Raw genomic sequence first — 71118 nt, 5'->3', positions numbered from 1 at the left:
GGAAGCACGTGAGCGGGCCCAGGGTCAGGCTCGGTCCCAGCCTCCACCTTGTATGACCCAAGGTGCCATGAGTTACATAGCAATGGGAAATCCATGTGTCCACACACTACTCATTCTGTGTAGGTGTCAGATGCTCAACACCGCAATGGGAAGTCTTGGAGTTCCTTGGGCTTGCCTATGCTGTCGGTGCACAAAGATGGTATTACACAAGAAGAAATCAGAGTGCCCAAATATGGCAAAGTTTCACCTCGCCAAGGACCTCGGCCCACATTCCTACCCTAGTCAGTCAGTGTATTTGTGCCAGACAGGTAAAACACCGCAATGGGAAGTCTTTGTGCGCCCACAGCATAGGCGAGCCCAAGGAACTCAAGCATGGTATTACACATGAGGAAATCAGAGTGCCCAAACATGGCAGAGTTTCACCCTGCTAAGGGCCTCGGCCCACATTTCTGCCCTAGTCAGTCAGTGTATTTGTGCCAGACAGGTAAAACACCGCAATGGGAAGTCTTTGTGCACTCACAGTATAGGCGAGCCCAAGGAACTCAAGCATAGTATTACACATGAGGAAATCAGAGTGCCCAAACATGGCAGAGTTTCACCCTGCTAAGGGCCTTGGCTTTGGCACACATTTCTGCCGTAGTCAGTCAGTGTGTTTGTGCCAGATAGGTAAAACAACACAATGGGAAGTCTGTGCACCCACAGTATAGGCGAGCCCAAGTAACTTACAAATGGTATTACACATAAAGAAATCAGAGCGCCCAAACAAGGCAGTTTCACCCTGCCAAGGACCTCAACCTCGGCTCACACCCTCAGTAAACGTGGGCATAAAGCGGACTCTGATGCTAGTGCAGCTGTGAACGTCTCTTTAATGCAGTAATGCTCCTTTTGTTTGGCCCAAACCAGTGTCTCAGATAACTGTGGTAACACGAGAGAAAATACATGTTGCCCAGTGGTGATCCTCAGACCCCAAGCAGGAGGAGGAGGTGGCATAACAAGGCCAAGAAACCATGACCGAGGTAGGACCCGCAATAGTCTGTGTGGGAAGTACGTAAGCGGGCCCTGGGTCAGGCTTGGTCCCAGCCTCTAACTTGTGTGACCCAAGGTGCCGCGAGTTACATAGCAATGGGAAATCCATGTGTCCACACACTATTCATTCTGTGTAGGTGTCAGATAGCTCAACACAGCAAGGGGAAGTCTTTGAGTTCCTTGGGCTCGCCTATGCTGTCAGTGCAGAAAGATGGTATTACACAGGAAGAAATCAGAGTGCCCAAACATGGAAGAGTTTCACCCCACCAAGAACCTCCGCCCACATTTCTGCCCTAGTCAGTCAATGTATTTGTGCCAGATAGGTAAAACACTGCAATGAGAAGTCTTTGTGCACGCACAGTATAGGCAGACCCCTGTATGATTTCTGAAGCAAGAGTATAGGCAGACCCCAGTAACATTTCTGTAGCAAAAGTATAGGCGGACCCCTGTAACATTTCTGTAGCAGAAGTATAGGCAGACCCCTGTAACATTCCTGTAGTAAAAGTATAGGCGGACCCCAGTAACATCTCAGTAGCAAAAGTATAGGCGAACCCCTGAAACATTGGTGTACCAAGAGTATAGGCAGACCCCAGTAACATTTCTGTAGCAAAAGTATAGGCAGACCCCTGTAACATTTCTGTAGCCAAAGTATAGGTAGACCCCAGTAACATTTCTGTAGCAAAAGTATAGGCAGACCCCAGTAATATTTCTGTAGCAAAAGTATAGGCAGACCCCTGTAATATTTCTGTAGTAAAAGTATAGGCAGACCCCTGTAATATTTCTGTAGTAAAAGTATAGGCAGACCCCAGTAACATTTCTGTAGTAAAAGTATAGGCGGACCCCAGTAACATTTCTGTAGCAAAAGTATAGGCAGACCCCAGTAACATTCCTGCAGCAGAAGTATAGGCGGACCCCTGTAACATTTCTGTAGCAAAAGTATAGGCAGACCCCTGTAACATTTCTGTAGCAAGAATATAGGCGAACCCCTGAAACATTGGTGTACCAAGAGTGTAGGCGAAGGCCGGAAAAATTTGTTAGATAACAGTATAGGTGAGGGCCAGAAAAATTGGTGTACCAAGAGTACAAGTGCACTCCTGAAAAACTGCTCAACCGCGAGGGCAGGTGAAACCCAAAAACATTTTTTAAAGATACAGCTCGCTGTTGCTTAATTTGTAACAGAGCCTGGAGGCAGCCCTGTGAAAAAAAATTGGTTTTTGTTAAAGTATCAATACTTTTGAAACTTTTAAAAAATTGTAAAAAAACTTTTAAACAGAGCTTTTTGGGCTGCAGAAAAATTGGCAGTTCAGCGTGAGGACATGCTGTTTTAGGAGGAGGAGTAGTAGGAGGAGGAGTAATAATATCCGAGAGTGATTGACAAAGCTAATTCACCCTTTTTTGTGGTGATAGAGGATGCATATTTCTCCTGTTGCAGCGAAAAGAATCATTAGGTTCTGCTGCTTTCCGCCGGTGGAGAAGAGAAGTCTGGGGAAATCCAGCCTTTGTTCATCTTTATGAGTGTAAGCAGGTCGGCACTGGCAGTTGACAGATGGGTACACTTATCTGTGATGATTCCCCCAGCTACACTAAACACCCTCTCTGACAAGACGCTAGCGGCAGGGCAGGCCAGCACCTCCAGGGCGTACAGCGCAAGTTCGTGCCACGTGTCCAGCTTTGACACCCAATAGTTGTATGGAGCAGAAGCATCACGGAGGACCGTGGTACGATCGGCTATGTACTCCCTCACCATCTTTTTACAGTGCTTCCTCCGACTTAGCCTTGACTGGGGAGTGGTGACACAGTCTTGCTGGGAAGCCATAAAGGTGGCAAAGGCCTTGGAGAGTGTTCCCCTGCCTGCGCTGGACATGCTGCCTGATCCCCGCGCTGCCCCTGCTACTTGGCCCTCGGAACTGCATCTTCTGCCACTAGCGCTGTCAGATGGGAAGTTTAGCATCACTTTTTCCACCAGGGCCCTGTGGTATTGCATCACTCTAGTACCCCTTTCCTCTTCGGGAATGAGAATAGAAAGGTTCTCCTTATACCGTGGGTCGAGAAGGGTGTACACCCAGTAATCCGTGTTGGCCAGAATGCGTCTAATGCGAGGGTCACGAGAAAGGCAGCCTAACATGAAGTCAGCCATGTGTGCCAGGGTACCAGTACGCAACACATCGCTGTCCTCACTAGGAAGATGACTTTCAGGATCCTCCTCCTCCTTTACAGACCATACACGCTGAACAGATGAGAGGCAAGCAGCATAGGTACCCTCTGCAGTGTGCCCAGCTGTCTCTTCCCCCTCCCCCTTCTCCTCCCCCTCCCCTTCCTCCTACTCCAAAACGCGCTGAGATATAGACATGAGGGTGGTCTGGCTATCAAGCGACATACTGTCATCCCCCGTCTCCTGTTCTAACCGCAAAGCGTCGGCCTTTATGCTTTGCAGCGAACTTCTAAGCAGGCAAAGCAGCGGGATGGTAACGCTAATGATTGCCGCATCGCTGCTCACCATCTGGGTAGACTCCTCAAAGTTTCCGAGGACCTGGCATATATCTGCCATCCATGCCCACTCCTCAGTAAAGAATTGCGGAGGCTGACTACCACTCTGCCGCCCATGTTGCAGCTGATATTCCACTATTGCTCTACGCTGCTCATACAGCTTGGCCAACATGTGCAGCATAAAATTCCAGCGTGTGGGCACGTCGCACAGCAGTCGGTGCTCTGGCAGCTGAAACCAACGTTGCAGGGTCCTCAGGGTGGCAGCGTCCATGGTGGACTTGCTGAAATGTGCGCAGGCACGGCGCACCTTGCCGAGCAGGTCAGACAAGTGGGGGTAGTTTTTCAGAAACCGCTGAACCACCAGATTGAAGATGTGGGCCAGGCATGGCACGTGTGTAAGGCTGCCGAGCTGCAGAGCCGCCACCAGGTTACAGCCGTTGTCACACACGACCATGCCCGGTTGGAGGCTCAGCGGCGAAAGGCAGAGGTCGGTCTGCTCTGTCAGACCCTGCAATAGCTCGGGGGCCGTGGGCCTCTTGTCACCTAAACTGATTAGTTTCAGCACAGCTTGCTGACGCTTGCCCACTGCTGTGCTGCCGCGCCGCGCGATACCGATTGCTGGCCACGTGCTCACACTTCTTAATTGAGAGGTAGACGTGGTGGAGGAGGGGGAGGGGGAGGGTTTGGAGGAGGTGGCATAAAACTCTGCAGATACCAGCACCGAGGTAGGACCCGCTATTCTGGGTGTGGGTAGGACGTGAGTGGTCCCAGGCTCTGACTTGGCCCAGCCTCTACCAAGTTCACCCAATGTGCCGTCAGGGAGATATAATGGCCCTGCCCGCCAGTACTTGTCCACGTGTCCGTGGTTAAGTGGACCTTCCCAGTAACTGCATTGGTGAGGGCACGATTTATGTTGCGGGAGACGTGCTGGTGTAGGTCTGGGACAGCACACCAGGAAAAATAGTGGCGACTGGGAACCGAGTAGCGCGGGACCGCCGCCGCCATCATGTTTTTGAAAGTCTCTGTTTCCACAAGCCTATACGGCAGCATCTCCAGGCTGAATAATTTGGCAATTTGCACGTTTAAAGCTTGTGCGTGCGGGTGGGTGGCGGCGTATTTGCGCTTTCGCTCCAACGCTTGTGTTAGTGACAGCTGAGCGCTGCGCTGAGAGACATTGCTGGATGGAGTGGAGGACAGTGGAGGTGAGGGTGTGTGTGCAGGCCGGGAGGCGCTCCTGCCTGTGTCCTGGGAGGGGGATTGGATCTGTGTGGCAGGTTGGGGCACAGGGGGAGAGACAGTGGTGTGACCCTGAGGCGATGATTGTCCTTCGTCCCACCTTGTGGGGTGCTTGGCCATCATATGCCTGTGCATGCTGGTGGTGGTGGCTCCCCAGCTGATCTTGTTCCGACACAGGTTGCAAACCACTGTTCGTCGGTCGTCCACACTCTCACTGAAAAACATCCACACCTTTGAACACCTAGCCCTCTGCACTGAGGCTTGCCATGAGGTGGTGCTTTGGGAAACAGTTGGGGGATTCTTCGCTCTGGCCCGGCCTCTACCCCTGGCCACTCCACTGCCTCTTCCAACCTGTCCTGCTGCTGCACTTGCCTCCCCCTCTGAAGCCCTGTCCTCAGTAGGCTTAGCAAACCAGGTGGGGTCAGTCACCTCATCGTCCAGCTGCTCTTCCTCCGAATCCTCTGTGCGCTCCTCCCTCGGACTTACTGCCCTTACTACTACCTCCCTGACAGACAACTTTCTCATCATCCTCATTCACAAAAAGCTCTTGAGACAGTTGCCGGAAGTCCCCAGCCTCATCACCGGACTCCGGGAACTTTCCAAAGGTTGGGCATCGGTCACGACAAACTCCTCAGGTGAGAGAGAGGAACCAGTTTTTCCCATTCATGGCAGGGACCCGAGAACAGTTCCTGGGAGTCTGTCTGCTCATCAGAATATGTCATTTTCATGGAGTGAGGAGGCTGGGAGGAAGGAGGAGCAGCAGCCAGAGGATTCAGAGTTGCAGCAGTGGACGGCGTAGAGGACTGGGTGGTCGATAGATTGCTGGATGCACTTTCTGCCATCCACGACAGGACCTGCTCACACTGCTCTGTTAATAAAGGTCCCGTAAATTGTGATAGGGAGCTGGGGAGCCCAGAAACTTGCCTCTCTCCTAATCCCGCAGCAGCCAGCTGTGATTCACTGAGCCCAGGAACTCGGCCTGTGCCCACACCCTCACTAGGACGTCCGCGTCCACATCCTTGACCCTTACCCCTACTCCTCATCATGGCGGATTAAGGATAGAGCAGGGCCCAAATAAATTACCCCACTGTACAGCGCTGACAACTGGGCCTTAATTCACCGCACACAGAGACTTGTAGATAGCGGAGGCTCTATGCTGTGTCTTGAAAAAATTAACCCGCTGTCTTGCGCTGATACCTTGGGGTAATTTACTGCTCACAGAGACTTGTAGATAATAGAGGCTGTATGGAGTGGGAGAAGACTCTAAAGCCAGTGGATAGTGCTGGTAACTGCGGATCTGGGCCTTAGCTGATCCTAGGAGCCACACACTGTACAGGATACATACACATGCCATATAACAGGGACTGTACAACAGGATACACAGCATATAAAATGCAACCACTAGTAACAGATAAGCTGAATATAAATACCAGGTATTGGTTGACATGTTGTACAATATGTGGAAGCTAGCAGGCCACTTCACGGCTCCTGGTTATACTGCTAGTCCCTACACTAACCAGGAGTCCAGCAGAACCGGACACCGTTCACACCACACGCTGCAACAGGACAGGACACAGATAGCAGGACACACAGTAAGCTAACACAAGACTGACAGAATTTAAACGTACAAACGGACATGAACCAAGTCACACTGCAAACTTCAACAGACGAGGATTCATGACAGCTCACCTTGAACTCTAGACACAAAATGACCAAGAGCTGGATTTATATGTGAGCACAGACCCAGGAGATTGGCTAGCAGGACGTACCACACCCAGCCAGCTCAATCAATTAACCCTCCACCTCCTGTGGAGCTGTGCTGCTAGGAAGCCTAGAACTACAGATTCCAGCAGCACACGTAACAGCAGTATTATAGTAGTTATATTCTTGTACATAGGAGGCAGTATTATAGTAGTTATATTCTTGTACATAGGGGGCAGTATTATAGTAGTTATATTCTTGTACACAGGAGGCAATATTATAGTAGTTATATTCTTGTACATAGGGATAGTATTATAATAGTTATATTCTTGTACATAGGAGGCAGTATTATAGTAGTTATATTCTTGTACATAGGGGGCAGTATTATAGTAGTTATATTCTTGTACATAGGGGGCAGTATTATAGTAGTTATATTCTTGTACATAGGGAGCAGTATTATAATAGTTATATTCTTGTACATAGGAGCAGTATTATAGTAGTTATATTCCTGTACATAGGAGCAGTATTATAGTAGTTATATTCTTGTACATAGGGGGCAGTATTATAGTAGCTATATTCTTGTACACAGGAGGCAGTATTATAGTAGTTATATTCTTGTACATGGGGGGGGGCAGTGTTATAGTAGTTATATTCTTCATAGGTGCAGTATTATTGTAGTTATATTCTTGTACATAGGGGGCAGTATTATAGTAGTTATATTCTTGTACATAGGGGGCAGTATTATAGTAGTTATATTCTTGTACATAGGGATAGTATTATAATAGTTATATTCTTGTACATAGGGGGCAGTATTATAGTAGTTATATTCTTGTACATAGGGGGCAGTATTATAGTAGTTATATTCTTGTACATAGGGGGGCAGTATTATAGTAGTTATATTCTTGTACATAGGGGGCAGTATTATAGTAGTTATATTCTTGTACAGAGGAGCAGTATTATAGTAGTTATATTCTTGTACATAGGGGGCAGTATTATAGTAGTTATATTCTTGTACATAGGGGGGCAGTATTATAGTAGTTATATTCTTGTACATAGAGGCAGTATTATAGTAGTTATAGTCTTGTACATAGGGGGCAGTATTATAGTAGTTATATTCTTGTACATAGGGGGGCAGTATTATAGTAGTTATATTCTTGTACCTAGGGAGCAGTATTATAGTAGTTATATTCTTGTATATAGGGGCGGTATTACAGTAGTTATATTCTTGTACATAGGAGGCAGTATTATAGTACTTATATTCTTATACATAGGGGGCAGTATTATAGTAGTTATATTCTTGTACATAGGAGGCAGTATTATAGTAGTTATATCCTTGTACATAGGAAGCAGTATTATAGTAGTTATATTGTTGTACATAAGAAGCAGTATTATAGTAGTTATATTCTTGCACATAGTGGGCAGTATTATAGTAGATATATTTTTGTACATGGGATAGTATAGTAGTTATATTCTTCTACATAGGAGGCAGTATTATAATAGTTATATTCTTGTACATAGGAGGCAGTATTATAGGAGTTATATTTTTGTACATAGGGGGCAGCATTATAGTAGTTATATTCTTTTACATAGGGGGCAGTATTATAGTAGTTATATTCTTCTATATAGGAGCAGTATTATAGTAGTTATATTCTTGTACATAGGGGCAGTATTATAGTAGTTATATTCTTTCACATAGGAGACAGTATTATAGTAGTTATATTCTTGTACATAGGGGGCAATATTATAGGAGTTATATTCTTGTACATAGGGGCAGCATTATAGTATTTCTATTCTGGTACATAGGAGGTAGTATTATAGGAGTTTTATTCATGTACATAAGGGGCAGTATTATAGGAGTTATATTCTTGTACATAGGGGCAGCATTATAGTATTTCTATTCTGGTACATAGGAGGCAGTATTATAGTAGTTCTATTCTTGTACATAGGGGCAGTATTATAATAGTTATATTCTTGTACATAGGGGGCAGTATTATAGTAGTTATATTCTTGTACATAGGGGCAGTATTATAGGAGTTATATTCTTGTACATAGAAAGCAGTATTATAGTAGTTATATTCTTGTACATAGGGGTCAGTATTATAGTAGTTATATTCTTGTACATGGGGACAGTATTATAGGAGTTATATTCTTCTACATAGGGGACAGAATTATAGCATTTATATTTTTGTACATAGGGGGCAGTATTATGGTAGTTATATTCTTGTACATAGGGGGCAGTATTATAGTAGTTATATTCATGTACATAGGGGACAGTATTATAGCAGTTATATTCTTGTACATAGGGGGCGGTATTATAGTAGTTATATTCTTGTACATAGGAGCAGTATTATAGTAGTTATATTCTTGTTCATAGGAGGCAGCATTATAGTAGTTCTATTCTGGTACATAGGAGGTAGTATTATAGGAGTTTTATTCATGTACAGAGGAGGCAGTATTATAGTAGTTATATTCCTGTAAATGGGGGACAGTATTATAGGAGTTATATTCTTGTACATAGGGGGCAGTATTATAGTAGTTATATTCTTGTACATAGGGGACAGAATTATAGCAGTTATATTTTTGTACATGGGGCAGTATTTTAGTAGTTATATTCTTCTACATAATGGCAGTATTATAATAGTTCTATTGTTGTACATAGGGACAGTATTATAGTAGTTATATTCTTCTACATAGGGGCAGTATTATAGTAGTTATATTCTTGTACATAGGGGGGCAGTATTATAGTAGTTATATTATTGTACATAGAGGCAGTATTATAGTAGTTATATTCTTGTACATAGGAGGCAGTATTATAGTAGTTATATTCCTGTACATAGGGGGGCAGTATTATAGTAGTTATATTCTTGTACATAGGGAGCAGTATTATAGTAGTTATATTCTTGTATATAGGGGCGGTATTACAGTAGTTATATTCTTGTACATAGGAGGCAGTATTATAGTACTTATATTCTTATACATAGGGGGCAGTATTATAGTAGTTATATCCTTGTACATAGGAGGCAGTATTATAGTAGTTATATTGTTGTACATAAGAAGCAGTATTATAATAGTTATATTCTTGCACATAGTGGGCAGTATTATAGTAGATATATTTTTGTACATGGGATAGTATAGTAGTTATATTCTTCTACATAGGAGGCAGTATTATAATAGTTATATTCTTGTACATAGGAGGCAGTATTATAGTACTTATATTCTTATACATAGGGGGCAGTATTATAGTAGTTATATCCTTGTACATAGGGGGCAGTATTATAGTAGTTATATTCTTGTACATAGGGAGCAGTATTATAATAGTTATATTCTTGTACATAGGGGGCAGTATTATAGTAGTTATATTCTTTCACATAGGAGGCAGTATTATAGTAGTTATATTCTTGTACATAGGGGGCAGTATTATAGGAGTTATATTCTTGTACATAGGGGCAGCATTATAGTATTTCTATTCTGGTACATAGGAGGTAGTATTATAGGAGTTTTATTCATGTACATAGGGGACAGTATTATAGGAGTTATATTCTTGTACATAGGGGCAGCATTATAGTATTTCTATTCTGGTACATAGGAGGCAGTATTATAGTAGTTATATTCTTGTACATAGGGGCAGTATTATAATAGTTATATTTTTGTACATGGGGCAGTATTATAGTAGTTATATTCTTCTACATAATGGCAGTATTATAATAGTTCTATTGTTGTACATAGGGACAGTATTATAGTAGTTATATTCTTCTACATAGGGGCAGTATTATAGTAGCTATATTCTTCTACATAGGGGGCAATATCATAGTAGTTATATTCTTCTACATAGAGGGCGGTATTATAGTAATTCTGGGATGAACCTAAAGAAGCTAGATACACCCTGGATAAAACCATGGGTGTATATTGATTTTATAACACTACTATATCTACATATATAAAGGTGAAAGCCCTCATTGACTGACTCACTCACTGACTGACTGACTTGCCACTAATTCTCTGACTTCCCGGTGACGCACAAACATGAAATTTAGCACGGCCATTCTTTAGGTCCTATATAGGAAAACCAAAGGGGTCGCAACTCGATTATTCAATGCTAATTGCAAAAGTATCTGCACGCTTATGTAATGTACCTAAGCTAATTCTTTAACTTCCCGGTGTCGTACAAACATGAAATTTGGCAGGACCATTCTTTAGGTCCTAGACAGGAAAAGTAAAGGGGTCACAAATTGATTATTCAATGCTAGTTGCAAAAGTAAGTGCACCCCTATGTAATTTAACTTCCCGGTGCCATCATAGTGCAGTACATACCACTATCTGATGACTGGATGCTATTTCTGGTGTGCCTATATATATTTAGTGGTGTCTCTGTGTTCACTTCACCAGCCTGGGGTCACTTCTGACGTGTGTACGTCATACATGATGTACAGCACATCAATGTACATGCGCCACCTATTCCAACTGCGTGAGAACGTCATCGGACGTTCCAGAAGCCACTGCGCATGCGCAAATAGTAATAGAACATCGGTAGTCATAGCGATATGTTGTAAAGTCGGGAGATGGTGTAGTGTCCCAGAACAACATGCTGGTCCCTTCCATAAATGTCAGATATGTCTTTCTTATGTGGATGCACTGTGCAAATCTGTTATGTCTATTTTCTGTATGTGTGTTGCGCAGCTGCAGCGTCTGAAGGGTTAACTCCCCTAAAATCATTGCCTGTCAGCTCTGCTGCATGTTGAATGTATCTACCTTACTGCGTCACATGACCTGGTGTGGATGAATCTATAAATATGAGTGATTGGGTTGAAAGAGATAGTTCCATCTTGTCTGCTGAGGAGCACCCATCTTCCACTTGAGGGTTTGCTACCACAGAGGCGCATGAGGGCACCATCAGCTCTTATGTTGCTGAAAATGGAGGAGAAGGAAAGACTTCACCTTTAAGAAAAGACTGAGAATGGTAGTGAGCCTGAGTGTTTTTCCCCAAAAGTCCTATTAGCAGAGAGCCTTTGTAAGTAACTACCTCTTCTAGTGACTGTGTATTTTCCCAAGCAAGGCCAGTGCAGAAGTCTACCAAATCTCTAAATACAATCTGAAGTTTTTAACTGACACCCACGCGTCCTGAAGTCTACGAGAGCAGGGTGATAATTACTGCCATTCTGTGGCCATTGACTTTCATGTAAAGTTTCTAAAAAATGCTGATATGCCTGCATTGTAAAGTCTGCCTGCTGAAGTTGTCATCCTCGCTCTCAGTTTCAGAACCTCTTTCAAATTCCCACCTCTGAGGCACTCTATTCACATTAGCCCTTCTCTCCTATCCTCACCTATGCACAGCTGGCATGCACTCTTTACTTTCTTACTTAGCCTCAAACCCCCTAATGCCACTAACAAACATAACAGTCGCCCTCATAAATCTCCTAACCATCTGCTCACCCTTGCTATCTTGCTGCTACTAGCAGCTGGCGATATCTCTCCCAATCCTGGCCCACCCTCCACTGCTCCTAACTATTACCCCCTACCTGACTCACTAAGAAAACTCTCAAGCCCAACTACTCGCCCATGCATACCCTCTCCTGACTCCTTTAAATGTTCGCTATGGAACTGCAGTCAGCATGTGAAAAGCTCCCCATCATCCACGACTTTTTTACTTCTAAATCTCTAAATCTGCTAGCTCTCACAGAAATGTGGATACAGCAATCTGACACGGCCTCCCCTGCTGCACTGTCTTACAATGGCCTGCAGTTGTCTCATACCCCGAGACCAGCTGACAGGCATGGTGGAGGAGTAGGTGCTCTTCTCTCCCCGAAATGTACCTACCAGGTCATCCTCCCCATACCCTCACTCACTTTTCCATCATTTGAGGTACATACACTACGGCTTTTCCGCCCACTGTCCATGCGAGTAGCAGTTATCTACCGCCCCCCAGGTGCTCCTTGCCTGTTTTTGGACCACTTTGCTGCCTGGCTCCCCCACTTCCTATCCTGCGAAACTCCAACCTTCATCCTAGGTGATTTTAACATCCCCACTAATGACCCTATCTCTCCGTCTGCCTCTCAGCTTCTATCACTCACCTCCTCTCTCAACTCACAGCCTCTCCCTCTCACAAGGATGGCAATACTCTTGATTTGGTCTTCCTCTGTCTCTGCTCTGCTTCCCACTTCACTAACTCCCCTCTTCTGCTCTCAGAACATAACCTCCTCTCTTTCTCTGTCATGCTCCCTAACATCTCTCCAGACCCACCTACCTACCGTACCTACGGGCCATTCACACCCAGGACTTTGCTGAATCCCTACAGTCCTCTCTGTCCCCTATCTCTCTCCTCTCCTGCCCCAACCTGGCTGCCGCTCACTACAACACCGCTCTCAAACATGCCCTGGATGAAGCGGCGCCCCCCATGACCCAAGCCATCCTATGTAGAATGCGGCAACCCTGGCTCAGGCCTCAAACATGTTTCATCCGGCGGCGCTCTAGAAGTGCTGAACGGCTGTGGAGGAAGTCGCAAACATCCGTGGACTTACAACCTCACCCTCCACCATGCCAAACAAGTCTACTTCACCTCTCTCGTCTCTTCACTATCGCACAACCCTAAACAGCTCTTTGATACTTTTTACTCCCTTCTTATCCCTAAACCAAAGCTCCTTGTGATGGATCTCAGTGCTGTAGAGTTGGCTGCCTACTTCAAAAAGAAAATTGATGATGTCCGTCAGGAAATAACCTTCAAATCCCAGACTAGCCCTGAGCCTAGTCCTGCCTCTAGCTCCTGCTCACTGTCTGTACTCAGACCAATGACAGAAGAAGTCTCCAAATTGCTTTCCTCTGCTCGCCCCACCACCTGCGCTTGCAACCCTCTCCCCTCACACCTCCTCCGATCCCTCTCCTCAGTGGTCATCTCCCATCTCACCAGTATATTCAACCTCTCTCTGACCTCTGGCATCGTTCCCTCTTTTTTCAAACACGCCATCATATCCCCACTGCTAAAGAAGCCGACTCTCGATGCGACTGATGCTGCCAACTACCGACCCATCTCTAATCTCCCCTTCATCTCCAAATTACTAGAACACCTGGTTTACTCCTTGTAAGCTACCTATCAGAGAACTCTCTCCTCAACCCGCTACAGTGTGGCTTCCGACCCCGACACTCGACAGAAACTGCCCTTACAAGGGTATCAAACGACCTCCTGACAGCCAAATCGAGGGGCAATTGCTCCCTACTGATCCTCCTCGACCTCTCCATAGCATTTGACACTTTTAACCACAAACTCCTCAGTATGCTTTGCTTCATCGGCCTAAAGGACACTGGTCTCCTGGTTTTCCTCCTACCTATCTGACCACTCCTTCAGCGTCTCCTTTGCTGGCTCTACCTCCCCTCCTCTTCGCCTTGCTGTTGGGGTCCCCCCGGGCTTGGTCCTTGGCCCCCTCGTTTTCTCCATCTGCACACCCCTGTTGGACAAACCATCAGGAGTTTTGGCCTCCAATACCACCTCTACGCTGACGACACCCAGCTATACACCTCTTCCCGTGACATCTCTGCACCTTTCCTCCAAAACATCACAAACTGTCTGTCCGCTGTCTCTAACAATATGTGCTCTCTCTACCTAAAACTAAACCTCTTTAAAACTGACCTACTGGTATTTTCACCCTCCACTAACCAACCTCATCCTGACATCTCCATCTCAGTGTGTGGCGCTACCATAACATGACCCCAAGGCAGTATGCCCGCTGCCTTGGGGTCATATTCGACTCCTATCTCTCCTTTAGCCCCTGCATCCAATCTCTTGCCTGAACATGTCAGCTGCACCTCAAGAACATTGCAAGAATCCGCTCTTTTCTCACTGTGGACACGCTAAAAACGCTTACTGTTGCCCTCATCCACTCTCGGCTCGATTATTGCAACTCGTTGCTGATCGGCCTCCCCTGCACTAGTCCATCCTGAATGCGGCAGCTAGGCTCATCTTCCTGTCCAGCCGTTACTCGGACGCCTCTGCCCTGTGCCAGTCACTGCACTGGCTGCCTGTTAAATACAGAATTAAAATTAAACTCGCTACCTTCATCCACAAAGCCCTTCACAGCACCACCCTATATTGTACCCCCATCTCAATCCATCACCCAGCCCAGGCTCCCCGCTCTGCTAACGACACTTGACTGCGCGCCCCTCTAATTCGAACTTCTCATTTTCGCCTCCAAGACTTCTCCAGAGCAGCACCGGTCCTCTGGAACGCACTACCAAAGGCTACCCGAGCAATCCAGGACTTGCAGAACTTCAGGCATGATCTAAAAACGCAACTCTTCAGGGAATCATACCTGATTTACTGACTGTAATCCCTGCTAGCCATCATCAATTGCCCCTGCAGTCATACCGATTCAGCCATCACAAGGCTAAATGTCTGCCCATTGTCTATGTGTATAGCATCCCTCACTCTCCACCTCACCATACCTGCACATCTCCAGCCCCTTTACCTTCTGTATCCCCCCATTACTTGTAGTATGTAAGCTCGTTGGAGCAGGACCCGCACCCCTATTGTTTCCATCAGCTGATTACTATGTAACCGGGGTTCTGTAATGTTTGTACTTTTGTCTTTCTGTATTTCCCCTGTCTATGTAAGCGCTGCGGAATATGCTGGCGCTATACAAATAAAGATTATTATTAGTTGTTTGTACTGTGTCAAAAAGTCACTAGTAAAGTTTTACCGGGCCTCCACCGTTCCGCAGGACCCGAGGTACGATACACTTGTCCAGTGTTTATTGATCTGCCGTGTAAGAATGCCGGTGTGTGGAACGGTGGCGTCACGAACTGACAACTACTACCCTCCTCATCCTGAGGACTATTGGCCCTATCCTTTGCTGCGGTAACTGCTGACTAGAACAACCAATAGGAGCATCCTAAATACATGGCATATAGTGATAGTCCATATTCAAACCCTTCAGGGTTAATGTGTCCAGAGTACAAATCCATTTCAACTCGAACAGTACTCTTGTGTTTTGTAATACGCAATCTCACCTCCATCGTCGTCTCACCCGGGAACACGTGATGAGATAGACGATGTAGGAAGAGGTGCACGAATACCAATGTCGATTTTGTATTTCTCACCTGAAAATGGATGGTGAAACGTATCTTCTCTCAACATGAACAGCTGCAGCACGGATGATTACTACTCTGCAAAGGAGCAAAAACCTTTTGTGCATTACCAAAATCAGGAACGAACAGCAGTTTGACCACCTTATCCTTAATATTCATGGCCTTCCTGTATGCCATAGTTGGCCGCTCCTTGAATTCATTGACATTTCCACAACCATTTAATAGTAATGACCAACGCTTATTCATAATGCCTGACTTTGACTGCTAGCTACCCCGTATGTGGACACAAACGGGATCCTAGCAGCAGAAAGATGTTTGTCTTTCGGTTAGTAAAGAATCACGTTCAGTCAGGCGTACCCTATCCACTGTCTTCTCAACCAACATCTTGGGATGCCCACGAGAAATGAACGTCAAGCTCATTTGCTGCAATCTCTCATCTACGTGGGCACGATCCGTGGTCCTCCTGACCTCCAGCAACTGGCTCCATGGTAGAGACTGAATCATTTTCCTTGGGTGATTACTATTATACTGTAGAATACTATTTCTGTCCGTAACCTTCGTGTATAGGTCCCTAGATAATCTCCCAGATTTCGTATACACCAGCACATCAAGAAATTGTACCTGTGAGCTTGCAGAAGTCAAAGTAAATCGAAGTTTGGGATGAATCGAGTTCAACTCTCTCTGAAAATCTAGCAAGTCAGTCACTGTGCCTTCCCAAATGAGGACTATATCATCTATATAGCGTCGCCATAGCTTCACCATTGGCCAGTACTTAGAGGGATATACATGCGGCTCCTCGAATCTCCGCACGTACACATTTGCGTACATTGGGGCGACATTTGAGCTCATAGCAGTGCCCTGCCAGTAGTTCTTGGTGAGTATGAACTGGAGCAGCGACAGGCCCAAGCCAATGCACCCAATGGACAAGCCAGACTTAGTAATGTAAAATTCAACTGCCTCCAAGCCCTTATGGTTGAAGTGTATAAAGGTGTTACATCCAATGAGGCCAATATTGTCGTATCACTTACTTCACAATTCTTAATCTTTACCAAAAAATCACTAGTATCACGTACATGTGATGCAGCCTCATCAGCGAACGGTCGTAATACCCTATCAAGGAACTTAGCCGGGTTGCTGAACAATGAGTCACACCCTGAGACAATCGGTCTTCCCAATGGATTGTACAGATCCTTATGGATTTTGGGTAAAGTGTATAGGGTCGGTATCCTAGGATGTAGTACATCTAAGAATGTGGCATGGTCAGAATCAATAACCCCATGATAGAGGGCATCATTAACCATAATTCTCAATTAGATCTGTAGTCTGGATGAGGGATCAAATCGAAGTTTCTCATACACGTCCTCGTTGTTCAGCTGAGCCAGTATCTCGCCGTATTGTGAAGAGTCCATCACCACAATGGCCCCACCTTTGTCTGCTGGCTTTATAGTTAGTGACTTATCACCTGACAAGGTCTTAAGTGCAAGGAACTCATCTCTATTTATATTTCCTCTCGATCTCTCACATGACTTATATTGTGCTTTAAACTTAGAAATATAAGCTTCCAAGCAGTGATTCGAAGTTGGAGTTTGATACTGACTCTTATTGCGCAGTCCAACCCCCACCAAAGAGAAACCCCCACGGGGGTTGGACTGTGCGATAGTGTCTGCAGGACATCCTGAAAACAGACTCTTCAAACGTAAATTCCAATAAAATTTCTGAGGTCCAAATCCAATTGAAATCACTCTACAATATCAGTCCTCGGGCCTCTAGATAGAACAGAGGTCTCCAACATAGTCAATGTTCTAGAAGATATATTTACAAGATTTATCTCAGTCCCCTCCGGCCCTGTGGAGGTTTCTGCGTCATGGATCTTGTTTTGATTAGTGCCGCCTCTCTTGGTTGACCTCTTATGTCTGATTCCTCCTCTCCGCTGGCCGTGTCCATTCTGTCTGTTTTCTTTCTTTTGGCAGCAGCTCCCTGTCCTAAAAAAAGAAGCAGAATTGGATGTGGATGGACCCGTTGCTGAGCTGTCCGTAGAGTAGGCAAGGCGTTAAATCTCGCATGTTATTTCTGGCGTCTCGTTCTGGATCTTCCTCTATCAAATCCTGGATTTTTCACATTTTTCGACACCCCTTTGTGCAACTGCCAACTGAACACCATACCACCGCTGTGATCTTGTAGATCACAGAACCATTTTATTCTTTCGTTATCTTCAAGCTCCTCAAGGATATATCCAACTTACTCCATTGCAGGTCCCATTCATGTTCTGAAAGCTTCATCAAAGTCTCGCTTTCTGGTTTTGCCAGTTGCGCATTACTTGTACGCCGCTCATGTTGCCGGAACTCAGTATTGAGCAAAATGATGTCAAAAGAAAGTTTATTTGATATACTCTCTTAACAAAAAGCTGGATTATCGGCCATCGTTGGACGGGGGTGGGCCCTCAAAGCCCGTGGTATTCTTTTGACCTTAAAGTATTGCTTCAAAGTGATCAAATGTAGATGTAGGGAGACTGAACGTCTACTGGCATTCTCCCATTTCCTCACCAACTTGGCAATGGTAGGTGAACATAGGAAGTTGCCCTCATCGGGGGTATCAGCCAAAATTCTCACTGCACCCTCTTCAGTATAAAAGAAGATTACGGAACTATCCTCCAGAAGTGTAAGACCATCATCTCGGGTTATCGTAAAGTCCACAAATACAAAAGTCTTGTGGCACTCAAAGTTTAACCCAATAGGGGGAGATAGAAAAAATGCAGAGCCCCCCAGGATCTATGAACCCTTAACTCCAAACAAACTTTGCAGAAAGAGAAATAGAATGTGGCAAATGGTGATTTTTTTTTTCTTTTAAAGCTTTATTGTTCCATAATCAAATAGTAGACGACGTTTCGACCATATAGGTCTTTTTCCAGCCCAAAAAATGCCAAAAAAATACATTGGCACATATGCCAGCCCCGCTGACTTCAGCTATGTCTCTCTTATGCTCATACACGCCCCTACGTTTCGGCTCTTTAGATTCCTCTCCCAGCATTGTGAATGTGTCAAGAGGGCGGTCCCCATTGCTAAGTGATAATAGGGGAGGTCATACTTGATTGACAGTTGTGACACATCTCATTCACAATGGCGAGAGATAAATCTTAGAAGAGCCCGTATGGTAGATTAGGCGGGAGTAAAAAAAACAACAGAAAACACATTGTTGGAGTCAGCAGGGCCGTTGCTACAAAGCTATGGAGCCGGCCCCACTGACATGACCTGTCCTCTTCAGATGGAGCTAATCTGCAATACCAGGCGTAGCGGCAACAGTGAATGGACGGCGGCACTTCAGCGCTGTAGCCCTTGATAGACCGGCCCACCGAAGTGTCACAGGATCCTCCGATACACCAGGTTGTCACACGAACAATGATAAAAAATACTTCCTGGAAACAAAAATGCAGGAAAAAATTCTTTTTTTTTAATAATTAATTTTAAAATATTTTAGCTAAATATCAGTATTTTGTTTTCAGGGTAACGTTTTTACTTACATTTAAAATAATCCCAGAAATTTCAAGCAGGTTTCTCCAAATTATATTTTTTATTCTATTTTTTTTTTTTTTTAAAGAAAAATTTTATTTTGAATTACATCGTTTTTTTTCAAAAAATTTTTTTACGAAAGTTGTTTTTTAAGACATATTGGCACCCTCGTGCATACGGCAGTTTAGCTCCTCTTTCATCCTAACCGTATCCGTCGTCTTCCACTTTTAGTTTCCCTTTTCTTGCTTTAGTCCCTTTTGCCCATTTTTTTCTCTTGTGCATAAAGCTTTAAAGAATGTTTTTATTTGTTTTTAGATGCGTTTCCTTCCCCGTTTTTTTTCTTCTCTACTCTGTCCTTTTCCTCTTGGCCTAAACTCTTTTTTTCATTCCAACTTTCTCTCCTGCTCTTTATCCCCTCTGCTCTCCCTCCCTTCGTTCTCGTCTTCCAGTTCTATCTTGGCACAAAGTCAAAACACGAGTCAGACTAGTTAACTTCGGGCCTCCAACGTCCCCCTCATTTCCCTATTTTTATATCGCACCCCGTTTCACCTAGAGCTCCCAAATTTGGCCCCAGTGCTCCTCTCCCCTTCGCTCACGCCCCCAAATTTTTTGAGATTTTTCTGCCGAGCCAAACGCATTTGATTTAAGTGTAGAAAGTTGTGTGGGGGGAGAGAAGAGAGTTTTCTGCTGGGAAAGACAGAAAGGGAGAGAGAGCGCTCGTCTTGGACGCAACTTCTCCACACAGGGTGAGGGGGTCGAGGGAGACGCCCTAAGCTGCCCCCCGAAGTCAATAGCCCTAAATATTGGGGTGCAACAAAGAGTGCAAGAAAGATATGGGCGCCGGTCTGATGTGTCTCAGAGAGAGGATGCGCAGTGGGAGAGGGGGGGTTGAGGGAGCAAAAGAAAAAAAAAAAAAAAGCTGTGGGTAGCAAATCTCCAAAAATTAATTATACACCTGGGGTGTGCGCAAAAAGGTAAGTGAGCAAACGAGGCGGGGGGGCGAGGGGGTGACCAGAAACGGGCGAGAGGTATTTTGCAAGTGAAATGTTAAAAAAGAAGGTGCTATGCAGACAAGAGGGGTAAGGTCTGGGCATGGGTCAGCTTCTTTGTCCTTGTGCTGTTTGCACACTCTGCCCCTTCCTTACCCTCTTTCTTTCTATTTTACTGCGACTGTGAATGGTTGGCATCCCGGGTCAAGGAGCTTAGAATTTTTTCTCTTTTTTTACATTTAACTGGCACAAATTCGGAATGGCGATTGCCTAATTCTATTAACATGGAGCCCACAACCATGGGGTTTTGTTTTTTCGGCATCTCAGGCTGCCTCCTACATGTAACAGCATGCACAATAGAAGAGGGCCGTGCCCACCACTCAGTGAACGTGCACGGCTGTGCCAGTGCTGCATAGTACCCAAGCAATAGGTACTGCATATTAGCAACTGGTGACGTGGTCATTGTTTTATTTAAAAAAAAAAAATGTAACCGATTTTTTTTTTTTTAGAATTTTTGTTTTTATACGATTTTAGTTGAATATTACAAAAATTCTGGCTTGTTGTGTAGCAGAAATTTACATGTTCGGGAATGTTTTTGATTTTATTGCTGTTATATATTGTTACCTTGTATCCTAAATTTGCCGTATTTTTTTACGTTACTAATATAGACGATCCCAGCGTCATACTGGCGGCTATATATAGACAGTAGTACCAGCTTCTATTAATACCCATAGAAATGCTACTGTCTTCCAGTGCCACACATGCGGTGCTGCTCTCGCTATAGTGACGAGTATTTGTGCCGTTTATTAGCCCTCGGGCACGAGCAATCACCCAGCCCAATCCTGAATAACACAAAAGCAATCCTACAGACAAAAAGTTTGAGCTGGACCGTTCATTTGCTCATAGGCTGGAGCTAGGATTTGGCTTGCAATCTTGACGTTGGCAACCGTGCCAGCCTTCGTAGGCACAATGCATGGACGACACATATAGCAAAATCTTAAGATTTTAACCGAAATTACAATTTTTCTTCAATCCAGTCCTGGTCAGACACAGACATATAGTGCTGCTCAGCCGCAGGATACACGGCTGCGGCGTGCACTGGCATCGTCAACAGCACAGGTGCCAGCAAATCGTCCTCTCCTAACGGATTATTTCACCAGTGGCCATGTCCCTCTAGCAGCACACAGATATTGGCAGTGCCCTTGTGGTATTTGCTGCCAGTTCTGTTTGTGCTGCTTCAGGGTGTTGGAAACAAAGACGTCACGGCCGAACGAAGACAGACACGGAAACTTTTTTACTTTTTAACCATTTTATTAAAAAAGAAAAAACGCAATTCACAACTTGAGCAACAGATCTGCAGGGATGTACAGCAGGGGGCGCCGGTCTTCTGGGGTTGATGACGCAACTTGGATATCTTCTGATTTACCAGACTGGGTGATAAAATAAGGGAACCCGATATTTACAAGGGGTGAGCGTGTGCAGCGCAGTCAGCGGGATAACAGCGGGAGGTCGCTGGAGTTCATGATAAAACTGGAATCCAAGTTTAGGTTTTCTGCAATGAAGAGAGAAGGAGAAGTAAAATTAAAGGGACAACTGAGACAGAGAAAGAAGGGGTCATAGAAAGTGGGGTGAATTAAATAGGTGGTGGGGGGGGGGGGGGGGAGAACAGGATGGATGAAAGCAGGAAGGAAGCAGAGTAAGAGAAGAGTGGGGTTCCAAGGGAGTGGGAATGGGGTCTGGCGAGAGAAGAGGGACATTGGGTCCTGTTGGAGCATTGGGTCTAAAGTGAGGAGAGGGAAGGAGGAAAGATAGACCCAATAGGGGCAAATAGAAAAGCAGGTCTGATAGGAGGAGAGGGGAGCAGCAGAGTCAGGGGTTAGAGGAGATCGGAGGAGTGCACCAAAGGCCTTGGTTTGGAGGGGAGGGAAGAAAGATAAAGGTCTGGAGGGAGGACGAGTACAGCTGGGACAGAGGGAGGGCTGGAAGGAAGGGGCTCAGTCGTGGAAGATGTTTGAATGCAGATTCCAAACCATCAATAGGGATTAAAGAGAGGACAGTGTGGTAAGGGAAGAGGAACAAGGCCTGACTGAGTGTGAGAATGGGTCCAGGTGGACCAGGAGCAGAGTCGGGCCTAGTCCAAGGGGTGGGACAAATGAAAGGAAAGAAAGGTCCAAAGGGAGAATGAGTAAAGCTAGGACAGAGGGGAGGTCTGGCTCAGTCAAGGTGGAAGAAAAAGGGCTGCAAGGTCATTTAGGTAATAATTCAGTTAAATACAAGGTCCAATCCATCAATCAGGAGTATAAAGAGAACAGTCAGATAAGAGAAATAGGGACCTTGGTTTCTGGGTGAGGAAGAGGAGAGACAGGTCCAGAGGGAGGATGAGTCCAGCTAGGACAAGGAAAGCTAGAAGGAAGAGGGCTCAGTCATGGCAGACATTAGGATGCAGGGTCCAACCCATCAATAGGGAGTGAAGAGAGAACAGTCCGGTGAGAGAAGAGAAACAAGGCCTGAATGAGTGCAAGAGTGGGTCCAGGTGGACCAGGGGAAGAACAGGGCCTGGTGGGAGAAGACAGGGGCCTAGTCCAAGGAGCGGGGGTCCAACTAGGACAGAGGGATGTTTGGTTCAGTCAAAGTAGAAGGACGAATGGCTGCAAATGAATGTAGAAACAAATACATCAATCATGATTATAGAGAGCAGTTGGAGAAGAGAAGAGGAACAAAGCCTGAATGGGTGCAAGAATGAGATGGGGGGAGGGTCTGGTGGGAGGAGCCAGGTCAGGGAGGTGAGGGAAAGGAGGGCAAGGACCAGAGGGAGGTGAGGGAAAGGAGGGCAAGGACCAGAGGGAGGTGAAGGACAGATACTCTCCCTCTGTTCTACCTGGGGTTACCTGTTGGGAATAAATAGAGTAAAGGAAAGTGAGCCCAAAACAGAAGGACAGGGGCCACAGGGTCTGTCAAGAAGTTTAATGCGAGGTCCAATCAATCTCATAAGAATAAGGCCTGACTGGGTGTGAGAATGGCTCCAGCTGGAACAGGGGGAGAGTAGGGTCTGGTGGGAGGAGACAGGGGTCTGGTCAGAGGAGTGGGCCAAGGATCCTGGTTGGGGAGGAGAAGGCAAGGAGAACATGGTCCAGAGGGAGGCCAAGGAGAGATGAGTCCAGCTGGAACAGAGGGAGAACAGGGTCTGGTAGAGAGGGCTCCAGTCGGGGTAAAAGGAATTAAACACAGTGTGGGGCCTGATAAAAGAAGAGGAGTGACCGCTGCAGTCGTCTATAACAATCAGCCTTTTTGCAATGTTAAAGGGGTTTTGTCACTTCTTACTATTAATGACCTATCCTCCCGTTAGGTCATCAATAGCAGACTGAAGGGGATCTGCCACTCAGGATCCCGGATGATCAGGTAATCCTCCAACCCGCTGTCTGGGCTGAATGTTGTCATCAATAGTCAGAGGTGGAAGCGTAATCGACAGCTTCACTCCTGGTGAAATCAACTACACATCTGGCCCTGACCACCGATGAGGACTGACAGTGGGCTGGAGGATCAGCTGATCAGTGGAGATCGTGACCGGTAGATCCCCACCGATCTGCTGCTGATGACCTATCGTCAGGATAGTTTATCAATGGTAGAAAGTGACAAAACCCCTTTAAGTTGCCATCCCAAAATCCAGTTGCCACCATTAACGATCCCTCACTCAATGACCTATCTTTCATAAATATGTCGCACCCTGATCAAAGTTGAGTTTCTTCACCGTACTCCTGTCGCCCAGACCCTCAATATCCACCAAGTCGCTGTTGGCATCGGAGTCATTCAGGGCACTTAGGGTCACATCTGCAGGAAGAAATGGTGAAGTAGTCAGAACGATAATCCCACTGACACCACCTTCCCCTCCCCCACCACGTTCCTTCCTTGCTCACCAGATGACTTGCGCTTTCTCATGGCGCCCTGAGATCCCTCTGGAAGGCTCGTTCCTCCGACCGCTGAGGACGCTGACACAGACATGACGGAGGAGGGCACGGTGATCACTTTCTTTACCACCTTCTTAGGGGAATCTGAAGACAGGGGGACGCCGTTGTCATCATAGATCTTCCGCTTCACGGCAAACTTGAGCTGAGCTCTAAGGAGAGAAAGAAGGTAAGATGGCGGGTGATGGCGGCAATATAGGAAAGGGTAAAAAAAGGGCATATAATGGGTGCTACAGGGAGAAAGGGAGCAGACAGAATGATGGGGACCATAGCGGAAAGCTCAGGGTCTTGTACCAGCGACCATCACTCATGCCCTCCTGTCCTTCGTTCTACCTGACACCCCGCACCCCTCTCCTTACACTGTCCTTTCCTTGATTACTGAGCTGATCTGATTTAAGTCTTCCCCGAAGCGTCTGACGGCCGCGTGTAACATCTGAATCTCAATGTCTGTCCAGCGGGCCCTAAGGAGACACAAGGGGAGATCGGGAGTAAAACCAGAGACAAAAGGAAGAAAGGATGGGGGGAGGGGGAGACAGTCATGGCAAAGAGACAAAGGGGGAAGCAGAAGACAAAGGTCCTAAATCACAAATCCAACCGCCATCCTACCTGACCTCCCTTACACATGGTCAACCCCGATGCAAAACTCATCACACCCCCTAACATTTACTCACTCCTTGGATCACATAGCAGTATCCAGGCCTGCCACTAGGAGGTGAGGAAGGATGCCATGACACTGTATCTGCTCTTTAATTTGGGGATCTCATTGCTGGGAGCCTACTCTAGCCCAGCTGGGCAAACAAGGAATAAGACTCATATCTAATGAACGTCCCTTGTGTGTAACCGGCAAAATAATTGGAAGTGGGGGGCATTGGGGGATATCGAGGGTCTACCACATAAGGTTAAAGGGGCATTCCGGGCTTTTACCATTGATGACTAACCCCTCTATAGGTCATCCGTAGTTGATCGTTTGGAATCCACCGCTTGGGATCCCTGCTGATCAGCTGATCGTTCAGCCCGCTGTCGGTGGGGTCGGATGTCGTCATCGGTGGTGGTCAGGGCCAGAAACGTAATAGTCGCCTTCACTCCTATTGAAATCAATGGAAGCGATGCCTTCTATGACACTTCCAGCTCTGACCACCGATGCGGACGTCTGGCCCCACTGACAGCGGGCTGGAGGATCAGCTGATGGACGGAGATTCTAAGTGGTGGACCCCCCCGCCAATCAAGATGACCTATACTGAGGATAGTCATCAATATTAAAATGCCTTAAAACCTCCTTTAAACGGGTTGTTCAGAGTTAGAAGAACATGGCTGCTTTCTTCCACACACAGCGCCACCCTTGTTCATAGGGTTGTGTGCGGTACTGCAGCTCAGCTCCATTGAAGTGAATGGGAGCTGAGCAGCAATACCGCACACAACCCTACGGACAAGGGTGGCGCTGTGTGTGCAAGAAAGCAGCCATGTTCTTCTAACTCTGAACAACCCCTTTAACAAACCCTAAAAGCACATCGCAGGAGTAACTGCAGGAACACAGGCGCCCCTTCATGTTCTTCTCCGGTCTGTGAGGTTGCCCTTAGCAACAACGGCCTACAGACTAAAATAGTGGCTTCAAAAGTATGTGAACCCCTGAGCATTATCTTCAAAGATGGGGTATGTAAGAAGCTGCTTTCCCACTAACTGTCTGAGCTAGTTAACAGGGGGCAAATACTTTTGCCTACAGGACTGCAAAAAAAAACATGGAAGGATGGATGAGCAATGACTGGCGCAAACGGAGGGGGCGATTCCAGGCGCACGCAATAACCGCGGGCAACACGATTACTGTGACGTGATCGCGCTGCTCATCCGATATTCTGTACTAAGCGCAGCGGAGCGGTCGTACGTCATCCCGGTGCGATGAGGGGGCAGTTACCCGGCGGGCGAGGAGTCGGTCACGGGGTGCAGCTGCATGGTGAGCTCTCCCAGCTTGGTGAACGCGGCTCCGGCTGCGGAGAAGATCTCCCCGACCTGCAAGAATGAAGAGGAAATCAGTATTTTATTACATGTCCCAGCATACTGGGCAGCGGGTGGCATGCTGGGAGTATAGTCATGCTGATGATATAGCGCCAACATATTATGCAGCGCTGTACTAAAAGGGTCGTCACTCCCATCTGCTTTAATAACTGCAGTTCACCAGGGCATGCTGGGAGATGTAGTGCTGCTTCAACTGCAGGGAAATCACAGTTTCAGCCCCTTCAGCAGTGCAACTCCAGCTGCATCGTTTCTGCCACTGGAAAATGTTTATTTTCCTATTTACGGCTTTAAAACTACATTTCCCGGCATGCAACACAATAGCTGATCACATGACTAAGGCTACACCAATCACATTCCAGGACTGCTCCCCAGGTACCTTGGTCGATGCTGACGTCATGGCGCCAGTTCGGAGGATGTCTGTGGTGTGGACGTTATAGAGAGGCGCGCTCTCCGCTGCTGCCTCCCCGCCTAGTGCGGCCGCTCCCCACCGGTCAGCCGCCGTGTATCACCGTCCCGGTTTCCTCCTTTTCCCGCCTCCTATTCGCTGCGTGTCCGCCAGCGCCGCGCTGTCATTGGCTCCTTCTGCTGACGCTCTAACAAAGTCCAAAGCCCGCCCACACTAAACCCTCGCTACGATAGGTTGATGCTGGATGTCAATCACAAGCCAATGTCCCGCCCCTGCTTTTCTTCCATTGGAGGACTAACCTCCGTGCTGAGATCTGATTGGTTGTCGAATGCTTCTCGTGGATTGGTCGCAGCGAGCGCTCTGTCCGCGTGTGGATGTAGCAGAGCTGAGTTTGTCATTTGAATACGTGCTGGGAAATGTTTCGTGTATAAGGCTGGAGGAAGGTGAGAGCCCGGCCGGCTCTGCTACCTCTGTCCATGAGGCACACCTCCGCGGAGCAGCCCCTGCATGCGCCCCCAGAGCGGAGACATTTTGGTACTGCGGCGAGCGTGCGTCCGCCAATCCGCTAGTTTGCAGTGTTGGGGCTCATTAACGCGGGCGCATGCAGCTTCCGATTTTACGGCGTGCGTTTCTGTTGCGTATGGGTAATTGTTTTTGGTGCGAATACGGTTTCATCTGTAATTGGACGGAACGGAAACGGAACGCGCCGATGTAGAGGATTCGTTCCCGCGAGCGCTGCTTTCCCCGGACGGGCCGGGCTCACTCCGGCGGGTCTGAATTGCGTTTTATGCGAAGGTATAACGCGCCGCACATCGCGCCAATTCAGCTACATTGATGTTCGCCGTCACTCACGCTCTGGCGGGTTTTTATTGCGTATAATCCGCTAGTAAGCTCTATTTCACGTGTATATCGCGCGATGGAGCAAAACGCTGTGCGTACGTTAATACACTGCGCCATTTATACACAACACCGCAGAGCGGGGAGATGAGAGAAAAATGAAACCTGCGAATGAGGCGAGTGGGAGGTGCGGCGCAAACCGCTGCCCTACGGAAACATGCCGGCTCACCGCGGTGCAACGCTGCGTTACAGACCGCATTATGGACCCGCTGCGGAAAAAAACACGCAGCGCCTCCGATCCGTGGACGAGTTTAAATCAATGGGTCACAGAAGTAGATCTCCTCGCCGGACGCGGGCGCTACGCTTTTTTTCACGCACCCCTGGGCGTCAATGAGCTTTTATATGAAAACCGCAAAAAAGGGTTTTTTTACAGATCGCGGTCGTCTCATCCGTGTGAATACGGCCCTCCGTGGGCGATCGGGGAATACGGAGCGCAGAACGGTAGGACGCGCCACGGCATCGCATGAGCGTAGGAAACCTTTGAGAAGCGCGGGATTCATAATTCTGGGTTTTACGCATCGCGCAATTTTATCACCCGTGTAAAAGCGGCTTTATGATGGGAGTTGTGGTGATTAGATGGACGGTCTTGTCACCGGAGACCCTAAAAGTGGTTCCCCCCCTTGGCCTATAAGAGGCTCTCGGAGGCTCCTTGTGTGTAGTGACCTCTTCTTCCGCTTGTGTAGAGCTTGTTGGCCGCTACGACGCCCCCTACTGGTGTGATGGTCTGGGGGGCCATCGCATACAACACCTCCTAGTGGTAGGAGGGACAATGACAGCTCAGCGATCTGTTCAGGACATCCTGCAGCCACATGTGTTCCTGTCATGGCGGCTTCCAGCAGGATAATGCTCGGCCGCACACACAAGGGGGTCCCAGGAGCCTCCACAACACTATCACACTTCTGTGGGGGTCCCAGGAGCCTCCACAACACTATCACACTTCCATGGCCGCACACACAAGGGGGTCCCAGGAGCCCCCACAACATTGTCACACTTCTGTTATTATCACCATCATTACATTATACAAGACCACATTATACCCCCAGACCGTGACACCGTAGGGTTAATAAAGAGCACTCCAAAGATCAGTATTACCCCTGCAGTGCCCATATAGCAGTATGTACCAACTCCACATAGGCACTCTTCTGATCGCAGATCATGTCCTCCTTGAATGGAGTCATTCATTTTCTCTTTTCTTCTCCATCCAGCCCCAGCCATCATGACGACTTCTCCCAGTCATACCTTGAATTTGCTAAATTAGACACACAGACACCTTTGACTTTGCCCCAAATAGTAATAATGCCACCTGCGGTGCCCCACATAGTATCAATATCCCTCCTTTTGTGCTCTCTGTAGGCCCCACAGAGTAATCGACTCCTATTTTATAGTCAATATCCCTCATGGCTTCCATTAAACAATAATGCCCCTTATGGCCCCATTATATCCAGTAATCATACGCGATTTCCTCTCTTTTCTTCTCCATCTGGCTCAGTCCACCATGATGACTTCTCCAGGTCATACTGTGTAGCTGTAGAACTCGATGCAGACATCGTTGTTGTCGCAGTTTTCCAGCCACCGGCCTTCATTTTCCAAAGCTGTACACAATCTTCGTTTCCATAGTTCCCCAGATAGTAGTGATACCACCCGTGTGGCCCCATCCACCGTCAGTATCCCCCTTTTTTGTTCTCCTTGCATGCCCCCAGTCAGTAATAATACCCCTCATGGCCTCCACTAAATAATTGTGGCTCCAATTAGTAATAATGTCCCTTTTACAGCAACAGAGGTGAGCAAAGAGATGGGGGGGGAGAGGTGGGGGTCTCTTAATTTTAGAGCAGCTCCTGCATCAGCGCACCACGATTTATCTCCAGTGGGTTCACAGGCCCATCCGTCCCACCCCTATAGTAATAATCTCAGGGTTCGCAGGCTGTCAGATCAGACCCCACAGCAGCTGCTATGCCGTTAGCTACAGCCGAGTTCCAGTGTGAGCCAACCCCCCTGGGCCCCGGTATAGTCAAACTGCAGTGGCTGTAGCTGCAGCCACCTGACGCTGTGCTCATCTCTGTTACTGGGCTCTCTGCAGCTCAAAGAGGAATCCTATTACTTGTTGATCTGGCGCCCTCTGCTGGCTGATGCCGTGTCCCGCACAAGAGCACCAGGGAAGGAACACGAACCATTTTACAGCAGAATCAGCGCCGATACAGCGTGCAAGAAAGTGGCGCCACGAATTCTAGAGGTGCGTCTGCAGGGAGGCGGGCAGCGCCGTCGTATTGTCACCGTGTGGCGCTAGAGGTGCGTCTGCAGGGAGGCGGGCAGCGCCGTCGTATTGTCACCGTGTGGCGCTAGAGGTGCGTCTGCAGGGAGGCGGGCAGCGCCGTCGTATTGTCTCCGTGTGGCGCTAGAGGTGCGTCTGCAGGGAGGCGGGCAGCGCCGTCGTATTGTCTCCGTGTGGCGCTAGAGGTGCGTCTGCAGGGAGGCGGGCAGCGCCGTCGTATTGTCTCCGTGTGGCGCTAGAGGTGCGTCTGCAGGGAGGCGGGCAGCGCCGTCGTATTGTCTCCGTGTGGCGCTAGAGGTGCGTCTGCAGGGAGGCGGACCTGCCTTGCATTGTACTGGTAGCGGCGGGCCGCAGCGTTGTCACCGCCCCTCCCCACCCCAGGACTTTGAAATAAGGCCAGATTCATTGCCGACCAGTATCCCCACCGCTGACCGGAGGGCCTGACTGTAATACGGTTGGTATTACACTTGCATTTTAGCGGCAGTACCCCAGCCAGACCCCAATTCTCATGTGCGCAGCTCTGCGGTCAGGCCCAGACACAACGCGATGCCCTCCGGTCAGCGGTGGGGATACTGGTCGGCAATACAGGCGCATGAACACGGACTTACATGGGGCGATAAACCGCTCGCTCGTACCGCCCGCTTACACAGGCAGATAAATCATTCGCAGTTTCGCTCGGAATGGCCTTCGTACATCTTTGTCGCTCACATCCACCTGACCAGCCCCTATGGACGACTCAACGAGCGCTGCTCACGAGGAACGCCGTACGGATGACCAAACGATTACTTACCGCCCGGGACTAAATGAACAGCTGTCATTCCTCGTTAACTCGCTGCCGCGCTCACTGGATTGTAAACGGTGCGTGTAAAGGGGCCCTGCAGGAGCATCACACGGGCGAGGGCGATACCGCGCCGAGAAACAGATATCGAAGCGGTAAACCTGCCATTTTTGATTGCCGTGCGTTTTGTGAGAACGCATCGCAGCGGGTGATTGTTACGCCCGCGTTCCCTCTATGCCACATACAGATGCCCGGCCTTCAGAGCATCCTGGGAGTTGTAGTTTCACGACAGTTGGAGAAGTGGGTGGGTAGAAGGTTCTCCCGCAGCACAGAGGAGTTCAGGAGAGCGCTGCTCTTGTAGGGTGAAGCGCTCCCACAGCAGGATCTGCCCCGTGCCCAGCTGGCAGCCGCACGTCCTGCGTTTTCTTCTGTTCTGCGGACGGGCCGCCCGCCTGCTTTTCCTACGGAAGGCTCAGCCCGTCCGCTGAGCGTCAACTGGCTTCCATGGAACTCAACTCAAATGGAACTTCCAAGGAACAGTATTGATGAGATGAATCTGAGTGGTCAGTGCCAAGCAGGAGAAGGGAAAGCCTGCAGCAGCACAGAGGATTCCAGGAGGTTAGTAACGTCTCGGCGGGCCGATCACACAAGTCAACGCTTTATTACACACTTACATCTCGTATCTTAAATAACATCAAGAAAAGGGGAAGATCGGAGGAGACTCACTGGGGAGGGGGGAGGAGGGCGGACAGGTAGAGAAGGGTTCGGAGCGAGGAGGAGGGGAGGAGGAAGAAGAAGGCGGCGGGGTGCAGGTATATGAGGGTCCAGAGGGAGAAGGAAAGGGGGCAGGTAGATAAAGAGCTGGAGGAGGAAGAAGAAGAGGGGGGGGGGGGGCAGGTAGAGTAGGCCCAAAGCGAGGAGGGGGTGGGGCGGAGAAACAGGTAGATGAGGGTCCGGAGGAGGGGGATTACGGTGGTCTCAGTTGGACAGGAATGTACACAAGTCATATCCACATCACCCCCCCAGAATCAGTCCATCAAGGAGAGGTCGGAGACGTCTTCCCAGGATCAGACGCAGGTGGAGACAAGGATGGTGCTGGGGAGGCTCAGCGGACGGTTGGGGTAGCCGGGGGGCTCAGCGCACCATGTACTCCTTCTTCTTGTTCAGCCGCACCTGGCAGAAGGAGAAGCCGCCCAGGAGGACGTAGATGGCGGCAGCGATGAAGCAGTTATAGGAGACCTGCTCGTAGAGGGCGTACAGCTTGGTGGGGGGCTTGGGGCTGCGGGAGAGAAGACAGAGTAAGCGAGAGGCCGGAGGGCCAGGAGACGTCTACAAGGAGCGCCACTTACTCATCAAACAGGTCCTTCTCTTCGAACGGAACGTCTTCAATCAGGACGGCAGAATGGACGTTAAAGAAGATTCCAAGGAGCACCTGGAGAGAAGAGAGGAGACTGAGGGCGCCGGCACACCGCTACAGAACACGGGGCCACAAGATGGAAGGATTACGGGGGGCAGTTATATGCAAGTCTGCAGAAAGCCCACCCGGCGAACACGGCCGGTCCTGTCGCTCAAATCAACAGGCGAGCAGAAAACGGGGCGTGGACGGAGGGCGCCTAACTACTACTAAAATGGGGGAGGAGGGGGAATTGGGCATCCTTACATTTATTTGCATGTAAAGGACCCCCGAGGGCCGGACACTTTTGGGGAATTTACGGTTCTCTTTTTTTTTTTATACTTCTTCAACTACTAAAATTATTTGTGCTGCCTTCTGTTTCCCCGCGGCGCGCAGACGGTCTCCGGTTTTTTTTTATTGGCTGGGGGGGGGGGGGGGGGGGATTTTTTTCATTTACCATTTATCCCTAATTTTACTAATTTAAAAAATAAAGTTCGGGACGTTTTGTATACAATTTGTATAGTTTGGGATCACAAGGGGCATACGGTGGGCACCTGGAGATCACATGATCGCCGGGTCAAATAGCAGAAGCGGTCCTCCCGTCTCTCCGTTTTCTGCATTGAGCACTATGTAGCCTGTCAAGGAGAAGACAGAAGCCGTTGAGAACGGCTTCTCCTCCGGGTCCTCGGCTGTCACTGACCTCTGACAACCTAACCTGCTACCAGATTTTTACTACGAGCCGGGATTAAAGCCCCAGAGCTAGGAGTGAAGGGGCCACCACAACCTGAGCGCTTTAGCACTAGTCACCGGGACGGTACAGGTGTGGGGGGGGTGTCACCTGGAGTGCCATGTATAACAGGGGGCCCAATAGTAGCGGTATATGTGAGAGCCTCCCAAGACTTACCCCTCTGCGGCCACCAGGGGGCGACTCCTACCAAGGCTACATAATCAGCAGCCAAAGCAAGGTCACTGAGGGGGAGCATTATTAACCCCTCAGTCGCCAGGCCTCCCCCCGCTCACAAAGTCTGCGCTGCGAGACACAACGATACAACCTGCTACATGGCAGATTCTCTGCGACGCGGGAGGGGGGGGGGGGGGGGGGGGGGGGATTGAAGCACGCTCATGTGTGTGTGATCCTCGCCAGAGCCTAGAACGTCCGTATGCGCCGCGCCTGAGAACGTCCCCCGTGTGCGCGCACTTATACAGGCGAGTGCGATACCGGGCCGAGAAAGTCAGGCTGATGTTGCGCTCCTAAGCCGGTGCCGTGCGTTCCGTGAGAAACATGCGTCACGGGTGAAAAATCACATCGCTTCAATAGGAAAAGAAATTTAAACCGCACGCCAACGCCATTTTTTTTCCACTGTCACGAGAATTGCAGAGCCGGCCGTGCCGACGGCGAGACAAAGACACAAAACTCGTACGAGAATTACGGCTGCACGAGCGCGGTCCGCCATCAGCTGGACGTCACACAGGAGCACCGCGGTTCATAGTCAGAAGTTTGGCGCAGCTTCTGGCCCCTTCATTTGAATATACTGCGTTCATGGCGTTTGTCACTCTGAAGTAGAATAACGGAGCGCCGCGCCTTCAGGTGGAAATGGGATTTCCTGCGCCACAATGCCGCACGCAGATTTTGTGCATTGACGGCACAACTAGCAGGCGGCGATCCGCGCCGAGAACCGACGGGGGCCATTATTACCGGCGCGTTCCAACTGTGAATCTACGTGCGCAAAAAAACGACCGCAAGAAGATCCAACACCTTCTCCCGCCTTCTCGCGTCGGGTGTATTCGCGGGGTCCGTAAACACGCAAGATGAAGGACGCGCCGCGGCTCCTCACAGTCGCCTGAACAACCGGATGCAGACAGCGGCCTTTATTCTGCGCAGAAGCGTCACACTCCGCGGCCGGCCTACAGCCACCCGGATAACAGGCGATACGGATCCCACCATGCGAACGGCGCCCCCTGTAGGATGGTGGAGGACTAGAAATGACTCCTCTGTAGTCACCCCCTCCCCTCCCCCGTGATCAGCAATCTGTCTGTTTTTCCATAAACAGGGGCAGCTGGGAGTTGTAGTCCGCCAGCGCCTGTAGAGGGCGGTTTGTTGTGGGTGCCGCTCCGCCGCTACCGGTTTATGCCGCCCGGAGCCGCCGCTGTGTACATGACAACAAACACAGCTCTGCTGCTCCTGTGTACACAACACACTACAGGCTACTGCTCCCTGTTATCAGACGGCTGGACACAACCCCACAGGCCACTCAACGCTCCCTGTTATCAGCCACTGCTGAATGAGCGGCGCCCCCTAGTGGCAACGTGTGACGGCGATCCCAGCAGGACGTGTATTTTTTCACTCTTCTCTGCTTGCTGTCAGTGAATAAGACGCTCACTTACAAGGGCAGCCGCCACGGTTCTGGGGTGGGGCGTACACACGGCGAACGCCATAGCGCGCTTGTAAGACTGCGAGAAAAATATATATATAAATCGCATCGCCTTTATTTTCAATAGAAAGCGTTCAAAAATATAAAAAAATCCTCCGCGCCAATGCGGGTGCCGTCTGCCCGCTGGTAGCCGTGGGCAGCAGTTCCGCGGAGGCGGCGCAGGTTCCATCTTGTAGCGTTGCTGCGACAGAAGATTCGCACATACAGAACGCGGCGGGCTATTTCAGCGCGGGGTTTGGTGCATCTCGCCGTGTGAATGACCCCCACAACCGCCGGCAGTAACCCTTTCCTGTGCGGACGGCTCGTTTGGCGCAGATCCTGGACGACACGGTTTCACGTCCGGCGGATGCAGACCTGGCGACCCCCCCGCTGTGTCGGGCACTTGGCCCTAGAAGGTTTCCGTTCACTGACAGCAAGCGGACCGTATTGGCAGCGCAGCAGGTCGCTCGTCCTGTGATGGGAACAATCGCCCCATTGTCAGCGCCGTCACCCAGTCAGGCAAGGACTACAACTCCCAGCAGCTCCCCTAGGGGAAGTACAGGGGTGACTCAGAGGGAAGCAGAAGTCACGGAGCCGCAGTCATGGGACCCGCGGAATTAACCCTTCCTGATCCTTTCTAATCCTTTCTAAAGCCCCTTGTACTGAGGACAGGGACCCCGCTGTCCGCTCTCACCCGCAGCGCCCCCTACCGGCACTCACCAGCATGATGACGCCCCACACGCTCAGCACGATCCCGCAGGCGGCCAGCTTGGGCCCGCAGCACAGCAGAGACACCATGACCGACCCCGAGCTGCGCGGCGCTCCGACTGCCCAGCCTGCTCAGCTGACCGCCGCTCCAGCAGCGAGCAGAGCGCTTATTGGCTGACAACGCGGAAAGAGGCGTGGCTACAGCGACAAGACGGTCTACAGGAGGAGGGAGGGGACAAACTGCGAAGTCGTGTCACATGATGGGAGCGGGAGTATCACGTGATACAAGCGGTGGGGTAATCTGCGCCGCGTAAATCCGCGGCAAAAATCCGCTGCGTGGCCCGCAGCTATTAGGTTCTATTGAACCTAATAGCACAATGCTCACGATGCGTAATTCCAGCGCGGAATTACGCACCGCGATTTCTCCCGTCCTCACCCGCAGCATGCTCTATTTTCTGCGGGTGAGGACGGGCTGTACGCACTGACGGCTTCCATTGCAGTCAATGGAAGCCGTCCGTTCACGCTATCTCCCGCTGTAACCAGCGGGAGATAGCGTGAAAAAACGCTTTCCCGCCATATGACGCGGCCGGCCGTGCACGTGACACGCTCGGTGACGCGGCGGCGGAGGGCGGTGACGGGCGGTGACGCGGCGGCGGTGGGCAGGGAAGCGTCTTCACGCTATCTCCCGCAGGTAAGTATAGGGGCTCTGGGGGGCGCTGTGACGGGCTTCACTGCGTAATATTACGCGGCGGAGCCCGTCACGCTCGTGGGAAGGAGGCCTTAGGCCTCCTTCCCACGAACGGATTTCCGCCGCGTAATTCGTGGCGAAAATCCGCTGCGTTGCTCACAGCTATTAGGTTCTATTGAAGCTAACAGCTCAGGGCACACACCGCGGCATTCCGCCGTGTGTAATCTCCCGTCCTCACCCGCGGCATGCTCTATTTGCCGCGGGTGTACACGCTGACGGCTTCCATTGCACTCAATGGAAGCCGTCCGTTCACGCTATCTCCCACTGTAACACAGCGGAAGATAGCGTGAAAACGCTTCCCCACCTACCGCCACCGCGTCATATGACGCGGTGGGCGTACCATGTGACGCGGCGGCGGGGAAGCGTCATGCGGGAGTGAAGGCGCCGGATCCGCTGGTAAGGATGGGGTCTCTGGGGGGGCACCGTGACGGGCTTTGCCGCAAAATATTCCGCGGCGGAGCCCGTCACGCTCGTGTGCAGCTGACCTTATACATCTGAGGCATGAAGATACTCCACAGCAGCAGAATAGGGAGTGCAGCTCTGGGGTATAATACAGGATGTAACTCAGGATCAGTACAGGATAAGTAATGTATGTACACAGTAACTCCACCAGCAGAATAGTGAGAGCAGCTCTGCAGTATAATACATGATGTAACTCAGGATCAGTACAGGATAAGTAATGTATGTACACAGTAACTCCACCAGCAGAATAGTGAGAGCAGCTCTGCAGTATAATACATGATGTAACTCAGGATCAGTACAGGATAAGTAATGTATGTACACAGTGACTCCACCAGCAGAATAGTGAGTGCAGCTCTGGAGTATAATACAGGATGTAACTCAGGATCAGTACAGGATAAGTAATGTATGTACACAGTGACTCCACCAGCAGAATAGTGAGTGCAGCTCTGGAGTATAATACAGGATGTAACTCAGGATCAGTACAGGATAAGTAATGTATGTACACAGTGACTCCACCAGCAGAATAGTGAGTGCAGCTCTGGGGTATAATACAGGATGTAACTCAGGATCAGTACAGGATAAGTAATGTATGTACACAGTGACTCCACCAGCAGAATAGTGAGTGCAGCTCTGGGGTATAATACAGGATGTAACTCAGGATCAGTACAGGATAAGTAATGTATGTACACAGTGACTCCACCAGCAGAATAGTGAGTGCAGCTCTGGAGGATAATACAGGATGTAACTCAGGATCAGTACAGGATAAGTAATGTATGTACACAGTGACTCCACCAGCAGAATAGTGAGTGCAGCTCTGGGGTATAATATAGGATGTAACTCAGGATCAGTACAGGATAAGTAATGTATGTACACAGTGACTCTACCAGCAGAATAGTGAGTGCAGCTCTGGAGGATAATACAGGATGTAACTCAGGATCAGTACAGGATAAGTAATGTATGTACACAGTGACTCCACCAGCAGAATAGTGAGTGCAGCTCTGGAGGATAATACAGGATGTAACTCAGGATCAGTACAGGATAAGTAATGTATGTACACAGTGACTCCACCAGCAGAATAGTGAGTGCAGCTCTGGGGGATAATACAGGATGTAACTCAGGATCAGTACAGGATAAGTAATGTATGTACACAGTGACTCCACCAGCAGAATAGTGAGTGCAGCTCTGGAGTATAATACAGGATGTAACTCAGGGTCATTACAGGATAAGTAATGTATGTACACAGTGACTCCAGCAGCAGAATAGTGAGTGCAGCTCTGGAGTATAATACAGGATGTAACTCAGGATCAGTACAGGATAAGTAATGTATGTACACAGTGACTCCACCAGCAGAATAGAGAGTGCAGCTCTGGGGTATAATACAGGATGTAACTCAGGATCAGTACAGGATCAGTAATGTATGTACACAGTGACTCCAGTAGCACAATTGGGAGTGCAGCTTTGGAGTATAATACAGGATGTAACTCAGGATCAGTACAGGATAAGTAATGTATGTACACAGTGACTCCACCAGCAGAATAGTGAGTGCAGCTCTGGAGTATAATACAGGATGTAACTCAGGATCAGTACAGGATAAGTAATGTATGTACACAGTGACTCCAGCAGAATAGTGAGTGCAGCTCTGGAGTATAATACAGGATGTAACTCAGGATCAGTACAGGATAAGTAATGTATGTACACAGTGACTCCAGCAGCAGAATAGTGAGTACAGCTCTGGAGTATAATACAGGATGTAACTCAGGAGCAGTGCAGGATAAGTAATGTATGTACACAGTGACTCCACCAGCAGAATAGTGAGTGCAGCTCTGGAGTATAATACAGGATGTAACTCAGGATCAGTACAGGATAAGTAATGTATTTACACAGTGACTCCACCAGCAGAATAGTGAGTGCAGCTCTGGAGTATAATCTATATATCTATATATATATATATATATATATATATATATATATATATATATATATATATATAAAAAATATATATAAAGCTGAAAGCCCTCACTGACTCACTCGCCAAAAGTTCTCCAACTTCCCGATGTCGTAGAAGGACGCGGATTACTTACCGGTAGTCCCTTTTCCAGGAGTCATCACGACGGCCCCATTACATATGGAGGTTGCCCTCTGACCCAGGTAGGGACAGGAAGAGTTTAAAAGCACCTCCCTTTCCACCCATGCTTCAGTGACTTATAAATCATTACGGTGGACAATGTTTACTAAACCAAATTTTACCTTTATTCGGTCATATTTACATTTGAAGAACATAAATTATTCTTAAAGGGGAGGGAACTATGGGCCGTCGTGATGACTCCTGGAAAAGGGACTACCGGTAAGTAATCCGCGTCCTTCCAGAGCGTCATCCCGACGGCCCCATTACATATGGAGTATACCAAATTATACGTGGCCCTAGGGTGGGACTACTGCCTGAAGGACTTTACGTCCGTAACTCAGGTCTTTGTCCGACTGGACGTTAACCCTGTAATGTCGGGTAAATGTATGTATACTCGACCAGGTCGCCGCCTTGCAGATCTGCTCGGCAGACGCCTGGCCTTTTTCTGCCCAAGAGGAGGAAAGAGAGCGAGTGGAGTGAGCTCTAATTTTTCCCGGAGGGTCGAGACCCCTGGCTTTATATGCCTCTTGGATGGCGGTCTTGATCCACCTCGCGATGGTGCTCTTAGTTGCCGTCTTTCCTTTTGCCGGCCCCTGAAATTGAATGAAGAGGTTATTATTTTTACGGAAAGAGCGGGTGGCCTCTAGGTACGCTAGAACAGCTCTCCTAACGTCTAGGTTATGAAATTCTCTCTCTTTCTCGTTACGGGGATTTTGACAGAAGGAGGGCAGAGTGATCGTCTGCTCCCTATGAAATTTTGACACTACCTTCGGAAGGAAGGCTGGGTCTAGTTTGAAGGTAATCCTGTCGTCTTGTATTACCATGTATGGTTCAATACATTGTAATGCTTGCAATTCCCCTATTCTCCGAGCCGATGTTATGGCAACTAAAAGGGTAACTTTTAGTGTGAGCAGCCTCAAGGAGAGTTGTGAGAGGGGTTCGAAGGGGGATTGGCAAAAGCTAGTTAAGACTATATTTAGGTCCCAGGTAGGAAAGGTTTCTCTAACAAAGGGTCGAAGCCGTTCTGCCCCTTTGAGAAACCTACGCACCCAGCGGTGTTCTGCCAAGGGAAAATCTAGATAGGACCCTAGTGCTGCTGTATGGACTTTAAGGGTTCTAGGACTAAGGCCTTTTTCTAGGCCTGCCTGCAAAAATTCCAGGATTACGGGAATGTCAATTCCTGGGATTTTCCCTGGCTCTATTTTACAGAACTCTGTGAATTTTTTCCATATCCTATCGTAGATGGCTATCGTGATAGGTTTACGGCTTTTTGTTAGGGTAGTAATTACATTATGGGAGAGTCCCTTCCCACGCAGTATCATGCTTTCAGCATCCATGCTGCTAGCTTCAATTTCTCGACCCCTGGGTATGTTAGTGGGCCCTGGAGGAGAAGATCTTCTACGGCTGGTAGTAGGAATGGACCCTGGATCGCCAAGGCTTTTAGCAGGGGATACCAGGGCCTTTTGTCCCACATAGGGGCAACTAGTATGACTGACGCCCGGCTGGTTTGGATTTTCCTGAGGGTGCGGGGGATCAGTGGGAAGGGAGGAAAGGCGTAGGCTAGGTCCATGTCCCAGCTTTGGGACAGGGCGTCTACCCCGCGTGGATTGTCTCTGGGGTTCAGCGAGTAAAAGTCCTGGCACTTTGAATTTCTCTTCGTGGCGAACAGGTCTATCTGCGGTTCTCCCCACTGGCAGATTAGTTGGTCGAAGACTCGCTGATTCAGTCCCCATTCTCCTGGATGGATGCTCTGTCTGCTCAGGAAGTCGGCAGCGACGTTTGTGGACCCTTTTAAGTGGATCGCTGAGAGGGACAGCACGTTGGATTCCGCCCAGCGGAGTATCTCTGTTGCCAGTCGTTGCAGGTGCGGGTGTCGCGTTCCCCCCTGGTGACGAACAAATGACAGAGCTGTCATATTATCGGTTAGGATTTTGACATGCCTTCCTTTTATAAGGGGTTCTGCCGCCTGAAGGGCTTCCCAGATTGCCCTTAGTTCTCTGAAATTGGATGAGCGTTTAGCTACTTGGGGGTCCCAAATCCCCTGTAGATTTTGGTCGGCTACTTGGGCTCCCCATCCCGTTTTGCTGGCATCTGTTGTGATGGGTACGGTAGATTCTTGTGACCAAGAGGTACCTTTGCTTAGGTTCCTCTGTGAGGTCCACCAGCGTAGGGACTCTTTGACTCGGACGGACAGGCTCACCTTCTTATCCAGGGATGTCTGCCGTTTGTCCCAGTTGGCAAGGATAAATCCTTGTAATTGCCGGGTATGGGCCTGTGCCCATGGGACTATCTGAATGCAAGCCGTCAGGATGCCCAGCACCTTCATTGTTTCTCTAATGGAAACCGCCGTAGCCTGACAGAAGGATTTTACTCTTTGGGTGAGGTCTTCCTTCCTAGATGATGGAAGCCGGGATTCCTGGATGTGGGAGTCTAGTAATACTCCCAGGTACACCTTTTGTGTACCAGGGTTCAAGTCGGACTTCTGCTTGTTAACTATCCACCCTAAACTGTTTAGGGTGGATAAGACCATGGATAGGTCTATACGCATGGTCTTCTCCGTCCTTGACACCAACAAAAAGTCATCCAGATACGGAAATATGCGGATCTGATTCCGCCTGAAGTAGGCTACCATCTCTATAACGATTTTCGTGAATACCCGAGGGGCGGTGGAGATTCCGAATGGAAGGGCCGTGAATTGGTAATGTTGGATCTTGTCTCCCTCCCGCAGAGCAAACCTCAGGTACTTGTGATGGGCTGCCGTTATTGGGACATGGTAATATGCATCTTTAAGATCTATGGTGCACATTACACTATCTCGATCTATTAGTGGGACGATGGATCTTACTGTTTCCATCTTGAATTTTTTGTACGAGATAAATTGATTTAGGGCTTTAAGATTAAATATAGTCCTAATGGAACCATTCGGTTTTTTTATTAGAAATAGGGGGGAATAGAATCCCTCACCCCTTTCGTAATCGGGGACTTGTGTAATGACCCCTAGGTCCTTAAGTTCCTGAACGCCTTTTATGAGGTTCCCTTGTTCCTGTAGGGACCCCGGGGAGGTTATAAGGAATCTCCTAGGGGGTAGCGAGTGGAATTCAATTTGGTACCCTGCTTCGATTATTCGGAGTACCCAGGGGTTAGACGTTACCCCTTGCCACTGGCTTAGATAGCCCGCTAATCTACCCCCTGTTTGTTCAGGGGAGGGTTGGACTTCCTTACCCCGACCTCCCTTGGGGTACGACCATCTTCCAGTCTTCCCTTTCCCTTTAACTTCGGGAGGAGGCTGGCGCATCCTCTTCGGGAAGGATGGTTTCCTGAAAGGTTGTCTGTCAGGCAGGGTTTTACTCTTGTCGCCGACTTTTTCCAGGATTTTGTCCAGGACGGGCCCAAACATATATTCCCCTTGGAAGGGGATGGCGCAGAGCTTATTTTTGGATGTAATGTCTGCGGCCCAAGTCTTCAGCCATAGTGCCCTTCTCGCTGAGTTGCTGAGGACTCCGGTTTTTGCCCCGTATCTTACCGTTTCCGCTGATGCGTCAGCCAGGAAGGCGGTAGCCATTTTTAAGAGGGGGAGACAGCTGGCCAACTCCTCTCTGGGGGCCCGATCCTTTATGGAGGCTTCTAGCCTGTTTAGCCAGAGCGCCATGGATCTAGCCACTGAGGTTGAGGCTATGTTAGCCTCGATGGTGAGGGATGTTGCCTCCCAGGCTTTCTTCATTAATCCGTCGATTTTTTTATCCATCGGATCGGATAGCTGGGAGGTGTCCTCGAAGGGCAAGAGGGTCTTCTTGGCCACTTTTGCGATCTGGATGTCCACCTTGGGGGTTTCCCTGTACAGGCGGACGTCCTCGGTAGCGAATGCGAGCCGGTTTCGGATCTCTTTTGGAACAGTGATCCTTTTTTCCGGTTCCTGCCATTCATCTGTGATCACTTGCTGCAGCGTCTGGTTGACTGGGAACATGATCTTTCTTCTAGATCGGAGGCCGCCAAACATCTCATCCTGGATTGTTCTCGGCGGGTTATCTTCCTCAATTTGCATTGTTTCCCTCACCGCCTTGATGAGGTGCGCAATGTCGCTTGATGAGAAGTAATATTTCTTCTCGTCTTCTATGGGAACTGGTGGGTCCTCTAATTCCCCTTCGGACAGGAGCTCCAGCGATTCACCGGAGATCGAACTCGCCGACTCGGTCTGTCTAGGTCTTTTAGGGACCCGTGACGGACCTGGCTGGGCCTGGGGAAGGGACGCCATGGAAGCCTGCAGCTCTTCCCTTATCATGCAGCGGATATCGGATTTGAATGCTGCTTTCTCCTCTGCGAGAATTTTCCCCGTGCATCTGTGAAGGCAGAGCAATTCACTGTTATAGCAGTGCAAGCGTTGGATTCAGGAGCATTACTTGCGGTAATACACTCACTCCTCGCATAGGGGTTTTTTATAGCTCTCCTCGAGCCTTTTGTTGCAGAGGACGCATTTTTTCGATTTTTTCCTCGGGTCCATTTTCTTTGGACCCTCCTTATCCATCTACCCATGAAAGTGGGGGAGAGGGGAGACAAGAAAGGGAACATATATGCATCCGCTGTACAAGTGACCATTTGCGCATGTTTTGGCGTATAGCCTACTTACAGTTGGTAGGGTGTCAATCTCTCCCTCACGTGCTGAGCTGTCGCGGGTAGACATACTCACATACACTTGTCTGGCAGTCAGCAGGAACCTCCATGGAGTTTAGCCTGCTTTTATGGGGAGGATTTTCAAATTTGGCGCCATTTCCGGGTTTTCGCCGGTAGCCACGCCCCCTACGTTGTGCGCGTGACGTCACCACGCCGGATGACGTCACCGCTATGCGCCCGAGGTCCAGGGAGGCCGCCGCTGCCGTTCCCCTGCCAGGAGGAACTATCCCATCACAGCAGCGGCGGCCCGAACATGCGATCCGCGCGAGGGAGACCAGCGCTACTGGGCGACTGACGGCTCCGTCGGCAGCGCAGGTCGGGGATGCAGGGACTCTTGAGTGTGCGGCCCCGACCTCTACCCCTCCAGGGGGGCCGCACAGCGTGCGGTAAGTATTTCTTTGCGGTAAGTCTTCTTGCCTCCGCAGCTTCCTATCTCCTGCAGCTCTGGAGCTGCTCCTCTGTCCCACCGTAGGGACAGGAAGACACTGAAGCATGGGTGGAAAGGGAGGTGCTTTTAAACTCTTCCTGTCCCTACCTGGGTCAGAGGGCAACCTCCATATGTAATGGGGCCGTCGGGATGACGCTCTGGAAACATGAAATTTGGCGCAAGCATAGATTATCTCCAAAATAGGAAAAGAAATTGGGTCCCAACTCGATTATTCAATTCTAGCGCAAAAGAATTAGTGCCCAAATTTTATGTACGTAATCTAATTCTCTCACTTCCTGATGTCATTTTATGCAAAGGAAGCGTCGCATGGTTGCCTCCCCGTGGTGTTTCCTGGGTAACGCAGAGAACTACGCAAAATGGTGAACATATGTTTTTCCTCAGTATCTCTAAAGTAACCACGGCTTCCTAAGATTTTCCGTGTGAACACCAGATAAACACCAGTGCCAAATTAACTCGGGCGAAGCCGCTTATATCAGCTAGTACAGGATGTAACTGAGGATCAGTACAGGATAAGTAATGTTTGTACACAGTAACTCCACCAGCAGAATAGTGAGTGCAGCTCTGGAGTATAATACAGGATGTAACTCAGGAGCAGTACAGGATAAGTAATGTATGTACACAGTAACTCCACCAGCAGAATAGTGAGTGCAGCTCTGGAGTATAATACAGGATGTAACTCAGGAGCAGTACAGGATAAGTAATGTATGTACACAGTGACTCCACCAACAGAATAGTGAGTGCAGCTCTGGAGTATAATACAATATTAGCTCTGGTAGGCATATGAATCGGCCGCCATGTATAAACAGGACGACACATTTTCACATCTCAATTTTATTGCAAAAAATGAAAAATAAATGCAAAAAAAAAAAACAAAAAAAAAACTGACAATATCGTCACATGAAACAAAAGGTCCAGCTGTATGCAAATAAGTGCAAACTTCCATCACCTGCTGGCAGCCATTTTGTTTTCTAAACCAACATCACCCAGTGCCCCTCCCCCTTCACACACACCAAAAAAAAAAAAAAAATTCAAAATCCCCACAGGACGGAACCGTCAGACGGGTGGGGTCCGAGCCCTGGGACCTCCAGCCATTCTGAGAGGCTGGCATGGGATGAGGGACGCAGTGGTGTTCGCACATTTATGCCCCCACTCCATGCATGTCAAGGAGACCGCCACAACTAGCTGCGCATCAACACTCGGCCATCTGTGGCGGTCCCATGAAGGTGAAGGGAGTGACAGCCTGTATGTGCCACCACCGCTGCGTTCCTCATCTCATGCCGAAGCCTCCTTGGCAGCATCGCTGGAGGTCCCAGTGGTCGGACCCCACCCATCTGAATGTTACCCCTTACCCTGGGGCGGGGGGATACTTTCAGTCACGGCACAGCCCCCTCATAAGTAAATGTACACAGATGGGTCCCCCTTATGTGCCGCCTCCAGAGCTCCGACATAACTACAACTCCCATCATCCCTCAGCTGGGAACTGTTCTGTCACAAGAGGAGCTCTGAAAGTTGCATCCCCATGTTGCAGGGCATGCTGGGAGTTGTAGTTTGCAGGGATGGGGGGGGGGGGGGCAGCTGACACTTTAAATACTTAGAGGGAAAAAGACAAAAACAGGTCACGAGCGGCCATGTTTAGAATGGGGGAGATGATGATGTCACGTGACGAGGCGCTCGGGGTCTTTGTCGTCAACCTCATCTGGGGGGCAGTCAATGAAGTCCGCCATCATGGATTCTGCATCGCGGTGCTCTTCCTGGGGGCAGATTATAAAGAAAAAAAATAATATAGTGAAATGGCTGATAACAGAGAACATCATCCATCAACCGACCTTCTGCGATTTCCAGTGCATTAAAGACAATTTACCCCGCATCGCAGGAAGGCGGCAGTGCTGAATACAGACTGCTGCCAACGGTATAAAGAACAGCATATGATATTGAAAAGAAGCTTCTGCTTTTCTTGCTTAGGGGGGGGGGGGGGGGGGGATGGGCTACAACTTTATTAAACTTTTTTTCTTTTAACACTTTTTTGTCCCCTTAGGGGACTTTAAACCGCACAGGCCAATGGGCATACAGCGGGGGCTCTGTCCGTCTGTCAAACACTAGTGCTGTGACCGCGGCATCTAAGAGGTTAAAACCATCAGAGACCAACGTCCCCGGTCTGCAGTCACTACCCAATACTTGAACGGTCCTCCCCCTTGGCCTCTACATGATGCTCATTGCTGTACGAGGTTGGGGATCTTCGCAGGCTGAGTTGTACTTGATGTAGGCGCCATTTTTTGTGTGTGCAGATATATTGGCGCCTAGTTGGCATGAGGGCAGCGGCGGATGCCCACACGGATTTAGCTTGTTTAATGGCAACATGCGGATTTCCCAAGAGAAATCCCGATCACTCCCACATGCAGATTTCAATGCAAATGAATTGCACACTTCAGGAAAGATTTCGCCACGGATTTGATGCAGATTCCACGGCGATATCTACGGTGTGAACACAGCGTAAAGGTCTACGGAGTTTATTCAGAGGGAGGGGGGCACTGCACTGGAATGTATGCAAGTCACTGCCAATACCCCATGAGAAGCGATGGCGCCAACTACAGGCTTACATCACCATTGTACATGCACTCACCTCTGGATCTTCCTCCTCCTCTACGACGTCGTCGTCCTCCTCCTCCTCCACAATCACTTGCGGCTTCTGCATCTTCTCTTCCTCCTCCTCCTTCATTGGCTCTTCCTCTGTAGCCGGGGGTTCGGGCTCGGGGGCAGGTTCACTCTCTATGACATTGGGCACCGCAGTATCATCCTCCTCCTCCTCTCTTGCGACGGCCGGAGGTGGGGTCAGTACAGGGGGAGGCGATGGGCTGCTCATGACCTCCGCGTCAGAGAGCCCGTCCTGAGCGCCGTCCTCCGGTGTCTCTCGCTCTTCACTCTCTACCAGCATCAGAAGATCCGTGTCTCCACCGTCATCCTCCTGGACGGGGGACAAACGTGGGGGACCTTCCTCCGCCTCAGGATTGTGCATGATGGGTTGAACTGCTTCTGGCACGGACTCCACAGAGGGAGCCATCTGCATGTCACCAGCAATTAACCCATCCTCCTCCTCCTCCTCTCCTTCGTCTTCTTCCTCTTCCACCTCAGCATCAAGTTCTTCCTCCTCCTCCTCCTCCTCATCTTCATCTGTCAGTCCTTCGTCATCATCAAATTCGTCTTCATCAAGTCCCTCCAGGTCTTCCTCCTCATCATAGTATTCCTCTTCGTCCTCATCGTACATGCCTTCCTCATCTTCGTCATCGTCCTCCTCTTCATCAGTACTATTAATGTTGATGACCATGTCGCCCTCTGATGGTGCAAGAGCCGGCGGTTGCTGTGGTGGTGGTGGTGGCGGGGGTAGTTCTGCAGCAACTGGCATCTGAGCAGGGGAGGGACCAGGGCAGGGCGGTGGAGGAGGTGGTGCTGCTGCCACTGAGGTGGGTGATGGCACTACAGGTTGGGCGGGGACCTCTGTTGCGGGGGTTTCCTCAGTGGGGGGTTTAGCAGAGGGTGGGGAGGGCTCAGAGTTTGGTACAGGCTTCTGTAGGAGACCTTCGGGGACTATTACCACGCTGTCATCAGAGTCGCTCTCCAAGGAAATCTCTACATCGGACATTTCTTCTTTCTCGTAGTGGATGAAGATGGGACGTGGGGTCTTCCCACCAAAAGTCTCTTGAGGCGAGTGAACCAGTGGCATGGAGGGGGGCTCTGTGGGCTGTGGAAGAATTGGGGTCCTGATGGGTAGATGATTGAGAGGTAGGGCAGCAGGGAATGTAAGCGGAGGAGCCGAGGTCCGCTGGACTGGGACATCTGCTTGCATAGGGGGTCGGGGGCCGTGTTGAGGAAGAGGGCGCTGGAGGCTGGGCACACGGGGGTGGATGATAACCCTGCAGATGGAAAGAGCCTCGGTGCAGAACATCGACACCTGCAATAAGACAGCAAATGCTGAGAAGGAACCCTAAAATTTCCCCATTCTCCATCACATTCATCGTGTCTCCGACCTACTTGCATGTTCTCCTCCGTCAACCCCATCCTGAAGATCCTGATGGCACAGTGCAGAGGCGGAGGGAGGCGAGGGTTGGGGCTCAACGTTAAGGACAGGAGTAGGCGATAAAGTTGTTTCCGACACTCGCTGTTGGTGTAGGGACCGATCCATTGATCTGGACCTTGCTGGAGACGGATCAGAAGAGGGATGGAGAGTTCCTGGAGACGCTGCGGAGAACAAACAAGGAAGCTGTAAAGTCAAAGGCACGCAGCCATGTTTTTGGGCCATGTGCTGTCCATATATTCCACAGACAGAAAGTGACCCCGTTATAACCCATGAGGCTACTCACTGACAACTTCACACGGACTGTCTGATTCAAGTTTCACCCCTCCATCTGATTACAAGGTCCCACCTAGATGTATCATCATCATCCTCAACTATATTGCGGGGTGTGCGAAAGGAAACTTATTGCTTACCGTTTGTAAATAGCAGGTCTGCCGGCAGAGCGCGTACGGCTGCGTGTACACTGCGCATGCCCGCAAATCTCACGCACGCGGTCGTATGCAGTATGACTCTTTAAAAAAAAAAAAAAAAATCCCCCATTGTTTCATAGCATAATGTATTGCGTTTGGACAGCGTCGCGTATGCTGCCTATACAAATGTATAGGGTTCACGCTGCGTGGTACGCAAAGAAATAGAGCGTGCTGCGATCTACTTCAACACGCTGTGTCTACACACACATGTGAAAGTCCATTGACTTTCTTTGACTCCATTCACCACGTATCACACGCCCGTGCAACGCCCACATAATACAGGATGAAAGAACGCCCGCACGCATGAGCCCTTGTGGTGCTCGATGTGCAGCCAGTATTATGAAGTAGGGCCAGCCTTGTCGTCTTTGGTCATCAGGTTGTTTTAGTGCATCACTTCAAGTAAGACCCATCAGCCTGACGGGAGAGAAATCTGTGCCGTTCCCTACACTTATACACTATGGTGACAGAAGGGTTGGGATGCAATTCGATTTTATTCACATTGATCAGTACGATGTTGGGCCCCTTCGGCCTCAGTGACTGCAGTCGCCCTCCTCGGCCGCTTCCCAACAAATTCCCCTTAGATTTGTGGAAGGATTTGCCTCCATTCCTCGAGGAGCTTCAGAGAATGATGCGGGATGATGGGTGTGTTGGTCGTGCACAGATACAAGGTCTAGTTTGGCCCAGGGATGCTCGATGGGATTGAGAGCCACACTTTGGACGGCCAATGAAGTTTGCAGATGTTCCTCAAACCTCAACACCGCGTGCCGTATGACATGGCGCTGAGCTGTACCCAAGTATTCCCACAGGGTAGGTGATGCCACGTTGTCTGAGAGGTCTCTATACCCATTGGCGTTGAGGGTGGACTTCACTATAACCAACGGCTCTAGTCCTTCCCAGCAGAAACCCCCTCATATTGCACACCCCCTTTGCCTGACAGCACAGGACTGGTGGGGGTCCCGATACTTGTTCCAACATAGTGTGCAATGAAAGTATCAGATGTGCAAGCAAGATTGGGTCAGGATATGGATATATATATACACATACATATATATACATATACAGCCAATGCAACCATCTAGAGAAATGCACTCACCCGATGAGTATCCTCTTTGATCAGTGATCCTCCGTATAGAATAATGCAGCACAAGGCTAGAATGAGAAAGAAAGGGAGGTGAGAAATATGGCGGCCATCAGTCCCACCGCCGGATAACACACACACAGCTATCCTGACAGGAGGAGACAGCCGTCTATAACACAGAGGCGGGAAAAAAAAAAAAAGGTTAAAAATTGCAGCATGCCCTACATCGCTGTGAACAGTTTCCACGGAAGTCAATGGAAGCAACCCGACCTGCAACCCATCTTCAACTGACATAGTGGCTAGGCCATGGGAACCTGCGTCACCACCAAGAAAATAAATCTGTACTGCGCATGACTGACGGCGAGTGTTCGTGGGCATCCACAGAGACGAGAGAACGTACTTAGGGCCGCCTGCAGGCTCCCGCATGCGGAATCTCACCCGTGTGCAGGCGGCCTTAAGTTGGTCCGTTTGCGGATCTGTGTCTCAATCAGCTGAACATGGTTGTCAGAAGTCGCATTCACCGCGCCGATCTCCGATACAGATTTCAGTTTCTTATAGCGTGAACAGAGACCAAGTGTCCTTTTACAGGAAGCCGACTCTCAGCTCAATTTATCAACCACTGATTGACACGTCGATCATCACCTGTTTAATGTTCTCTTACATGGACAATGATTGGGCTTCTGATCATTCATCCCCCGAGGCCGGCTGCACGTCTCATTCACAGGGGAAGAGGAAGCCAATCAGGAAGCATTTTTATGCTAGCTGAAAATTAACAAATCAGCGTTGGCTCGTTCATCAGCTGACTGGCATCTCTCTGATACGGTCCAATCATTGGACTAAGAAAAACAGGCCATGTAAAAGGACTTAAAGGGACCCTCCAGGCCCAGATAAACTAAGATGGCTGCACCGCTTCTCTGACTACTAGATGGGCACAGTGCATTAGTATGCTTTAGTTGTTTAACAGGGTTGACCACTTTTTACTATTGATGACCTATCATCAGGATAGATCACCAACAGCAGCTCGGGATCCCGTGCCAGTCACTTTCTCTGTGCCTCTGTGGCATTACATGCTGAGTACCATTTACGTCAATGAGACTCAGCATGTAATATCAGTCGGAGCCATTGTGCAATGTATAGAGCCGTCTGCTTCCAGCACAAAGGCTGCTCCATACGGACAGTGACCACCCTGCGGATAGGCTGGTTGGCGGGAATCCCTACCGATATGCCATTGAGGACCTATCCTGAGAATAAGTCATTAATAGTAAAAAGTGAGACCGGTCCTTTAATAGCAGATCTATTAAACCACCGACAGACCCCTCATAATAAAAGGACCCTGTAACTCTCCGGCAAGAGAGATCCACCACCTTACCCCGTAGAGCTGCAGTACACAACTCTGTATTTGCGCTGTTTTCTCTTTTCCTATGACTTTGAAATTCTCCATTCCCGACTTCTGAAACTTTTTGCTTCTTTGCTCCAAGTTGCACAAATCCGGACATCTGCAGAGGGACGAAGAGGAAGGGTAGGATTGCACCAAAATCTGTACATAATGTCATTGCAGGTTTCCTCTCTGCATAGCAATGAATGAGATCAGTGAACATCCGCCGCTTTACCCCGACAGATCAGGCTGCAGATCTGAAAATGCGCAGTACGACTATTTCCTGCCGCTGTGTGAATGAGGTTTGTTAAAGCCCCTTCCCTTACGCTGTAGTGTACATTGGTGCAAGATTGCGGCACACATTTCACAGCTGAAAATGGACGATTTCAATCAAAATGGTCATTCATTGAGCACGTCACGCTGACCATAGCAGCCCAGGTTGGCATCGCAGGCGAAGCTCTCAATGAATCCAATGTGAGCTATGCCTGCAATACAAACCCCGGGCCGCTGCACAATGGTCAGTGAGATGTGCTTCCAGCGCTTCCAATGACAGCGGCATCGGGGATCAGCAGGGATCCTTAGGACAGGTTATCAATAGAAGAAGAGAAAAAAAAAAAAAGTTCTGGACCCCTAGAAGTCATGTGAAATTCCCTTTAAATCACCAAAAGATCCTTCTTTGAAAGGATGTTCTCAGAAAGATGTTCCATCCATCACTCACTGTCATACATCATAGCTTGATTGCGACTGCCAATATGGACTAAATGAACATTATTGACGATTGTTCATTAAATCTTCAACCTACGTCTATTGAACGTCCAAGACCACCACCTTGCAGATCTAGGCGGGAGAAATAGGAGAGAGAGACGAAGGTGGTGGAGGGGGACAGATTTAGCTCACCTTCACCGAGTCTGCGGGTGGAGTGATGTCACTGAGCAGATGTGCCAGCAAGATATCAGAGTGGTGTGACATGCCTTGCAAGATGCCAGAGGATACGCCACACATCGTCACCCAGCGCTCCACAACCAGGTATACGGACCCCCGGAGAGAGCTGCAAGAAGATATTAGACACAGTCATGAAAAGTATCCGATGCTGGGAGTCCGGTATATCACACCTTATATCATGGTCTTATTTTGTGCTAGTGTGGGAGTGGGGAATCATTCTGCGACCGCCCGCTGTAAATATATGTCGCTGCTCGCTAGGCTCAGTGTTAGTAACAGCTTATGGGCTGGTGACATCAGAGTGACAGCCACTCCCAGCGCCGTGCCATCCGCTGTCAGTGTGAGATCAGGGAAGTAACCCCTTTCCATTACAATCACCTATACTATGCAGGTAGTGTTGGGGATTGTATAGGCTGGGGTTCACTTTTGACAAAGCGCAGTTCAAAATGTACAAAAAAATTACAATTAAGAATCTCAAATTTTGGTGTTTTTTTAATAAATCTATATGCAAACTGCATCGCTCTACTTCTACCACTTAAAGTACAGTATCTGACGAAAAAACAATGAGGGAATCACTTGGATTTGTGAAACCTTTACAGAGTAATGGCCATTTTACATGGGACAATAACTGTTCAGATTCCAGCGGCAGCGTGGGAATCTGAACTATAATCGTCCTGTGTAATTGCCTGCAAGGACAGAGTGACTGTCTGCTTACAGTGAATGGAGGCGACGGGCGGAGAACGCTGCCACCCGCTCCGCCTCCATGCCGGCAGCGCTCCGAGCGATGTGCGCTCCTGTGTAACAGCACAGAAGCGAGTATCACTGGGAGGAACTGCCGGCCATCGTTAGCCAACAGCTTGTCCAACGCGAATGGGCCATTGTTCTGTATTAACCCTTTCTAGTCTAATTTGTATCCTGCTTTTCCTAGGGGGCTTACTCTTGTTCTTTTTTTATACAACGGCGCTATATGCTGGCTAAAGCCAGTACTGCATGAGGTGACATGTTGGACATGACAGCAGAGAGGCCGGCAATATACAGTAAGAGAAACCCGACGGACGTCTTCCAACATTGAAGCTGTACAGCCCTAAATCATAATGTCTTCAGACGTCAGACAGTGGATTGGAAAGGGTTAAAGTGACACGAGATTTATTTCCAAAATATGCTTTGGTCATTAAGGCATAACTACACTTGGTCCTGAAAGGGGCTCTGCAGCAGCTGAACCGAAATCTCTCATAACCAGACTAGCTGCGATTTACATTGGATATTGTGGCAGCTGCTGAAGAACTTTTCTGAGAAGTAAAAGGTTGGAGCTTCAGGCCCATCAGCGACTGACCGCTTCTGCAGCAGCTGGGGCATCTTATAGGGCTCTTAGTTAGCTGCAGAGATGGGATAAAAGTCATCGTCTTTGGTTACAGCAGCTATTCAACTCACTTTACTTTACACCCACCTGTATGGTTTTTCCTGCCCGGGTGGGAAGCCGCCGGCACTTCTGACAGACGCCCAGGAGCTGAGAAGTTGTGGAAATAACCTGCAGATGACAGAAGAGAAAGCCAGGAGACGAGGGCCGCACCTACGGAGAAGAGATCCGAGACATTACAGAGTGGCATCACCCACACGGTGACACATTCGGCAACGTCCCCATACACCACCATATCTACCACACATTGACACACTCAGACCATCCTCATACATACAGTGCATCCACCACACAGTGACACTATTGGGACAATCCTCATACACCACATCCTCCACACGGTGTCACTCTTCAGTCCATCCTCATTAACTCAGGACTTTTACTATTGATGATGAATCCTCAGGATAGGTCAGCAATACTTGATTGGGGGGAAGGGGGGGGGGGGGGGGGTCGGCTGCTTGGAATCAGTTGATCACCAAACTAGCCATCAGTGCAGCCAGCAATAGAAACCAACAGCATAGTCCACATTGCAGCAGCCCAGTTCGGTACAACAGGCACGGCTCTCATTGAACAGCGCTATCTTACTTCCAGCGTTGTCCACACAGACTGCTGGCCCAGCGCTCAGCTAATCGGCAAGGATCCCTATCGGCCGACCACCAATCAACTATTGGTTTACTATTGGTGATTATCTTAGCATAGTGAAGTGCCCGAGAACCCCTTTAATCATTGCGGCACATACCTGGGAGGAGATGAGGTTCAAAACCTCATAAAGGAAACAAACTATAACTACGATCACTCATAGGCGCAGGTTGCGGCGCCGTCAATCAGCCCCAGAATCAGGAGCCGTCCATCAGCCCCCGGTACCGCGGTAAACAGCACTCATGACTGATCCGGTCACATCATCTGACAAAGAATATTTATGGTCAGTGAGTAAAACTTACGCTAGGATGGCGGCCTCCAGGATGTCCAGGGCACCTTTGTGAACTCTGGGCAGTAGAAGCATTTTCAGAGCCTCCTCTCCCTGCCAACTCTATAATATGGAAGGTGGAAATCATGTAAACAGACACCCCCCTACAGTAGTCACAGCCACACCCACTTACACCCTCCCAGAATTAAAAAAAAAAACAAAAAAAATTAAGAAGCTGTGCAGACCTCCATCCACAGAAGCGTCTTCTGGTACTTACCAAGTTTTTGGCGCTGACGTTTACCACTCGACATACAAGATTGAGGATGTCAGAAGCCGGAACCCGCACGGGAGCTGGGAAGTGTTCTCTGAAACACAGGGGTGTAAACACATAGGACACGGGGTAAAGGGGACTACGAGAAATTTCAATACACATCACAAAAGCACAACAGATTTGCTTTTCAATAGTTTGTTCCACTGTATAGATCCAAACATGCAAAATTGCCTAAATGCAGACGCTGCGCCTTTAAGAAGCGGACCGTACCATTACCTTAATAACATCCGGACACATTGTCCCAGGGCTGTGAATCTTCTCACCAGCTGGAGGATACTAGACGGCCCATCGTCCTCCAGGACGGGGAGGTCCAGCTCTGTGCCGGGCCCTTCATAGCGGGTGGTGTCTGCGGTGAAGAAAACAGTTAGGAGGAAGCATGGAGGTCCACCGGCTGTTGGCTTCACAGGGGGACAGCTGCCTGTTTACAGGAAGCGAGAAGCTGCTCAGTAGTCGCCATGTTTCACTGAGCTGAAGCGACTACCTAGAGATTTCTTGTGAGGTCCGGTGTTTGCAGGGGACAGCCATCACTGAATGTTGCCCCATGTAAAGCCACCCTTAGGGCTCCCACGAGCTTACATGCCCAGTGTATTACGTGCGTACGTTATATACGTAATACGCAGTGCTGATGCATGTATCAGTTGTGTAAATACTCTGAGACCCCCACCGATCACACTTTTATCACCTATACCCTGGATAGGCGACAGAAGCAGATCTTCAGGCTACCCCTTTAAGACACCTGTCTTATAAATGGAAGATTTTAGAGCAAATTCTTCGTTTGATCAAATGACCTCAATTTTTCATTCTTTTCTAATTGCGCCTTTCTACAAACACCCTCCCATCGCTTACAAGACGCTCTAAGAGCCCCGCGGGCACTCACCAGTCTCGGCCGCCTGGTACAACTGCTGGAAGGTGGCGTGCAGCGAACAGAGGACGCTCTGGATTTGTCGCTCCCAGTTCTCTGTGTGTTTAACGCCTTGTGAGAAGCCGGAGCCCAGCGACGGCAGCAGGGAGAAGCACTGACAGGCCAGCTGCGGACAGAGGCACTGGTGTTACTTACACGGCATTACCTTATTAAAAGCCAACAAACACCTGAAAGTTTGGGTCTGTGACCCCCGACATTCCCTCCTCGCCACCAGCACATTGGTAGTTGGGGTTTGAGTAGTTCGTTGCACTGTGGGCAGTGAACCGCTTCTTGTACCTGCCTGTCATATGGTTCAAATGGGTGACATCAGGGCAACGGCAGCTTCTAACTTTAGGTGAAACTGCTACTTCATTCAACTAAAACCCCCAAATTGTGCAGCGCGAGCCCTTCGCTCTGATCACAGTTAGGGGTCCTCCCTGGCCTTCCCCTATTGATCAATAAGCGATGGTTTGTCGTAAAAGTCTGATCAGTTTTCTCACTGTTTGGACGCCCAAAGGCCCCGACAGCAAGGGTCCCACGTCCCTCTCACTGCCCCCCGTGACAGGATGAGGGGGAAGCAGGACCTCGTTCTGGGAATCTATGAGCGTCTCAGCAGTGGGGCCATCACCGATCTGAATATCCAAGGAACAGGTGAAGGCGGCGATTTCTGTACAATCCCCGTAACACCTTATGGGGCTCAAACCTGCTGACAGACTCCCTTCACTGTGATGGGATATCCAGGACTGAGATACTGATGACACCAGTCCAGAAATAATCCCCTTTATCCGTTCATCAGGCAACATTTTGTCAGTGTGCTTGAGAAAGACGGACATGCTACCTGTCACCAATGACTTGTACATCTATATATACATACACCCTAAGGGCTCGTGTCCAAGGGAGGGTTTAAAGTCCAAGATTCGTGTGGGGCACCCGTGCGGATGATCTGGAGTTCAAGCCGCCCATAGACAATCATGGGCGCCTGCGGCTTAATTAAAGCATGCATGTTTGTTTTGCAAACCTTCCGGTCCAGAAAACAAACCGCAGCATGCTGTGTTTTGCCGTGGATCCTGCTGGGACGGCTTCCATTGAAGTCAATGGAAGCCGTCCGATCTGTGGCACACCCGGAACCGACACTCAGGGTGTGCTGCGGGTCCCGCGGGAAAGCAGGAGTTTAAAAAAAAAAAAAAAATCTCCACTGAGCATGAGCGCAGCCGCTCTTAGATCATGTGACACCACAGGCCTGAGAAGGGGCCGCGGCATTCACCTCGGCATTCATGCGATCGGTGGTTGGCGGGGTTCCAAGTTGTAGATCCCCACAAACCTGATACTGATCACCTATCCCAATAATGGTCATCAGTATCTTAGTGCTGGAAAATCCCTATAAAACGCTCTGAGCCCGCTAAACTATTTTATGGGGCTGAAAACTTACGGAACAGGGTGCCTGGGGGGCGTTTATAGCCACCAGGGGGGCGTTTATAGCCACCAGGGGGGCGTTTATAGCCACCAGGGGGGCGTTTATAGCCACCAGGGGGGCGTTTATAGCCACCAGGGGGGCGTTTATAGCCACCAGGGGGGCGTTTATAGCCACCAGGGGGGCGTTTATAGCCACCAGGGGGGCGTTTATAGCCACCAGGGGGGCGTTTATAGCCACCAGGGGGGCGTTTATAGCCACCAGGGGGGCGTTTATAGCCACCAGGGGGGCGTTTATAGCCACCAGGGGGGCGTTTATAGCCACCAGGGGGGCGTTTATAGCCACCAGGGGGGCGTTTATAGCCACCAGGGGGGCGTTTATAGCCACCAGGGGGGCGTTTATAGCCACCAGGGGGGCGTTTATAGCCACCGGGCAGCAGGTTTCTGCGTTGTGTCCTTTGAAGTCCACGCACACTCTTTTCAGTCCGCTATGTGCGCATGCTCACCCATTCATCTCTATGGGAGGGTGCGCAAACAAAAGCAAACTTAAAAGAATCCCACTGCTTTCGCGCACGGACGAGGGAGCGCAGGAACAGGCGCCTGGGAGTATGAAACAAGCTCCCCCAGAAGACCCAGTTGCCTGACCTTTGGGCCCATAACAGTTTCTGAGACACAAAGGTCATGCCTGGTTCCCCTTAAGGGTACGCTGGCACACAAACGCTCTGCGGCGGATATTACTGCAGGAGGGCTGCACACAGAACTGTCATGAAGGTTCCTGTGGATCTCCCCCCCCCCCCCCCCCCTCCCACATTACAAGGGATGAAATGCACTGCGAAACTCCGTGACATAAATGGACAAACCAGGGATTTAAAAACAACACAGAGATCAGATGGCCCCACGGGCTGGGATACGCCGAGGGCCCCCTATGTGGTCCCTCTTACAAGCGGTGACCGGCGCAGGTTACTTCTACCTCTTGGATTTGCAGATTTTCTTCATCCAGAAGACTGAGAACAAACGCGGTGAGCTTCCCCTGCAGAGAGAAGGAACGTGAGAGTCTGGAGACCATCAGAAGGGGGCAGTCATAGTCATGTGTAGTGGGGTCCGAGGGGCCGGGCCATCACACAAGGGTTCTCTCTGTGCTGGAGACCCTGGTGTCATGCTCCGGCCCCCCACATGGCAGCAGACCTACCGCAACAACTGAACACTAATGATGCCGGGCGGAGTAAGTGATGACTCTGTATAAAGGCCCATTTAGACACAGCGATTATTGCTCAAAGCCGTCTTTTAAGCGATAATCGGTGTGTAACTGCACTTACATCGTGCAGTTTTCGTTAAACCGTCACTCATCGTTGTCTTTCAGCGTGCTGAAAAGACAACCATGAGCCTTATCAGGGATTCACAGCGGGATACAGCTGATACTATTGTTTCAGCTGTATCACACTCCCTGATAACAGGCTGGGCATGAAGAACAGAGCGGTCCAGATCTGTTCTCCATACCCCGCGCGGAGCGCTCGGCTGTATAACAGCCAGGCGCTTCGTGCAGAAAACAGCTGGATGCAGAAGACAAGCAGGAAAACCCCACTTGTCTTCTGCATCCTCCGCTCCGAGCGCTCGGCTGTATAACAGCCGGGCGCTGGGAGCGGGGGAACAGCTGTATGCAGAAGACAAGCAGGGACACTAGTTCTAGTTCCTAAAACATCCTAGCTTTACGCTTTACATTTTCCTTCAGTCCCCACAGGGACCTGCACTGACAACAGTTTGATCACAAGTCGTATTCTGACAATCAGGTCAGATAGATGTTCATTCATGACATCCTTGGGGGCTTTCAGGAGACCCCTAACTGCCATGACAACCTGATGACTCCCCCAAACCCTAAACACACAGAAGGTTATTTGGGACATTTGAATGTCACTGTCAGAATTGACAGAGGCATCTAAAAGGGTTAAAAACTGCCATGGGCATTATCTCCAATTGGTCCTGTTATTGGTGTCACCTACCGTGTATGTAGCGGGCTCGGCTCCTGACATGCTTCATTGTAACGAGGAGCCAATGATGGAGCCGGGCGCCGACCCTTGTATTGTAAAGCATAAAGGAACCCGACCTCTTCTTTATTAATTGGTAGCCAGCACAAATATGACTGGAGAATGTGCGGCCCTTCATCTACAAGAGCCGATTACACGGCTGTCCTTACAATTAGCTCAATGATGTCATTACCCATCAGGACCATAGTGCCTATTCCCGCTGCGAACCAGCCAGCCGATCCGCCAACGGCACCCTGCACCCTGCTAGCAGTAATGTTACCTTCCAGATGATAATCTTTGTATAGCGCCAACTTATGCCGCAGCGCTCCTCATTTTACCGACCTCGGAAGGATGGAAGCCTGTGTCAACCTTGAGCCATGCGGGGATTGAACTTTCGGGTTGTGAGTGAGAGCTGAGGTCTGCATTTCTGCTGTCTTAACACTCCGCGCCGCACGGGGCTCCTCAGCACATCCATGAGCCGGCAATACTGCCCCCTTCAGGATTATCTGTAAACCTTCCGGCACTCGGCTCCATCGCCTCCCGTTTTATTATATTTTAATACTACCTTTATTCTTCCCATTCCCGGTACAGAAGGAAATCGATTTATTGTACTTTATCATTGGATTCTCATCAATATTGCCAGGATTTTGGGATTACCAGCGGTATTCATGCTTTCCTCTAGCCGGGCTCTGAGGCCACGAATAACCCGACAGCAGAGCCGCTATTTACTGGATTTTACTCTATTATATGAAAGACACATTTTATTTACATATTTTAATGAGTTTATTGCATCTAGCTGCATTATTCAAGGGGGTAACGTATAATTAGTTTATTATTGCCCTTAGGCCTCGTGTTCACTAACTAAATAGAATTGCGGAATCCGCAGCGGATTTTGCCCATAGGGAATCATTGGCCATCCGCGGTCCATTAAATTGATTTTTGCACCCGCGGATGGCATTTTAAAAGAATTGCGTTTTTCACGTGCGGGAGAAAAAAACGCGGCATGCTCCATTCTGCTGCGGATTCCGCGCGAATCGGCCACATTGCTATCACATTGATAGCAGTGTGTGCGGATATCTGCATGCAAAAAAAATACCATTTAAAGCAAATCCGCGGCAGATTCTGCGCAGATTGTATTTTTCAAGTGGACATGAGGCCTTAATGACTGATCTTATTTCTGACTCTCGCTCTTCCTACCTTCTACTTTCCATTCAGTTTTAGTATTTTTCCGGCCATTTCTGTCCCCGAAACGTGTTATTTGCGTTGGCTATCATTTGCTTAATAAAGAAGAAATTGGGTCACTCCCCTTGCTTTACACTACAAGGGCTGCGCCCACCGGCCATTGCCTCCCTTTTACAATTAAGCGTCTCTATGCCCCGTTACCCATGCTGACAATATCGGACTGGCAGCCCCCTAACTGTTCTATCAGGATCACATCCTTAATAGGAGTCGCTCCCCCCTTCTCTTGCCCTGTACATGTACGGAGCACAGCAGGAAGGGGTTAAAGATGTACTCCAGCCCTCAGCTCGCATGCAGACCTGTGGGCTTCTATGGTTACATGTCTTTTACATATGCTGTGGACTGGATGTAGATCTCCATAGTAGCACACAGTAAACATTGGGGATACATCACCCGCAGTGATCCGCAGGCCCGGGGGTAGGAGATCAGGCAGGAGCGGATCCCCTCCAGCGCAGGCATCAGACACTAGAAGAGAAGGGTGTAATTAATGCACGGACCAGAACAACCGCCACGTTCCGAACTATCACTGCCGGACCTACCTGACGTCTCAGGCCCAGTAAGGAGGTGAGGAGTCCTGGGATATGATTGGTGGAGATCTCCCTAGATAATTCGGGTAGTGCAGAGGAGTGGGCAAGAAGAGACCGCAGTACGAACACTGCCAGGCTGACCACCCGCGGAGGGTCCTGAGACTGCAGGAAGAGAGAAGGTGAATGGTAATACAGATGCCTGCTGCCCCATCACACCCAAGTGGTGGTCTTGGAAGCTGCACCAGGGGACACCCGCTGCCCCGAGGGGGGCCACTGAGCACGGAGCCAGCAGCCCCACAGGGGAAGGCCCACTGAGCGCGGAGCCACAAAGGCCGGATATCAGAGGCAGCGGGCACTTAGCAGGCTGCTGCAGCACCTCACCTGTATAACCTGCAGGACGCTGCGGATCCAAGACACACAGTGCTGCTGGAACACATCCGTAGAAGATTCTTCTAGAACCAGCGAGAGTAGCGACAGCCCCTCTGTCCTGTAAGACACAGATCACCGTCACAGAGGCCACCCACAGCGCCATGCGGGCGGGCAGAGGGCCCGGGCACTCACCGTGTAGACGCAGAGGACAGGCGGGAGGTACAACAGCTGAGCAGGACGGACACCGCCGCCGAGGATGCCTGAAAGCAAAGAGAAACGGACAATTACATCATAAGGAGACAGAACGCGGAGCGGAACAGCGCTCTCTAGAGGTGATGCCGGGCGGCGCACGTTCTCACACATGAGTGATTATTGGCCTGAGAGGCGCACTTGTAAACCTGCGACTTTACAGGAGATTGTGATACGTTTGGCGAGAAAAAACACAATCAACGCATGGTTGCCATAGTAACCAGAATGTCACAGGCCAGGAAAATTACATTTACGTACAAGTGCGACTATCTCCAGGATGGAGCGATGCTCTTCTGCAGACTCGCAACATATACGTACGGAGAACGCAGCCATATTTCAGTCTCGCGGTATCGGTGCGACAGATCAACACATGCGCCAACGCCCCAAAGGCAGCAGGGGGTGGAAGCACCGCTGGGGCGTAAAAGCGCGGCCGGAGGGGGCTGTGCGCACCACGGGGGCGGCAGTACGGCCGGGCGCTCTGCGTACGACGGGGGCGGCAGTACGGCCGGGCGCTCTGCGTACGACGGGGGCGGCAGTACGGCCGGGCGCTCTGCGTACGACGGGGGCGGCAGTACGGCCGGGCGCTCTGCGTACGACGGGGGCGGCAGTACGGCCGGGCGCTCTGCGTACGACGGGGGCGGCAGTACGGCCGGGCGCTCTGCGTACGACGGGGGCGGCAGTACGGCCGGGCGCTCTGCGTACGACGGGGGCGGCAGTACGGCCGGGCGCTCTGCGTACGACGGGGGCGGCAGTACGGCCGGGCGCTCTGCGTACGACGGGGGCGGCAGTACGGCCGGGCGCTCTGCGTACGACGGGGGTGGCAGTACGGCCGGGGGCGCTGTGTACGACGGGGGTGGTAGTACAGCCGGGCGCTCTGTGTATGACGGGGGTGGTAGTACAGCCGGGCGCTCTGTGTATGACGGGGGTGGTAGTACAGCCGGGCGCTCTGTGTATGACGGGGGTGGTAGTACAGCCGGGCGCTCTGTGTATGACGGGGGTGGTAGTACAGCCGGGCGCGCTGTGTATGACGGGGGTGGTAGTACAGCCTGGCGCTGTGTATGACGGGGGTGGTAGTACAGCCGGGGGGCGCTGTGTATGACGGGGGTGGTAGTACAGCCGGGCGCTCTGTGTATGACGGGGGTGGTAGTACAGCCGGGCGCTCTGTGTATGACGGGGGTGGTAGTACAGCCGGGCGCTCTGTGTATGACGGGGGTGGTAGTACAGCCGGGCGCTCTGTGTATGACGGGGGTGGTAGTACAGCCGGGCGCTCTGTGTATGACGGGGGTGGTAGTACAGCCGGGCGCTCTGTGTATGACGGGGGTGGTAGTACAGCCGGGCGCTCTGTGTATGACGGGGGTGGTAGTACAGCCGGGCGCTCTGTGTATGACGGGGGTGGTAGTACAGCCGGGCGCTCTGTGTATGACGGGGGTGGTAGTACAGCCGGGCGCTCTGTGTGACGGGGGCGGTAGTACAGCCTGGCGCTGTGTATGACGGGGGTGGTAGTACAGCCGGGCGCTCTGTGTATGACGGGGGCGGTAGTACAGCGGGGGGCTCTGTGTATGACGGGGGCGGTAGTACAGCGGGGGGCTCTGTGTATGACGGGGGCGGTAGTACAGCCGGGCGCTCTGTGTATGACGGGGGTGGTAGTACAGCCGGGCGCTCTGTGTATGACGGGGGCGGTAGTACAGCCGGGCGCTGTGTATGACGGGGGCGGTAGTACAGCCGGGCGCTGTGTATGACGGGGGTGGTAGTACAGCCGGGCGCTGTGTATGACGGGGGCGGTAGTACAGCCGGGCGCTCTGTGTATGACGGGGGTGGTAGTACAGCCGGGCGCGCTGTGTATGACGGGGGTGGTAGTACAGCCGGGCGCGCTGTGTATGACGGGGGTGGTAGTACAGCCGGGCGCTCTGTGTATGACGGGGGTGGTAGTACAGCCGGGCGCTCTGTGTATGACGGGGGTGGTAGTACAGCCGGGCGCTCTGTGTATGACGGGGGCGGCAGTACAGCCGGGCGCTCTGTGTATGACGGGGGTGGCAGTACAGCCGGGGGGCGCTGTGTATGACGGGGGTGGTAGTACAGCCGGGCGCTCTGTGTATGACGGGGGTGGCAGTACAGCCGGGCGCTCTGTGTATGACGGGGGTGGCAGTACAGCCGGGCGCTCTGTGTATGACGGGGGTGGTAGTACAGCCGGGCGCTCTGTGTATGACGGGGGTGGTAGTACAGCCGGGCGCTCTGTGTATGACGGGGGTGGTAGTACAGCCGGGCGCTCTGTGTATGACGGGGGTGGCAGTACAGCCGGGCGCTCTGTGTATGACGGGGGTGGCAGTACAGCCGGGCGCTCTGTGTATGACGGGGGTAGCAGTACAGCCGGGCGCGCTGTGTATGACGGGGGTGGTAGTACAGCCGGGCGCTCTGTGTGCGACGGGGGTGCTAGTACAGCCGGGCGGCTCTGTGTACGACGGGGGCGCTAGTACAGCCGGGCGCTCTGTGTATGACGGGGGTGGCAGTACAGCCGGGCGCTGTGTATGACGGGGGTGGCAGTACAGCCGGGCGCTCTGTGTACGACGGGGGCGCTAGTACAGCCGGGCGCTCTGTGTGCGACGGGGGCGCTAGTACAGCCGGGCGCTCTGTGTATGACGGGGGTGGCAGTACAGCCGGGCGCTGTGTATGATGGGGGTGGTAGTACAGCCGGGCGCGCTGTGTATGATGGGGGTGGTAGTACAGCCGGGCGCTCTGTGTATGACGGGGGTGGTAGTACAGCCGGGCGCGCTGTGTATGATGGGGGTGGTAGTACAGGGGTTATGGTACCGGTGGAGCTGTGACTCCGGGGGCTGACGCTGCTATGATCCGGGTGTCGCACTCAGCAGCTCCGGCCCCCGGGGTTCACTATTTCCTTCCTATGGCCTGCCGCACACTCATTACACAATGGCGGCGCCGCTCACCTCTCCCCGCAAGGCTCCGTGCTCCCGCAGCGCCCGGATCGTCTCTCCCAGTTCGCCCTCACTCAGGTCCTGCTCCAGCAGCCCGCTCACCGCCGCCTCCATCATACGGACCCCCACACACGTCGCCGCCATCTTCCCGCCACGGCACGTCACAAGCCGGCGCCGCGTCCATGTGACGTCAGCTCCCTGCGCCGGCAGCCGTAACCCAGGTAACAGGGAGATAGGACTGGATAATCACGTGACCGCCGGAGAATACCATGGCAACTGGAGCAACACCATAACGACCGGGACTTATCACATGACAGCAGAACCATAACCATGGTAACCAATGCCAATCTCATAACAACAGTGAAAAACCATAGCAACCGGCACTAATCTCATGGCAACCAGTAAAAAACAATGGCGATTGGTTATTCTGTGGACGGCATGAGATTAGTGCTGGTTGCTATAGAGTATAACCATAGCAACCAGTGCTAAACGCATGACAACCAGAGAATATCCATAGCAACTAATGTTAATTACAAGGGTAACTGAACGATAAGCATGCCAACCTGTGCTAATTACACCAGAATGACCCGTGCTAATCGCATGGCAGCTGAACATGACAACCTGTGCTAAGCACCTGGCAACCAGAGAATAACCATGGCAACCAGAGAATAACCATAGCAACCAGAGAATAACCATGGCAACCAGTTCTTACTTGGCCACCGTATTAGCTCGTTCCCTTTAGATGTCAGCTTGTATATGACTATAGAAGCCAGCTGCTCCTTAATCATAACTCCAACATAACCATGACAGGTAACGCACCTTAGGTATCCAACCACGTGACCGCCATAACTACAGCTTACCTTCTCACCGTCCAGCCTGCAGCGCCAGAAACACCGCAGCAACAAATAATACAGACCACCAGTAGTGAGGAGCATCTGACCAGACTGTTAGGGGGTGTTGGGACCAGTGGATGTGTGAGGGCACACAAGGTGACCGGCTCAGGACCCCCGACAGACCACCAGTAGTGAGGAGCATCTGACCAGACTGTTAGGGGGTGTTGGGACCAGTGGATGTGTGAGGGCACACAAGGTGACCGGGCTCAGGACGCCCCCTATAGACCACCAGTAGCGAGGTGTGTCTGACCAGACTGTTAGGGGTGCTGGGACCAGTGGATGTGTGAGGGCACACAAGGTGACCGGGCTCAGGACGCCCTACAGACCACCAGTAGAGAGGAGCGTCTGACCAGACTGTTAGGGGCTGTTGGGACCAGTGGATGTGTGAGGGCACACAAGGTGACCGGGCTCAGGACGCCCCCTACAGACCACCAGTAGAGAAGAGCGTCTGACCAGACTGTTAGAGGTGTTGGGACCAGTGGATGGGGGGCACACAAGGTGACCGGGCTCAGGACCCCCTACAGACCACCAGTAGAGAGGAGCGTCTGACCAGACTGTTAGGGGCTGTTGGGACCAGTGGATGTGTGAGGGCACACAAGGTGACCGGGCTCAGGACGCCCCCTACAGACCACCAGTAGAGAGGTGTGTCTGACCAGACTGTTAGGGGTGTTGGGACCAGTGGATGTGTGAGGGCACACAAGGTGACCGGGCTCGGACGCCCCCTACAGACCACCAGTAGAGAGGTGTGTCTGACCAGACTATTAGGGGTGTTGGGACCAGTGGATGTGTGAGGGCACACAAGGTGACCGGGCTCAGGACGCCCTACAGACCACCAGTAGAGAGGAGCGTCTGACCAGACTGTTAGGGGCTGTTGGGACCAGTGGATGTGTGAGGGCACACAAGGTGACCGGGCTCAGGACCCCCTACAGACCAACAGTAGAGAGGAGCGTCTGACCAGACTGTTAGGGGCTGTTGGGACCAGTGGATGTGTGAGGGCACACAAGGTGACCGGGCTCAGGACGCCCCCTACAGACCACCAGTAGAGAGGAGCATCTGACCAGACTGTTAGGGGTGTTGGGACCAGTGGATGTGTGAGGACACACAAGGTGACCGGGCTCAGGACGCCCTACAGACCACCAGTAGAGAGGAGCGTCTGACCAGACTGTTAGGGGCTGTTGGGACCAGTGGATGTGTGAGGGCACACAAGGTGACCGGGCTCAGGACCCCCTACAGACCACCAGTAGAGAGGTGTGTCTGACCAGACTGTTAGGGGCTGTTGGGACCAGTGGATGTGTGAGGGCACACAAGGTGACCGGGCTCAGGACCCCCAACAGACCACCAGTAGAGAGGAGCGTCTGACCAGACTGTTAGGAGGTGTTGGGACCAGTGGATGTGTGAGGGCACACAAGGTGACCGGACTCAGGACACCCCCTACAGACCAGCAGTAGAGAGGAGTGTCTGACCAGACTGTTAGGAAGTGTTGGGACCAGTGGATAGGGGCACACAAGGTGACCGGGCTCAGGACACCCCCTGCAGACCACCAGTTGAGAGGAGCGTCTGACCAGACTGTTAGGGGTGTTGGGACCAGTGGATGTGTGAGGGCACACAAGGTGACCGGGCTCAGGACGCCCCCTACAGACCACCAGTAGAGAGGTGTGTCTGACCAGACTATTAGGGGTGTTGGGACCAGTGGATGTGTGAGGGCACACAAGGTGACCGGGCTCAGGACCCCCTACAGACCACCAGTAGAGAGGAGCGTCTGACCAGATTGTTAGGGGTGTTGGGACCAGTGGATGTGTGAGCGCACACAAGGTGACCAGGCTCAGGACCCCCTACAGACCACCAGTAGAGAGGAGCGTCTGACCAGACTGTTAGGGGTGTTGGGACCAGTGGATGTGTGAGGGCACACAAGGTGACCGGGCTCAGGACCCCCGACAGACCACCAGTAGAGAGGAGCGTCTGACCAGACTGTTAGGAGGTGTTGGGACCAGTGGATGTGTGAGGGCACACAAGGTGACCGGAATCAGGACGCCCCCTACAGACCAGCAGTAGAGAGGAGTGTCTGACCAGACTTAGGAGGTATTGGGACCAGTGGATAGGGGCACACAAGGTGACCGGGCTCAGGACCCCCTACAGACCACCAGTAGAGAGGAGCGTCTGACCAGACTGTTAGGGGCTGTTGGGACCAGTGGATGTGTGAGGGCACACAAGGTGACCAGGCTCAGGACGCCCCCTACAGACCACCAGTAGAGAGGAGCATCTGACCAGACTGTTAGGGGTGTTGGGACCAGTGGATGTGTGAGGACACACAAGGTGACCGGGCTCAGGACGCCCTACAGACCACCAGTAGAGAGGAGCGTCTGACCAGACTGTTAGGGGTTGTTGGGACCAGTGGATGTGTGAGGGCACACAAGGTGACCGGGCTCAGGACGCCCCCTACAGACCACCAGTAGAGAGGTGTGTCTGACCAGACTGTTAGGGGTGTTGGGACCAGTGGATGTGTGAGGGCACACAAGGTGACCGGGCTCAGGACCCCCTACAGACCAGCAGTAGTGAGGAGCATCTGACCAGACTGTTAGGAGGTGTTGGGACCAGTGGATGTGTGAGGGCACACAAGGTGACCGGGCTCAGGACCCCCGACAGACCAGCAGTAGGAGGAGTGTCTGATCGTCCGACAACCACCAGCAGCTCCAGCTGTTTCATTGTCCGCCATCCAGAGACAGGTGGCGCCATCGTTACACCCCTGTGTCTGTCGGAATCATTTCCAGGTGCTTGGCTGAAGGACATTTGGTCTCCCGGCCCCCATTACATGTTCTGCCTTTGTCACCCACCGATGCCATGATGTCCTGAACGATGAGACTGGACACTATGGAGGGGAACCGGGTTGTTTTCAGCAAAGATTCCAGGTTTAGTTTGGGCGCTGACGACAGCCGTGTACATGTCTGGAGACCTTGGGGTGAGTGCCTCAATCCTGCCTTTGCTGTGGAGCGGCACACTGCCCCTACTGCTGGTGTGAAAGGTCTGGGGGAGCCATCGCATACAACACCCCCTACTAGGGGTATGAGGGACAATGACGGCACAGCGATATGTTCAGGACATCCTGCAGCCACATGTGTTCCTCTCATGGCGGCTTCCAAGATGCATTTTCCAGCAGGATACAAAAGGGTACTAGAGCCTCCATGCCCCCCGTATCACATCTTGTGTCCAAGCTAGAAGCAATACAACAAGATACTAGAGCCTCCATGCTCCTCATATCACATCTTGTATCCAAGCTACAGGCAGTACAACAGGGTATTAGAGCCACCATGCCCGCCCTTATCACATCTTGTATCCAAGCTAGAGGCGGTACAACAGGGTACTAGAGCCTCCATGCCTGCCCGTATCACATCTTGTATCCAAGCTAGAGGCGGTACAACAGGGTACTAGAGCCTCCATGCCCGCCCGTATCACATCTTGTATCCAAGCTAGAGGCGGTACAACAGGGTACTAGAGCCTCCCTACAAGGGGTCAGTACTTCACAATAAATGCTCTTTTTGCTCTGATATTGTAATCACTTATAACAAGTTACGATCACACAATGAAAGTTCCGTCTGAGAACTCATTATACAGCTGGTATCTATATATATAAAGACGAAAGCCCTCACTGACTGACTGACTGACCGTGGACTGACTCACGGACTGACTCGCCACTAATTCTCCAACTTCCCGATGTCGTAGAAAAATGAAATTTGGCACAAGCATAGATTATGTCCAAAATAGGAAAAGTTAATGGGTCCCAACACGATTATTCAATTCTAGCGCAAAAGAATTAGCGTCCAAATTGTACGTACGAAATCTAAGTCTCTCACTTCCTGATGTCATAGAAACTTGAAATTTGGCACAAGCATTGATTATGTCATACATAGGAAAAGTTAATGGGTCCCAACTCGATTATTTAATTCTAGCGCAAAAAAATTAGCGTCCAAATTTTACGTACGTAATCTAATTCTCTCACTTCCCGATGTCATAGAAACATGAAATTTGGCATGAGCATTGATTATGTCATAATTGGAAAAGTTAATGGGTCTCAACTCGATTATTCAATTCTAAGCGCAAAAGAATTAGCGTCCGAATTTTACGCACGGAATCTCATTCTCTCACTTCCCGATGTCATAGAAATTTGAAATTTGGCACAGGCATTGATTATGTCATAAATAGGAAAAGTTACTTCGTCCAAACCCGATTATTCAATTCTAAGCGCAAAATAATTAGCGTCCGATTTTACGTACGGAATCTAAGTCTCTCATTTCCTGATGTCATAGAAACTTGAAATTTGGCACGAGCATTGACTATGTCATGCATAGGAAAAGTTAATGGGTCCCAACTCGATTATTTAATTCTAAGCGCAAAAGAATTAACGTCCAAATTTTACGTACGTAATCTAATTCTCTCACTTCCCGATGTCATAGAAACATGAAATTTGGCATGAGCATTGATTATGTCATAATTGGAAAAGTTAATGGGTCTCAACTCGATTATTCAATTCTAAGCGCAAAAGAATTAGCGTCCGAATTTTACGCACGGAATCTAATTCTCTCACTTTCCGATGTCATAGAAACATGAAATTTGGCGCAAGCATTGATTATGTCATAAATAGGAAAAGTTAATGGGTTCTAACTCGATTATTCAGTTCTAAGCGCAAAAGAATTAACATCCAAAATTGATGTACGTAATCTAATTCACTTACCAATGTCATTTTATATAAAGGAAACGTCGCATGGTTGCCTCCATGTGGTGTTTCCTGGGTAACGCAAAGAACCATGCAAAATGCTGAACATATTTTTTTCCCAGTATCTCTAAAGTAACCACGACTTCATAAGATTTTCTCTGTGAACACCAGATAAACACCAGTACCAAAATAACTCGGTGATATAGTTATAGTGATATGGAGCATGTTGGTATAACCTGAGTATCTCCTGTATATAATTATACTAGCTGATATAAGCGGCTTCGCCCGAGTTAATTTGGTACTGGTGTTTATCTGGTGTTCACACAGAAAATCTTATGAAGTCGTGGTTACTTTAGAGATACCGAGGAAAAAAATATGTTCACCATTTTGCATAGTTTATTGCGTTACCCAGGAAACACCATGTGGAGGTAACCATGCAACGTTTCCTTTATATAAAATGACATCAGGAAGTGAGAGAATTAAATTACGTACGTAAAATTTGGACGCTAATTCTTTTGTGCTTGGAACTGAATAATCGAGTTAGGACCCATTAGCTTTTCCTATATATGACATAATCAATGCTTGTGCCAAATTTTAAGTTTCTATGACATCGGGAAGTGAGAGAATTAGATTACGTACAAAAAATTTGGACGCTAATTCTTTTGCGCTTCGAATTGAATAATCGAGTTGGGACTCATTCGCTTTTCCTATATATGACATAATCAATGCTTGTGCCAAATTTCAAGTTTCTATGACATCGGGAAGTGAGAGAATTAGATTCCGTACATAAAATTTGGACGCTAGTTCTTTTGCACTAGAATCGAATAATCGAGTTGGGACCCATTAGCTTTTCCTATTTTGGACATAATCTATGCTTGTGCCAAATTTCATGTTTGTCTGACATCGGGAAGTTGGAGAATTAGTGGCAAGTCAGTCAGTGAATCAATGAGTCAGTCAGTCAGTCAGTGAGTCAGTGAGGGCTTTCGTCTTTATGTGTAGATATGTACAGCTGGTATAAGTTATACACCTCCTCTATATAGGGATAGAGAGCATGCTGGTATAACCTGGGCATCTTCTGTATATAATTATATACAGTAGATAAAACAAGTCTACACACCCCAGGAAAAATGCCAGGTTTTTGTCATGCTAAAAAATCTGAATCACTTCAGATTTATTCCCACCTTTGATGTGACCCATTATCTGTACAAATCTTTTAAGGCCCATTTACACCAGCAGATGATCGCTTAAAGATCCCTCAAAGGACAGTATTAAGTAGTTACTCAGCTACTTAAGTACTAATTAGGTGTGCAAATGAAGCCTTCACTGAACACAGTTAATAGCCTGAGGGCTCTTATCTGCGCTCAGATCCTTTGTTCTCCACTCTTATCTGCGCTCAGATCCTTTGTTCTCCACTCTTATCTGCGCTCAGATCCTTTGTTCTCCACGGGAAACAATGCTATCAGCACTCCCCGTGGAGAACTGCTGATAAGAGTGAAGGACGATTTTTAGGTTAGCTTCAGCTAACGTTAGCGTCAGCTAATGATCGCCCGAAAAGCGCACGATGAGCACACATTTCCATGCACCAATTATCTCTAAAACGATCGCCGATTAGCGATTTTTTTTTTAGCGATCAACGGCTGGTGTAAATGGGCCTTTAGGTTCGCAAAATGAAAATTAGACTAATATAATTGCAGTGACCAAGGAGCGGGCCACGGCCTAGGAGACAGCGGGGTAGAGTTCAGCCTTGTCACAGTGGCTCTACAGTCTCCCACCCGGAGGGTAACCGGTGACACATCCAAGGGCCGAGGGCAGGTTAATAAAGGGGACCCAAGTGGTGGATTACACAGCGGGGGATTCCTGAGTGACGGAGTAAATCCACACACACGTGTGTACTGCTTAAGACACAGCCTCTGGAAACGGACGGGCAACTGGTTGTTTTACTTAACTTCAGAACAGAACAGTACAGCAGCGACTTGACAGATGATG

At 50.0% G+C, this 71118-nt stretch overlaps 3 protein-coding genes across 4 annotated transcripts; all 3 read right to left on the bottom strand.

Moving 5' to 3' along the window:
• Positions 1–21307: 21307 nt before the first annotated feature.
• C2H17orf49 (chromosome 2 C17orf49 homolog) lies at positions 21308–26612 on the bottom strand. 2 transcript variants are annotated; one of them, XM_066593762.1, is made up of 6 exons: positions 26366–26612; positions 25889–25983; positions 24339–24440; positions 23932–24131; positions 23741–23845; positions 21308–21569 (listed from the first exon to the last, which is right to left on the bottom strand). In XM_066593762.1, exons 1-6 carry the CDS (start codon positions 26384–26386, stop codon positions 21505–21507), a joined length of 588 nt encoding a protein of 195 aa, XP_066449859.1. In that variant the 5' UTR covers positions 26387–26612; the 3' UTR covers positions 21308–21504. The 2 variants fall into 2 exon arrangements, with proteins under 2 accessions (XP_066449859.1, XP_066449860.1); XM_066593763.1 differs by lacking the exon at positions 24339–24440.
• A 4372-nt stretch (positions 26613–30984) lies between these two features.
• Positions 30985–35018, bottom strand: RNASEK (ribonuclease K). Its single transcript, XM_066593764.1, has 3 exons — positions 34864–35018; positions 31689–31771; positions 30985–31618 (listed from the first exon to the last, which is right to left on the bottom strand). Exons 1-3 carry the CDS (start codon positions 34939–34941, stop codon positions 31474–31476), a joined length of 306 nt encoding a protein of 101 aa, XP_066449861.1. The 5' UTR covers positions 34942–35018; the 3' UTR covers positions 30985–31473.
• A 9151-nt stretch (positions 35019–44169) lies between these two features.
• PELP1 (proline, glutamate and leucine rich protein 1) lies at positions 44170–63702 on the bottom strand. Its single transcript, XM_066593746.1, has 17 exons — positions 63544–63702; positions 60545–60612; positions 60365–60470; positions 59996–60145; positions 59850–59921; positions 57167–57226; positions 54763–54913; positions 54102–54231; positions 53832–53919; positions 53589–53677; positions 52681–52803; positions 51192–51342; positions 50289–50415; positions 48935–48990; positions 47329–47535; positions 45923–47248; positions 44170–45053 (listed from the first exon to the last, which is right to left on the bottom strand). Exons 1-17 carry the CDS (start codon positions 63673–63675, stop codon positions 44958–44960), a joined length of 3132 nt encoding a protein of 1043 aa, XP_066449843.1. The 5' UTR covers positions 63676–63702; the 3' UTR covers positions 44170–44957.
• Positions 63703–71118: the final 7416 nt, after the last annotated feature.

Source organism: Eleutherodactylus coqui, chromosome 2 (assembly GCF_035609145.1).
Source record: "Eleutherodactylus coqui strain aEleCoq1 chromosome 2, aEleCoq1.hap1, whole genome shotgun sequence".
In the NCBI taxonomy this organism is placed as follows: Eukaryota; Metazoa; Chordata; class Amphibia; order Anura; family Eleutherodactylidae; genus Eleutherodactylus; species Eleutherodactylus coqui.
The sequence above is the reverse complement of the archived record's forward strand: the minus strand, read 5'-3'. Positions and strand labels throughout refer to the sequence as shown.

Bases quoted from the DNA above. Each gene is read 5' to 3' on its own strand.
- C2H17orf49 (XM_066593762.1), bottom strand. From the start codon at position 26,386: ATGACGTCAGCATCGACCAAG. The intron at 25,984-26,365 runs GTACCTGGGGAG...TCATTCTTGCAG, and splicing joins TGACGTCAGCATCGACCAAG to GTCGGGGAGATCTTCTCCGC. The intron at 24,441-25,888 runs GTAACTGCCCCC...GTGTCTCCTTAG, and splicing joins ACCGACTCCTCGCCCGCCGG to GGCCCGCTGGACAGACATTG.
- RNASEK (XM_066593764.1), bottom strand. From the start codon at position 34,941: ATGGTGTCTCTGCTGTGCTGCGGGCCCAAGCTGGCCGCCTGCGGGATC. The intron at 31,772-34,863 runs GTGAGTGCCGGT...TCTTCTCTCCAG, and splicing joins TGTGGGGCGTCATCATGCTG to GTGCTCCTTGGAATCTTCTT. The intron at 31,619-31,688 runs GTAAGTGGCGCT...TCTCTCCCGCAG, and splicing joins GAGAAGGACCTGTTTGATGA to CCCCAAGCCCCCCACCAAGC.
- PELP1 (XM_066593746.1), bottom strand. From the start codon at position 63,675: ATGGCGGCGACGTGTGTGGGGGTCCGTATGATGGAGGCGGCGGTGAGC. The intron at 60,146-60,364 runs GTGAGGTGCTGC...CTCTTCCTGCAG, and splicing joins GCGTCCTGCAGGTTATACAG to TCTCAGGACCCTCCGCGGGT. The intron at 52,804-53,588 runs GTAAGTTTTACT...TCTTCTCCGTAG, and splicing joins CTGGAGGCCGCCATCCTAGC to GTGCGGCCCTCGTCTCCTGG.